Genomic DNA, 71791 nt, shown 5'->3' with positions numbered 1-71791 from the left:
ATAGCACTACAACATATAAGCATTTGCCAAGTGAAATGAAAACCTATGCTCATATAAAAACTCATTTGGCAAATATTTTAACATCTTTGCCCAAAATCTGATAACAGCTCAAATGTTCCTCAACTAGAGACAAAACAAAAACTAGTATTCCAGGGGCTGGAGAGATAGCACAGAGGTAGGGCATTTGCCTTGCACTCGACCAACCTGGAATGGACCACAGTCAATTCTCGGCATCTCATATGGTCCCCCAAGCCTGCCAGGAGTGACTTCTGAGCACAGAGCCAGGAATAACCCCTGAGCACCGCCGGGTGTGACCCAAAATCCAAAAAGAAAAAAGAAAAGTGTTCAAAAGACATGCCCTCAGCAAATTTTTTATTTGGGGGCCATACCCAGCTGTTCTCAGGGGTTACTTTTGGCTCCCCACTCAGCAATACTCCTGGCAGGCTCTGAGGACCATATGGGATACCAGGGATTAATCCTGATGAGTTCCATACAAGACAAACATCCTACCCTCTGTGCTATCATTCAGGCCCCTTTGCAATTGCCTTCGCTCCTGCCCTTTACTGGGAGAGAATTCCGGCCAGCAGCTTTCTCTCAACCAGGACAGAAGGCAGAAGGCAACTACAGATAATTCGCGAGTGTTAAGCTCTTTTGTGAACACCTAAAAAATTAAGCTGTAGAAGTTAGTAAAACGCTCAGGGTGACGTATGCCAGTCGAGAGGCTTTATTGAGGGGAGAGCAGGGTTTTTATGCCCTGCTCCAGTGGGAGGAGTAGTAACATAGGATTGAAACATAAACCAATCAGATTTGTACAAGTACAACAATTTTAACCAATGGGAGCACATTTTGATGGCGGGAAGGATAAGGAGGAACCTGGCAGGATGAGGGGAGGGGAAGCAAATTCTTAAACAAATAGCTAATTGATATTTACGCAAATACAATTTTTTGTTTAGCCTATTTTCCATTTAGATCTTTCTTTTGTGCAAGCAATAAGGATCACAATTTAAACTTTACAAAAACATATCTATAACTATGTGCTTGAGAGCAGGCACAAAAACAGGTTCCATGGAAAGGTTAAGGAATCTGGTTAAGCCAGATTCTTTGTGCTGAGCTAAATTTATTTGCAGAGTTTCCTGTTGGTTCGGGGCTATGCAAACTTTGTGGCTATTCAGGCAGGCGGTGGAAAATTCATCCAGAGTTCCATTGAATATGTGGGGTGCGCGGTCACCCACACCCCTTGGCCTTCAGCAATTTTGATTTTGATTTTGGACTCACACCTGGACTCACACTCACTCACTCTCAGGACTTACTCCTGGCAGGCTGGAAAAACATATGGGGTGCCAGAGATCAAACCCAGGTCAGCCTTGTAAAAAGCAAGTGCCCTACCTGCTCCAGTCCTAGCAATTTTTTTTAACTTAGAGTTTAAAAATTATCTGTGGCAATCTCAAAGTGAGGGGAAGCAGATTTTCCTTTCTGCCTGAACCACACCCTACAAGTTACAACCTTCATCAGAAATAGTCCAGCTCTTCTATCTAACTTATCAAACTTCAAAGCCACCAAATTTATTTTAGATCTGTAAATCCTGAGCCATGCAGCCTCAGGCAGACATGCAACGCTTCAATATCTTATAGCAGGGGGGCGGAGAGAAAACATGGAGGTGGGACATTTGCCTTGCATGTAGAAGGATGGTGGTTCGAATCCCGGCATCCCATATGGTCCCCCGAGCCTGCCAGGAGCGATTTCTGAGCTTAGAGCTAGGAGTGACCCCTGAGCGCTGCCAGGTGTGACCCAAAAACAAACAAACAAAAAAATATCTTCTAGCAGTGTCAGTCCAGGAGTGTCATAAAAAATCTAGTGGGAAAATTACACGGTAATCTAGCAAACTCAGAGTCTTAAAAGTAACAGAAAGCTCAACTAGCACCAACCAGAGCCCACTAAATCCTTAGACACTGACTTTAGTAACACCATAGAAAGATATAATAGTTACTTCAAATTGACTCTTGTTGATGTAAGTTTTAATAATTTCACCTGCTCTTTTTCATTTTCGTTTTTGATTTTGGGCCATACCCAGTGACGCTCAGTGGTTACTCCTGGCTATGTGCTCAGAAATCGCTCCTGGCTTGGGGGACCATATGGGACGCCGGGGGATCGAACTGTGGTCCATCCTAGATCAGCCACATGCAAGGCAAACACACTACCACTGCGCCACCACTCCGGCCACTCATTTGCTCTTAGGAGTTGTAACAAACAGAATGAAGTAAATTTTGACTACTAAAAAGCAGGCAATGGTGGTGAGGACACTGGTGAAGGGGAGGTGACACTGGTGGTTGGGTTGGTGTTTGAACATTTTAATGCCTGAAATGACTGTATTATGAACAACTTGGTAAATCGTGGTATTATAATAAAAATTAGACCAAAATATAATTTAGACATTGGAGAAATAGCTGAGATTAAGGTGCTTGCCTTGTATACAACCAATCATGGTTCGATCCCTAGAATTACATACCATCCCCTGTGCACCTCTAGGAGTAAAACTTGAGCATAGAGTCAGGAGCACTCTCTGAGCAGGTGTGGTCCAAAAACAAAAAAAAAGCTCAGAATTTTCATATTGTTTCATGTGGGTTTAAGTTCTTTTGTCTTTGGACAATATCCTGTGATATTCGGGCTATTTCTAGCTTGGTACTATTAGAGGTTTCGGGGGTAGGGGAAGCATATGGTTCCTAGATCAAACCCAGATGTTCTCCCTGCACAGCATGCACTCCAGTGAAATGACTTATTACTTACAAAGGCAACAACATTATAGGGACAAAATTTCAGATAGTTGGGCTGAGAAGAGGGTCAATAAAGGCGGAGAGGAGCTATTGGCTTGATTAATACTGTTTTCTGTCTTAATTACTTAGTAAAAATCAAACTGTAAACATCTCCCAACATTCATAGTACTGTATACCACAAAGCTCTGGGGTTTTTTGGCTGTTGTTTTGTGTTTTTTTTTTTTTTTTTTTTTTTTTGGTTTTCTTGGTTTTGGGGCCATACCCAGTGACGCTCAGGGGTTACTCTTGGCTCTACACTCAGAAATCTTTCCTGGATTGGGAAACCATATGATATGCAAGGTGGGGGATAGAAGCACAGTCCGCCCTAAGTCAGCCGCGTGCAAGGCAAACACCCTACTACTTCACTACCACTTCTGCCCCAGTGCTGTGTTTTATTAAAGAAAAGGATTTCGGGGCCGGGCGGTGGCGATGGAGGTAAGGTGCCTGCCTTGCCTGCGCTAGCCTAGGACGGACCGCGGTTCGATCCCCCGGCATCCCATATGGTCCCCCAAGAAGCCAGGAGCAACTTCTGAGCGCATAGCCAGGAGTAACCCCTGAGCGTCACAGGGTGTGGCCCAGGGGCCGGGTAGGTGGCGCTGGAGGTAAGGTGTCTGCCTTGCAAGCGCTAGCCAAGGAAGGACCGCGGTTCGATCCCCCGGCGTCCCATATGGTCCCCCCAAGCCAGGGGCGATTTCTGAGCACATAGCCAGGAGTAACCCCTGAGCGTCAAACGGGTGTGGCCCAAAAACCAAAAAAAAAAAAAAAACAAAAAAACAAAAAAACAAAAAAAAAAAAAAAAAAAAAAAAAAAAAACAGGGTGTGGCCCAAAAACCAAAAAAAAAAAAAAGGATTTTAATTTTTTGTATCATTTTATTTTATTTGTTACGGTTTGGATTTGATTTGTTTTTAAGGCTACACCCAGCTGTGCTCAGGGATTATTCCTGACTCTGTTCTCAGGAATCACTCCTGGCAGGTTCAGGGGAACCTATAAAATGCTGGGGATTGAACTAGGATTTGCCTTGTACAAGGCAAGTGCCCAACCCACTGGACTATCTTTCCAGCCCAGAAAAGTATTATTGGCAAGTAGTAACAAATGATTAAAACCAACCACAGAAGAGCCCAAGAAATAATATAGGGGTTAAGGCATTTGCCTTACATGAAACCAACACTTTACTACATATGATCCCATGAGCACTGCCAAGAGTAATCTCAGAGCACTGTCATGTGTGGCTCAAATCCACTCCCCCCCCCAAAAAAAAAAAGAAGGAAACAACCACAAAGTGCCAGAAATATAACTCAGTGGTAGAGTAAATGTCTCACATGTAAGGCCCTAAATTTGATCCCCAGCACTGGAGAAACAGAAAAAGATAACTGAAGTGGGAAACCAATTAACCCAACAAATAACCACAAAAAATTCAAATTCTTTAAATAAGTGAAATATTTATAATATATAACATAACTCTGAACTGAAAATGCTCTTAAAATTTCTCTTCAACCCTTAAATCCTTCAAATATATATTATCTCTACTCCCAGTTTAAGAAGAGAAGGGAAAAGAGTTTCTGGCCAAGGCATAACTTTGCTTTGGTGGAGCCTCTTTTCATGACCCTACAGTCCTGGCCAAGGGGGCAGGAGACATGTCAAAGACATAAACATGGGTTCACCGTGTGTCTAATGTTTTTACTTTGAGAAAGGGGCAGTTGAGGCAATACAGAGGCAAGTTCCAGAATATACTCGCAGCTAACAGTGGTGAATGGCCAGGGAAATTTGGGAAGGTCCCTCCCTAGTTCCAGAAGACCTGTCATGGAGCCCACAATCAAAGCCTTGAGCAAGGAGACACTAGAAGCCCTTCATGAAGCCAGATGGGTGGTGGGGATGATGTCCCTGTTATCCACAAGATAAGCATTTTCTTAACAATAGAGGGGCCTGGAGAGATAGTACAGCGGCGTTTGCCTTGCAAGCAGCCGATCCAGGACCAAAGGTGATTGGTTTGGATCCCGGTGTCCCATATGGTCCCCCGTGCCTGCCAGGAGCTATTTCTGAGCGGACAGCCAGGAGTAACCCCTGAGCACCGCCGGGTGTGACCAAAAAAAAACAATAGCACAATGATTTCAGAAGCAATTTTTGAAAAACAAGACTCTTCCCCTGCCCCAAACTCTAGAGCTTTTCTGATTTTTGTCAGCAACAAAAGAATTCTGCTTGCAAAAGCAAGCTGCATCTCTGAATATTAAAATTCCCACCTTGGGAAATTTTTATTTTTTTGAAGCCTTCAGACAACCCCTTTTAAAGTTATAAATGAAAGTCACTCAACAGACTATAGTGCTCCTGGGCTCCTTTTATCTACTAAAGAAAGACAACAGAGCGAAAACTTAGGAGCCCTGGACCAGATTACCGACCTTGAGTCACCTTCCCCCATCACGCCTGGCTCAACCAAGATAGGGAGTTAAAAGCTTCAACTAGTAGCAACAGCAAATGATGTAATTTGATGATATAAAGGAATCCATCAAGGGAGAATAAAACGGCTAGATCGTATTATTCATAGAGCTCTTAGAGTTTCAAAAGAGCCTAAATATGCCTTAGGCTAAGCCCTTTCATGCTGAAAAATCACCCATCCTTCTTTCCCCTCCTGTCCAGTGCATGGGGAATTTTGAGACCAAAGAACTGGTCCAGCTGGGCTGGGTCAGACCTAATGCCAAGAGCTGCTTTGGTAAGCCCCAAAATCCGCCTGCCCTGTCCTGATTGTCCTCTTCTTGTGATAGTTATCCTGATCCACACTGATGACCACATTCATCCATGCAACTTCCTGAGTGCCACCACCCTGCTCCCAACTGGGACCAGTCCACATTACTGCCCAGTAGCAGGCCTTCATTCACCACAGCCAGGAGGCACCACATCATCCTGGGTTTTTTTTGTCAATACTGACAAGTCATCCTGATTATACTAAAATCACCCTCTCAGCCTCATCTTATCCCTAACCCCTGACCCTCAGTCTCAACTACCTTTTCTCAGGCACAGAACCAGGTTATTTTACAAGCACAATTTTGTGTGTTGTCTTTATTTGTAGGGACACCCCAAGTGGTGCTCAAGAAACCTGGGGGGCCCATTGGTGATTCTCAGCCAGCCTGATTGGTAGTTCTATGCTAGGGCCCAGTGATGTGGTGCTGCTTGGTCACTGTTATGCCAGAAATCACCAAGGCCACCCCAGAAGTGCTGAGGTACCTCCAGTACTGCACCCAGGTAGCCAGGGATCAAACCAGGGGCAGTCACAGGCAAGTATGCACCTTAATCCCACTGATTCTTAAAATACCGGGGGGTTATTTGTGCCAGGGAGTTGGTTTGGGGCCCACATGTGGCAGTGCTCAGGGTGAACTCCTGGCTCGGCACTTAGAAGTTATTTCTGGCAGAATTGGGGGGGCCATATGAGGTGCTAGAGATCAAACCCATGTTGGCTATGTGAAAGGCAAGCACTGTACTTGCTGTACTATCACTCAGTGCCAGTCTAAAATACCTTTTTTTTGGGGGGGGTTACATCCAGCAGCACTCAGGAGCTACCCCTGGCTCTATGCTCAGAAATCGCTCCTGGCAGGCTCGGGGGACCATATGGGATGCTGGGGTTCGAACCACCATCCTTCTGCATGTAAGGCAAACGCCCAACCACTGTGCTATCTCTCCGGTCCCTAAAATACCATTTTAATAAAATTTTATTCATCCTCACTGCAATAAGTATCATTATCTCTATTTTTACCAATGAGAAAACAATGTTTAGAGCATTTTTGAAAACTATAACAAAGAATATAAGTAAGATTAAATTTAAATCCCACATCTGTAGGCCCATAAAGAAAGCAACACATTTTATAGATGAATACTCTAGAAGTGTTGAGTAGTTACTGCTAAAATATAAGGTGAGGACTCATTTTATGTATTTCTAAATTATTGTCTATTTTCAACATCTAAAGTTGGGCACTGAACTTTGTTATATCTAAAACAAAATCAGGAGTTGGAGAGATAATACAGCAGGTAAGCATGTACCTTGTGTACAGCTGACCCTGGTTCAACCCCTGGCATCCTATATGGTACCCAAAGCATGGCTAGGAGTGATTCCTAAGTGGAGAGACAAAAGTAACCCCTGAGCAGGGTATGACTCAGAGATAGGGATGTGGCTCAGTGGTAAATGTATGCTTCTTTTTTTTTTCTTTTTCTTTTTTTTTTTTTTTTTTTTTGGTTTTTGGGTCACACCCGGCAGTGCTCAGGGGTTCCTCCTGGCTCTATGTTCAGAAATCTCACCCTGGCAGGCACAGGGGACCATATGGGATGCCGGGATTCGAACCACTGTCATTCTGCATGAAAGGCAAACGCCTTACCTCCATGCTATCTCTCTGGCCCCAAATGTATGCTTTTCATCTGTGAGGTTCTGGATTAGAACTCCATCACCACAAAAAAAAAAAAAAAAAAAATACCAAAACCACAAGAAACAACAACATCTGGAGAGAAAGCCTCAAAGTACCTTAAAATCAAAACCCACTACATACTTTAATTCCATAAATTCAATTTAAAAAAAAAAAAAGATCACTGTCAAGGAGCACACTCAAAGGGATGTTATCTGACACAGGTACCTGGCGTGGGTGATGTCCCTAAGTCAGTCCCAGAACTGACTTCCCTCATGATAGGATATAGCCCTGACAACCCCGTCAAGTATCCACCAGATATGGCTCCCACAAAAACAGAAACACAAAACGAAAAGTATGATTTGGCCATTCTGTTGTAAAATTGGTTGAAACTGCAACTGTTGTGGATATTAGTAGTATACACTGGAAGTCCTGTACCAACACAGACAATAATTAATTGATCTAGAATATCATTAATGAAGTCTAGGTCTCAGACACCAGCTCCTATACAAAACCTTTCCCTTCATCACAGGACCAGACAGACAACTTATCCAAATAATCAGGGACTTGACAAAGTACATGTGCCCAGCTGCAGCACATCACCTCACCTCCTTGAGTAGCTGATGATCTTGAGAATGAGAGTCAGTAATGAGGCGGAAGAGTGGGGGCCAACCAGATTAAATATTCAAATCCCAGATGCCAGTCCCAACACCCCAGAATCCTGATCTGAAGCAAATGAAAAACAAGAAAGCAAGTAATAAATTAACCACCCACTTCAGACGTGGCATCACACGTCCTGTTAAGCAGCTCCTTGATTGCCGACGGTTCCTGTTCATTTGCCAGAGTGTAATTCTAATCAGAGTGAAAATCCTTCATCATAGCTGCATCACAGAATCTTCCATCCTGAACCTGTCAGAACTCATAGAAAAGTAAATCCCTTGTGCAAAGGGAACAAGGCATTAGCTCATAGCCTTTCTATCCAAGACTTATTCTTTTCTCTTTCTCCCTGCTAGGTTAAGGGGAACAGAAACCCTTTAGTTGGGAGTGGAGGGATGGACCATACCCAGCAATGCTCCAGATTTTTTCCTGGCAGTACTTTGAAGACTGTATGGGATGCCTGGGATTGAACATATGTCAGCAATGTGTAAGGCAAGCACCTGGTAGGTCGTACTATGTCTCCAGCTCAGTATCCTTTACTTTCTTTTATTTGGGGAAGGGGGTCACAGCTGGCAGCACTAAGGGGTTACTCCTGGCTCTGTGCTCAGAAATCACTCATGGCAGGCACAGGGGACCATATGGTATGCTGGGATTTGAACCATCATCTGTCCTGAATCAGCTGTGTGCAAGGCTAATGCCCTACCAGCGTGCTGTCTCTACAGCCCCTACTTTATTTTTTACTTATTTGGGGGGGGGAATAGGCCACACCCAGCAGCACTCAGGGATTACTCCTGGCTCTGTGCTCAGAAATAGTTCCTGGCAGGCTCAGGGGACCATATAGGATGCCAGGAATCGAACCCAGGTCCATCCTGAGTTTGGCCTCATGCCAAGTAAAAGCCCTACTGCTGTGCTATCTCTCCTGCCCCTTATCCTTTACTTTCTTTAAGTATGACTGCAAACCCCCCTCATACCCCACTTTAAATCTCTCAATTGAAAAGCTTCTTTTCCTCTATGGTGGTGAAAAAGTTGAGCACTGGCCTGAGCAATGCCCAAAGTTTACAATCCTTGAACAGAAACTCAAACCTGAAGGAAAACTGTAAATCCCCTACTTTTTCGTCTTTTTACTTGAAATTTTGTTATGAATTATGTAATATACAGCTAAAAATAATTTAGGTGACAGAAGCCCAGCTGTGCTCAGGAGCTATTCCTAAGCACAGTGCTCTATGGTCACTCCTGGTGGTGCCCATGCAAGACCAAATGCCTTAACTCCTGCCCTGGACTAGCTCTGCAGCTCCTAAAATTATTTTTTTAATTGGAGAGAGAAAGAAAAACTGAATAGTTTATTTAACTGGTAAATTAACTAAATTAACCAGAGAGTTATCTCAAAGGGATGAGCACATGCTTTGCATGCAGGAGGCCTGGGTTTGATCTCTGGCACCATATGGTCCCTTCAAGAACTTTCAGGACGAACCCTTACAACACTAAGCCAGGATTAATTCCCAGCACCATCAGATTTGGCACCAAAGAAGAAAAGAAAAATCCAGCCAGTATAGCCTCCCTCATGCACATAGTGCCTTATATGCTAAGGAAAGATCCAGTTTCTCCAGAGTCCTAAGGAGCCTCAGTGTTTTGTTTTGTTTTTATTGTCCTGCCCTCCATCTGCCTCTCTGTATGGAGATGAAGAGCCTTACCAGATTAGGAGCAGCCAGACTCACTCCTGATACTTGCCAGATCTTAAGGCCACATCCAACTTGTTCTTGTGTATTTGGTTTATCTGATTGTGAATTCCCCATCACCATCTGCCCTGTGAACATCATCAATATTCTTCATTCTCCTCTGACCCAGGTCAGCACACATATCTTGACACTCTGGCTATTACATTTTCCACTGCCTCTTTACAAGACAGAGTGTCCTGGTGAGTACTGAATGCCCTGATATAGGGCAGAACCTCTTATGAGGATGATGAGAGAGGGCAGGAGAGCTAGAACAGGACTAAGGACCTTGCTTTGCATGTGGTCAACCTGGTTCAGTCCTCAGCTCTGTATATTCCCTAAGCACCACCAGGAATAACTCATGAGTACAGAGCCAGGAATAGCCTCTGAGAACCACCAGGTATGGCCCAACACACCCCATCCAACTAAGAGAGAGAGAGAAGGGAGAGAGAGAGACAGAGAGAGAGAGAGAAACAGAGAGAGACAGAGACAGAGAGAGAGAGATTAATGTGAGGAAATCAGGGGGAGAGGGTGGATAGGAGACACATAGAGTTTTGGTTTTTTTGGGGGGGGGGTTTTGGTTGGTTTTTTTTTTTTTTGGTTTTTGGGGGCCACACTCATTTGATGCTCAGGGGTTACTCCTGGCTAAGTGCTCAGAAATTACCCCTGGCTTGGGGGGACCATATGGGATGCCGGGGGATCGAACCACGGTCCTTCCTTGGCTAGCACTTGCAAGGCAGACACCTTACCTCTAGCACCACCTCGCCGGCCCTGAGACACATAGAGTTAATGGAGTAGATCACAAATTCACAGGGATCCATTTGGGTTTTATTGAGTGTGGCAAAGAAAAGAAGAGCAAATCATATCTGTTGGCCATAACGTCTTACAGAATTAATGAGAAATAAAAGTGTTGCATTTTCCTTTTTTTTTTTTTTTTTTTTTTGGTTTTTGGGCCACACCCAGTGATGCTCAGGTGTTATTCCTGGTGGCTATGTGCTCAGAAATTGCTCCTGGATTGGAGGACCATATGGGGTGCTGGGGATCGAACCAAGGTCAGTCCTGGATCAGCTGCATGAAAGACAAATGCCCTACTGTTGAGCTATCGCTCTGGCCCCAAAAGTGTTGCTTTTACTTAGTAAACAATGATTCCCTGGGGCTGGCACAGGGGTGAGGCAGCTTACAGTGCACACAGGTTTGAGCCCCAGCACCAAATATGGTTCCTTCAGTATGCCAGAATTGATAACAGAGCTAGCGTTAACCCAAGGCACTCCTGGGTGTGGCCAAAAAAGCAAAAAATTAATTTTATTATTTTTATTATTATTATTTTAATTGAAATGTAAAGTAATGACTCCCATTTTTGGATTAGTTCTCCCGAGTCCACCTTGATCCCTCATGAGGTTGATAACACTGTCTGAAATCAATAAAATGGTCCAAAATTTAAACTGTATACTATAAACATCTGTATATGATTTAAGTCTTCCCTGTTTCTGTTTTTTTCATTGCTATGACTGCTTATCCTATGCCCATTTTTGGCTCCTTTTCCACTACCACACTCAATATCTAGTATTCTGTACTCCTCCCCATGACAAGGAAGAACTCCAAGCCTGTGTTCCCGATTACCTCACCCATTGAGAAGCCTTCCTTCATCCATCCTGCCTCAGTATCTGCATTTCTGTGTACTCCTGTGATTTTATCCATTTTAAATAGGCCTTCTTTTACAAAACGTTCTCCCAAGTTTCTATTAAATAAAAGTTAAAAATAATCAGGGCTGGAGGGGCCCGTGAGGTGGCGCTAGCGGTAAGGTGTCTGCCTTGCAACTACTAGCCAAGGAAGGACCATGGTTCGATCCCCCGTTGTCCCATGTGGTCCCCCCCAAACCAGGGGCAATTTCTGAGTGCTTAGCCATGAGTAACCCCTGAGCATCAAATGGGTGTGGCCGAAAAAAATTAGGGCTGGAGATATAGTACAGTGTTTGCCTTGCACATGGTCAACCCAATTTCCATTTCTTTCTTCCATATGGTCCCCTGAGCCCACCAATGGGTAATTCCTGAGGACAGAGACAGGAATAACCTCTGAGTATCACTGGGTATGGCCACAAAAACTAAAAAATATATTCTAACAATAAATAAATAAAAGTCCAAATATCTCAACCTGGTATTCAAGTCACTCTTTACTATGAACCTAATTTTTTGTTTGCCTCTGTTACTGCTTCTCCCTAAATGGAGTCAGCCCAAGCAAAACTGTATAGAAAGCCTTGATTCCATCCCTGTTTCTACTCTTCCAGCATTTGCTCATGGTATTTCCAACCTATCAGCATCTAAGTCCAATTTAGTGGACACATTTTCTGACAATGTTGCTGAACTCGCTTATCTGACCCCACTGGCCTCTCTTGTGGCATTTGTTTCAGGGGGGTGAGGCCACAGACTGAGTTCTTCCCATTCAACTCAACTGTCTTACACAAGGCTACAATAATCAATCTCCCTGAGCAGGAATCCTGATGCAGCCATTTGCTAGATCTTTGATTTGGCATTGTTTGTGGAAACTTGAGCAAACATCATTTGCTTGCTTATAAAATGGATAAAAATAATTCCTAATGCCATTGAACTAGTAGTATAAGACTCGCCTGAAGTAACACAACACAGGTCAAGTTCTTTTTCTTTCTTTTTGGTTTTTGGGTCACACCCGGCGGTGCTCAGGGGTTACTCCTGGCTCAGAAATAGCTCCTGGCAGGCACGGGGGACCATATGGGACACCGGGATTCGAACCAACCACCTTTGGTCCTGGATCGGCTGCTTGCATACACCGCTGTGCTATCTCTCCAGGCCCACAGGTCAGGTTCTTAACCACTCTGTGAGGAAGAGCAACTTGCTTCATTCTAACAATGGTTATTACTTGTGTCTGTGGGAGCTATTCTCCCTAAAGGGTTACTATCAATTCTTCTCTCTAAGTGGATGCTGTTTCGTCCATTATGTCTATTACCTCTCATCTTGAGTTACAGCTGGCCTTACAACTTTTCTGGAGCAATAAAATGTAGCAGAAATGCCATTTCTGGTTCTTTCTTTTTAAGAAATCTGCAGCTCCGCTTTATTCCTAGTGGAATCAGACATCTTGCTATAAAGAAACCTGGACTAGGGCGGGAGAGATAGGATGGAAGTAGGCCATTTGCCTTGCATGCAGAAGGACGGTGGTTCGAATCCCAGCATCCCATATGGTCCCCGGAGCCTTCCAGGAGCAATTTCTGAGCTGAAATCCAGGAGTAATCCCTGAGCGCCACCTGGTGTGACCCCCCCAAAAAAAAAAAAAAGAATACCTGGACTAGACTATTGCATGAAACAGCACAAGAAAAAGCATCAGAAAGATGGATGAATTGGGCAGGAGCTATATATAGCATAACAAGAAGGGTATTTGTCTTGTAAGCAGTTGACCCAAGTTCATTCCTGGGCACCCCATATGGTCCCACTTTCATAACCAAGGGTGATCCCTGAGTGCAGAACCAGGAGTAAGCCCTGAGCATCACTGGGTGTGTCCCTGATCCCCCAACAATGGTATCTGGTATCTAGCACTGAGATACCAGACTTGAGTGTAGCTGTACAGGACTTTCCAGCCAATTGGAGAAGCCAGATTAATGCATCTGCATAAAAGACTCTTCAAACAAGAATTGTAAGAGAAGGACTGGAGAGATAGTATTGTGGGGAAGAACTTTGCATACAGTATATCCAAGTTTGATCCTGTGCACTCCATATGATTGCCCTATCCATGAGTAAGCCCTGAGCACTGCTAGGTATGGCCCAAAGAAGTATAGTGGGGTTGATCTCAAAGTAGCACAAGAGCAAAGTAGCAAGAGCAAAGATTCATTCAAAATCTAAAACTATTGTTTAACAATTACTATTTTCTACTAAACCATAAGCTCCTTAACAGTAAAGATCTTCTCAAATTTGTATCTAGCTCCTAAAAAGATAAGGTTTTAAATAAGCCCATAGAGTAAGTATATGAGTGGCTACAACATGGCCCTTGAAAAGGAAACTACTATGATTAACTCTCTCGAATTTCTCTATGAAGATACGATGCATGGGGCCAGAGCAATAGTGCAGTGGTAGAGCCTTTGCCTTGCAAGTGGCTGACCCAGGACAGACCTCGGTTTGATTCCCGGAGTCCCATATGGTCCGCCAAGCCAGCAGCGATTTCTGAGCTCATAGCCAGCAGTAACCCCTGGGCATCACTGGGTTTGGCCCCCAAAAAAAGTATATTATGCATGATCAATGAATCAAAATACTATCCATAGTTAAGGACAGAAGAGAAAAACGTGAACAAAGTCTCATGAAATTAATATGGTCATATTCTATCTCTATATAGCTCACAACTTGATTAAATTGATCTCTTCCAAAATAGCTGTCAGTCAACTTCTAAGGGAGAGGCGACCTAAGTAGCATGAGGAGGAAAATGGGGGACGGGCTCAGATTTATTGCATACAGTTGAAAGTACAGCGGAAAACAGATGGAAGATAAAGTGTCCCAGGAAGTTTTTACTTTTTCACTTTTCTACCAGTTCACTCCATGACCATTGCTCACTGCTTTAAAAAAAAAAAAAAAGTATATGACCCTCCCTGTAATTTAGATGGCAGGAAGCTGACTTCATGGCTAAGACTGGCTTTCTTCAAGACTGAATTTGATCCCCAGCGTTACTCCATGAACAGAACTTGATCCAGGCTACCCTGTAGTTTGTGCCTGACACCTCTGAGATCCTGATAAGATCTGGATGCCATAGCCCTTCCCAGCCCAATGCAGCTGGGTTTGTGTGACCATCATTTTGAAGAGTGTGGTGTGCCCCACAGGCAGGTGTGCCAGCCTTGCAGCTAAGGGAGCTCAGGAGCACTGTAGCTGAATGTACAAGGACAGCAACCTGAGGGAAGACCCCACTGAGCACCACAATTAAATGCACAAGCAGTACCACAAAGCATGCATCACACACACACACACACACACACACACACACACACACACACCACTAATCTTCATAGTAACAGCAACAAAGAGAAGGGAAGGCTCAGTGGTAAAGCACTTGTCCACGTGTGGGAGGCCCTAGATTCCTTGCCTAAATAAATACAAAAAGGAGGAAGGAAGGAAGGAAGGAAGGAAGGAAGGAAGGAAGGAAGGAAGGAAGGAAGGAAGGAAGGAAGGAAGGAAGGAAGGAAGGAAGGAAGGAAGGAAGGAAGGAAGGAAGGAAGGAAGGAAGGAAGGCAGGGAGGGAGGAAGGAAGGGGCAGGAAGGGAGGGAGGGAGGGAGAAAAAGGAGGGAGGGAGGGAGGGAAAAAGAGGGAAGGAGAGGGGGAGTGAAGGAGGGAGACTGAGAGGGAAGGGGAGGGGAGGAAACAACCCTCCTAGATTAAGGTGATAATGAAACCTGCTGTCCAATGTTTCACCAACTTTCTCTCTTCATTTCTCACCCTACGAAGAGTCATGCCCTCCCTAATCATTGTTGCTAAATCTCAAGGTCCTAATAGTTCCACTGCCATTCACTGCAGCAGTTCTCCGAATTCATTACTTTCTGTTCTCCTGATTTTAATTATGCTACAGGTTTGTTTATTGCACCTTGAAAACTTTCTTATATAATCAGATATGTATTATGGATTGAATATGTATGATGTATCATATTTTATTGTCTTTCATTTATGAATATAACAAAATCCCGTTACTGTTGTCTAGGACACAATGATCTAGTAGGGCTGACAGAAAAATCAATAGGCAATTAACACAGTGGTAAGTGCTTCCACAGGAAAAGGAGAATGTGCTCTGTAAGCACTCATTTGGACGTTAGCTGGAAGGTCAGAATAAACGTCCAGGTATTATAGAACGAGGGTGATATCTGCTACTCAAAATGTGGTCCGTGAAAATAGACAAGTCCAGAATTATACTTGGAGATCTCAGTATCTCTCTTAATAATTAATAGAACAAAGTGAATTGAAGATCAACAAGGTTGTGGATGCGACCACTATTAACTGTAGAGTTGTTCACTTGGGGAGGCTGTTAAGACAGGTGGTCCCTCGTTGGTGTCAGAGGCTTTCCTGACTCTGTGTTCCGAGTGACCTCTAGTGGTACTTAGGGGAACCACATGTGGTGCCAAGAATTCTCACCTGTGTTACCTTCAGTATACTTTACATTGTGGGGGGGCCGGTTGTTACATCCAGGCCATAGATTAATTTCAAATTTACTTTTATATATAGGGGCAGAGAATGATCCAGTTTCATCCTTTGTATGTGACTGCCCAGTTTTCCCAACACCTAATGATGAAAATAACACAGGTGAGAAACATTCCATGATATCAGCGATGTCCTTCGGGATTTGACCCCAATGGGAAGGAAAATGAAAGCAAAGAAACTATTGGAATTACGTTAAGTTGAAAAGCTTTTACAAACTACACTGAGAACTATCATAACAATGTGAATGAATGAGGGAAGTAGAAAGCCTGTCTCGAGTACAGGTGTGGGTTGGGGAGGAGGGAGATCTGGGAAATTGGTGGTAGGAATCTTGCACTGGTGAAGGGGGGTGTTTTTACATGACTATAATCATACAACTGCAATCATGTTTGTAATCACGGTGTTTAAATAAAGATAATTTAACAATAAAAAAGGAAAAATTTTTACATAGCAAAAGAAAATATATGAGCAAAAAGGCACCCTACAAATAAGTTAATATAAGAAGTTAGGGGCCAGAACAGTGGACTAGAGGTAAGGCAAGTCTGTCGTGCAAGCGCTAGCCTAGGACAGACTGTGGTTTGATCCCCCGGCGTCCCATATGGTCCCCCCAAGCCAGGAGTGATTTTTGAGCTCATAGCCAGGAGTAACCCCTGAGAATCAAACGGGTGTGATCCACAAAAAATATATAAGAAGTTAGTGTACAGTGTATATAAAGAACAACAGCAATAACAAAGGAAACAAATCAGTTAAAAATGGGAGATAACTCAAGTAGTAGAGCACAGTTAAAATATATGCAAAGCTCTGAATGCTATCCTTGTACTGCATGGCCCCCTACACACATATGCAATGTGCCCTAATACACACCGTGGAGGGGTCCTGGAACACCTATGTACTATCAGATGTGACTCCTATTTTTTTTAATAATCAGAAGGGAACCAGTGAGATAATAAATTTGGTAGGGTATTTGCCTTGCACACAGCTGACCCAAGTTCAATCCCTGATACTACATATGATCCCCTGAACCTGCCTAAATTCAAAGGCAGAGCCCCTCAGCACTGCCAGGTGTGGCCCAAAAACCAAAAAATAAAATGAAGTGAAACAATCGTAAGGACTGAAGATGCAGCTTAGCATCAGAGCACTTGTGTTGCATGAGTGAAGCCCTGAGTTTAATTCCCAGCACTTCTTAAATGCAAACAAACAAAAAGATGGGCAGAAGGGGCTGGAGAAATAGCACAGTGGTAGGGCATTTGCCTTGCATGCAGCTGATCCAGGACAGATGGTGGTTCAAATCCCAGCATCCCATATGGTCCCTGAACCTGCCAGGAGTGATTTCTGAGTGCAGAGCCAGGAGTGACCCCTGAGCGCCACCACCGGGTATGGCCTAAAACAAAAACTGAAACTAAAACACTGACTGAGCAAGTGAAAGCAAACATAAACAAATGTACCTCAAAAAAACGAAGACCAGAAGAATACAACTTCTGGTTGTATGACAACTCACAAAAAATTATTTGCTGACCATTCATCCAATAAAGGGTTACTATCCAAGATATATAAAGCACTGGTAGAACTTTTTTCCAATGAGAAGTAGAAATCCAAATAGCTGAAACAAAAATTTGAAAAATGCACTATATCACTAATCAGAATGAAAATACAGGGGCCGGGAAGGTGGCGCTAGAGGTAAGGTGTCTGCCTTGCAAGCGCTAGCGTAGGACGGACCGCGGTTCGATCCCCCGGTGTCCCATATGGTCCCCCCAAGCCAGGGGCGATTTCTGAGCGCATAGCCATGAGTAACCCCTGAGCGTCAAACGGGTGTGGCCCAAAAACAAAAAAAAAAAAAAACAAAGAATGAAAATACAAATCAAGGAGGCTGGAGAGATAGCATGGAGGTAGGGCATTTGCCTTGTATGCAGAAGGACGGTGGTTCGAATCCCAGCATCCTATATGGTCCCCCAAGCCTGCCAGGAGTGATTTCTGAGCATAGAGCAAGGAGTAACCCCTGAGTGCTGCTGGGTGTGACCCAAAAACCAAAAAAAAATAAATCAAAACAATAAAGAGACACCAAATCTCACTAAGAGATTGTCATTCATCAAAAAGAATAAAACAAACATTTGTTAGTCAGACAAGTTTTTTTCCTGAGTGTGGGGCTGCTAGGACCCATGCCATCAGCCACACTTGGGATGGTGCTGCCCACCGTGAACCTGAAAGCCATCATCCTGGTTCACTGACTGCTGATGGTCTGGGGGTGCATCGTGTTCTCTGGCCCTTACGCCTGGGCCAACTTCACTGCTCTGGCCTGGGGGGGTTTGAGTGGTGGTGCAGTGGGACTCCGTGGATGCCGTAAGTATGTTCCTGGATGGCCTAGTGACTACCATCTTCCTGGACATCGTCCACATCTGTAACTCCACCCTGGATTTAGGTGTACCTACCTGAGACCCGCCCATTCCTGGGAGGGGTCTTGGGAAAGGTAGATAAGGCTTTGAGCCAGGGGATTAGAGGCTTCTGCCCTACTGGGCTCTCTGGCTTTTGGGTCTTTGCCTCTTTTGGTCTTTGACCAGGATGGAGGTCAAAGGGAGATGGCTGAAAGGAGTTAAGATGCAGGGCTAGCTAAGAGTGGCTGAATGCTTGAAAGGTTAGGATAGAGGCCACACATGTGGTGGATAGGGCATGAATAAAGCTAATGCTTCCTGATGCCTGTCTCTGGATGAGTGATTCCGCCGTTCACCTTAACCTGGGACCCACCAGCTGAATGGGGGTTGCGGAGCCACGTGGCCTGGGGTGGCAAAGAGAAATCCACCTCCATCCTTCACCATCCAGCTCCATCTTTAACATATTTAACACTACACACATCAGTGTATTCTACCCACTGACCAACCTGAGGGACACGGGATGCTTCAGCAAAGGCACAGCCAATCTCAGCCTGCTGCTCAAGCCACTGTCTGCTGCCTCTTCAACCACGTGTTGCTCCTCACCCCATCACATGACAGAAGCACTTACCAGATGATCAACTCGCCAGTATACACACACACACACACACACACACACACACACACACACACACACACCCTTTTGTACTCTGGGAGGGCGCAGGCCAAGCCCCCTCCCCACCCGGGTCTGGCTCCCCAATTTCCAGCCAGAGATTCTGTGGAGGAAGTGCCAGGCCCTGTGGTCTTCCATACCTTGGCCATCTCTCTGGGGGTGCCCCCAGCCCTTTCTCAGACCTCACAAATAATGTGCCCCACTCTCACAGGATTGCCCCCTAAACACACCTGCCCCTGCCTCAGGGTGACACTGGTCCTAGGCTGGACACTCGCATCTCCTTAGCTGGTCTTGGATGGATGCCAGGTCTCCCCAGCATACTTTCTTTAATGCTGCTTATCTAAGGTATGGTTCCTGCACTGTTGCTGCTCCTAAGGTGCTTCTGGAGACCCCAGGGCAGGAGTCTGGCCACACCAGACTCTCCAATTCTTTGCTGCCCCCACTGAGCCCCACTATGACATTAAAGTTGGGAATGTGGTTTAAAAAAAAGTGTTGGCATGTATGTGGGAATAAAGGAACGTTGATGAGAATGTTGATGGATCCAAAATTTTTGAAAAACAATAGTAGATATTCCTCAATAAACTAGGAATTGAGCTTCTACTGCCTAACAATTACACTCCTGGGAATATACCCTAAAAGCCCAAAACACAACGCAGAAAAAGCATCTACACAACTATATAGATTGCAATGCTTTACACAATAGCCAAAATCAGTGTATAACCCAGTGGTTCTCAAATAGTGGGGTGCGCCCCCCGGGGGGGCACGAGGCTCCATAAAGGGGGGCCCGTTTGACCTCAGCAAACACTGTCATAACAAGCTAAGCCCCGTGTTTATGTCTCTGTATGTCTCTGGAGCTGAGAGTCGCTGTGCCCTGCTTCAAACCCCGCTTCGAAAGCTATGCAGTGCAAAATGTGCTCATTGTAGCCATTAATCCAGACATCACCTCTGATTAAAAAATCAGCTCAAAAATTTTTTTTAAAAATTAGCTCAAATTATTTTATATATTTTTGTTTTGCAGGTTAAAGTTTTTTATTTTTTTTTGTTTTGGTTTTGGTTTTGGTTTTGGTTTGGTTTGGTTTTGGTTTTTGAGTCACACCCGGCAGCGCTCAGGAATTACTCCTGGCTCTGCACTCAGAAATCGCTCCTGGCAAGCTCAGGGGACCATATGGGATGCCGGAATTTGAACCAACGTCCTTCTGCATGCAAGGCAAAAACCCTACCTCCATGCTATCTCTCCGGCCCAGGTTGAAGTTTTTTAAATAAAGATACTATTTATAATTTCATGGGGGTGCAAAAAATGTTTTCTTCTTTCTGGGGGGGCATGACAGAAAATAATTGAGAAGCACTGATATAACCCAAGTGCCTAAAACAAAATAGTGAATAAAGAAACTATGGTATGTATACAACGGAATGCTACACAGCCATGCCATGAAATTTGCTGATACATGGATGGACAGGAGAACACTAAAAGATGTGGCCATGGTAGCTCTGAGCACTGCTGTGCCCAAGGCACCACCACTGCACTGCTGGATGTGACCCTCAACCCAAAATAATAATAAATACTCTGCTAGCATAATGAAAAAGACAACCTACAATGGGAGAAGACATTCTGTTTGTTTTGGGATAATCCCTGGCAGTGCTCAGGACTTACTCCTGGTTCTACACTCAGGGATTTCTCCTAGTGGTTCTCAGAAGACTAGATTGGATGCTAAGGATCAAACCCAGTTCAGCCGTATGCAAGGCAAACACCTTGCCCTGTGTACTATCTCTCCAATCCCTGGAAAATTTTATCTTTAAAGTGTTTGAAAATGATTTTCCAGTTTTACTTCCCAGAAGACAAGTATTTGGCCATATTACCTCAGGAGAAATGAAGGAAAGAATAAAAAAGGAAGGAAGGAAGGAAGGAGGGAAGGAAGGAAGGAAGGAAGGAAGGAAGGAAGGAAGGAAGGAAGGAAGGAAGGAAGGAAGGAAGGAAGGAAGGAAGGAAGGAAGGAAGGAAGGAAGGAATGGAAGGAAGGAAGGAAGGAAGGAAGGAAGGAAGGAAAGGAAGGAAGGAAGGAAGGAAGGAAGGAAGGAAGGAAGGAAGGAAGGAAGGAAGGAAGGAAGGAAGGAAGGAAGGAAGGAAGGAAGGAAGGAAGGAAAGGAAGGAAGGAAGGAAGGAAGGAAGGAAGGAAGGAAGGAAGGAAGGAAGGAAGGAAGGAAGGAAGGAAGGAAGGAAAACCTGCCATACAAAGTGCTATCAGAGGGAAGTTGTACATCTCCTGGTGTTTATGTTTGTTTTGTTCTGAGGGTTGCAGCCAGCAGTGCTTCCAGGCTACTCTGTGCTCAGGAGTGGCTCAGAGGTGCTTGAGATACCAAACAATCCAAGTTTTAAGCTCTAGGAAAGAGAGGGTTCAGAGTTATGAATACAGGAGGGACACATGATGAATAATTTCAGGTGTGCATTTGACTAAACTAAGGGATGTGTGACCAACTAGTTGCTAAAATAACCATTGAATAAAGCATGACATATATCTTACTCCAGAATAAGTATATCATTTTTAATTAATTTCTAGTAAAGAAAAATAATCATCCTAAAGCCAAAAGGGAGCCTGGAAGTAGTTCCTGCAGAGCACAGGTTTTGCACATAAGTGTGAGACGCCGGGTTCAGTCTGGTGGAGGGTCTGCAAAGATTTCTAGATACTTCTCTCCTTTCTCGATTCTGACCGCGTCCCGCACTGAGCACTGTGAGATGTCTACCAGCAGAGGGCAGCACCTGCCCAGAGACGAGTCACCAGCCAGAACAACTGAAACAGTCTTGCGGCCTTAGAGCCGGTTGGGGATGAAGGGGTCTGCTCAAAGGCACCCGGCTGGTGCCAGTTCCCCCACAGGGCTATGCGTTGCCTCATTCACCTAGAAAGCAGTGCTACCTTCTCTTCAGATGTGGCTATTTTATACACACACGCATATATGTCACAAAAATGGATAATAACTTCGAGAGCTGAGTACCACCTATGCCAGGTATTTTATCCCCTTTTGTCACTCCAGATTTTCAGTGGTTTAATCACTTCTCACACATGACATGTTGGTAGAAAAGAGATTGAGGGCTCAGACCGCTGGGAGGGGTGCTTTGTAGGCAAGAGACTCAGGTTCTATCCCCTTAACACCCTTGGGAGTTTCAGAAGGGATCCCAAGCACCAAGCCAGTAGTATTCCTGAGCACTTCAGAAGGAGGGAAAGAGGGAGGGAAGAAGGGAGGGAGGGAGGGAGGGAGAGAAAGGAAAGAAAGAAAAAGAAAGAAAGAAAGAAAGAAAGAAAGAAAGAAAGAAAGAAAGAAAGAAAGAAAGAAAGAAAGAAAGAAAGAAAGAAAGAAAGAAAGAAAGAAAGAAAGAAAGAAAGAAAGAAAGAAAGAAAGAAAGAAAGAAAGAAAGAGAGAGAAAGAGAGAGAGAAAGAGAGAGAAAGGGAAAGAAGGAAAATAAGAAAAGACAGGAAGGAAGAAGGTAGGGAGGAAGAAAGGAGGGAGAAAGAAGGGAGACAGAGAGAAAAAAAAGGGGAGCAGGGAAGAAGAGGGTGGGAGAACAGAAGCTTCGTTCAGTTGAATGAAGCCAGAATTAACCTGAATCTCAGATAGTCCACAGCTTGCAAGGAGATGAATAGCAAAGATCTCATGGATTCTGACACTTTTAGATTTGTGACCTTAAATCAATCACATGACCTCAGACACTCCATTCCTGTAAAACTGCTAAGAACCCTGTGGTGACCCCCTCATCGCATCTCTCCTCTGCCCCAACTCATGTAACACCAGCTGGGAACATCCTGATACTGGTTTTCTGGATCTGATTCTCTCATGTCTTCCAACCTCCAAAAATTGCTGCTTATGCTTTGGGGACCAAACCCAACAGTGCTCAGGCCTTGCTCCTAACTCTGTATTCAAGGATCACTCTGGTGGAATTTGGAGGACCATATGTAATGCTGTGGGTTGAACTCAGGTCGGCTTCAAGCAAGACACACATGCACCCTACCCACTGTGCTATTCCTTTTACCCCAAATGTTGTTTCTTTAGCCAACATCTTTTGATTTTTTTTTGAAGTTTCTTCTTTGATGAGCTTTGGGGGTCAGGACACTTTAAACTCAGTAGTGCTCAGAGCTAACTTCTAACTCTGTGCTCAAAGGATCACTTCTAGTAGAGCTCTGGGAACCATATGTGGTACCAGATAGAATCAAGATATACGGGCCCGGAGAGATAGCACAGGGCGTTTGCCTTGCAAGCAGCCGATCCAGGACCAAAGGTGGTTGGTTCGAATCCCGGTGTCCCATATGGTCCCCCGTGCCTGCCAGGAGCTATTTCTGAGCAGACAGCCAGGAGTAACCCCTGAGCACCGCCAGGTGAGGCCCAAAAACCAAAAAAAAAAATAATATATATTGCAATGGTTTTGCAGCTTCCAAGTTTTTTTTTTCCTTTGGTTGCATCTCCCAGGTTTTTTTCCTTCAGAAACAAGTGCAAGTGGCTCTTTATGTCTTAAAGGTGCTGACCTCTGGATAGGCCCAGCAAAATATGGGAGAAATAGAAAGGAAAGCGTTTGGCCTAAATACAGGGAAGCCTTACCCTGAAGTATTCTGGGCTCCAGGCATACTAGGTTGTCCAACCCCTCAGTCATTCTCTGTGGTCCCAGTAAAAGTTTTTCACACAACCGCGATTGTTGCTGTCAGGTTTCAGTAGTTCGTGATCCTGGTTTCTGTGCAGATCCTATCGAAGTCAGGATGATGTGGAGCATCTGATTCCATTTCACCTTTAGAGGGCAATGCGGAAACCCCTGCCCTGAAAGCAAGTTGTTGCTGTTGCTAAGTCGTCTGGGTGTCAAAGAACCCTCTTTGGAGTAAGTCGATTCCAGGGCATCGGTAAGGTCTTCTATGATAGAGGTTTGCTTCCTGGTGATGGTATAGACAACTGTGGTTGTTTCCATAGATGGTATCCATGGTTCAGGGGTGAATTGACACTGTCTGTTCTTCTGAGGCCTACGCCAAGTAATTATGACTATGTTCAAGGTGTAAGGCCCACTGCATTATAAAATTTGTGTGTTCCTATCTCTATTAGATAAGATCTTGTTTAAAAAGTAAAAAAATAGGGCCCGGAGAGATAGCACAGCGGCATTTGCCTTGCAAGCAGCCCATCCAGGACCAAAGGTGCTTGGTTCAAATCCCGGTGTCCCATATGGTCCCCCGTGCCTGACAGGAGCTATTTCTGAGCAGACAGCCAAAAGTAACCCCTGAGCAACGCTGGGTGTGGCCCAAAAACCAAAATAAATAAATAAATAAATAAATAAAAGTAAAAAAATAAAAAGATAAGAGCTTGTTTGCTTATGTAATATTTTCCCATTTTAATGTGCCTATGCAAAAAAAGGAATAATATCACAAGGTATTATTGGTGTATATGGGAGCCAAGGTACCAAGTCCAAAATACCCGTAACCTGGTTCTAATATGAACTCTAAACAGAGAGACTTTTTTTTACCAGAATTCCTTGTTGAACAAATCACAAATAAAACAAAGGGGGAAATTGTCATTATATAAGAGGATATTCAATAAGGGTTATACCTGTTAAGGGAATACATTTAAAGAAATATTCAAAGGAGATATACAAGTCCCCTTTAAGTCTTTAGAAATAGTTGGGAGAGGAGTGTAAAATCCAGAGCACTGCTTTGACCTGTGATATAGCCTTGTGGAGTCTGAAAAACTTCTCCCAGTAGTCACATCTCAGGAAATGTCCTCAAACGGGGAACTTCTCTGAAACCGAATCTGGTAGCAAGCAAAGGTCCACAGTGAAGGGAGTGGAGGAAAAGAGGCTGCTGAGAGCAAATCAATAGCAACAGAGTGGGGCCGGAGAGATAGCACAGTGGTAAGGCGTTTGCCTTAGATGCAGAAGGACAGTGGTTCGAATCCCGGCATCCCATATGGTCTCCCGAGCCTTCCAGGATAGATTTCTGAGCATAGAGCCAGGAGTAACCCAAAAACCAAAAAAAAAGAAAAAAGAAAAAGAAAAAGAAAAAGAAAAAAAATAGCAACAGAGTATTGGTTTCTCTCAAACTATCTTTTCACTTTGGGAACTGGTTAGCAGTTGGCTGGAATGGGGAGAATTTCCTGAGGAGCCAAGAACTGAGGGTAAAAAGGGTTAAATGTGGGATAATAACATATGGGGGTGAGAGAGTAAAGGACTAGAAAAGAGGTTTAAGGTTGAAGGACAGTACACAACATAGGCATTCTATATATTGCAGATGTACATTAAACAGACATTGGTATGGCGGACCTATCCACTCATGTGCATACTCATCAGACACTGAGGATCAACCATTGGGAAAAGTTGATCCAGGTGAAATGGTACAGAACGCTTAAAAAATAAAATAAGAAAAAAATAAAAATAAATAAAATAAGATAAGATAAAGCTGGCAAGTCTGATATAAAGACTTTCCATTTTCTAGGTCAATCAGGATTGGTGAGGGTAGACTATATTGAAGAGAGACTTCATGGATTAGATTGTGTATAGGATGTTATTAGAAAAATAATAGTAGGGGCTGGGCGGTGGTGCTAGAGGTAAGGTGCCTGCCTTGCCTGCGCTATCCTTGGACGAACGGCGGTTCAGTCCCCAGCGTCCCATATGGTCCCCCAAGCCAGGAGAAACTTCTGAGCACATAGCCAGGAGTAACCCCTGAGCATCACCGGGTGTGGCCCAAAAACCAAAAAAAAAAAAATAGTAATGTTCCAGTGTAGAAAGTAAAGTGATATGGTAATGAGCACTGTATGTGGAGTCTATACCAAGAATATATGTTACAAAGATATATGTTACAAAGGACATTGGACAGACATTGGTATGGCAAACACATATACTCATGAGCATATAACAGCAGACACTGAGGATAGGTCCATGGGTTACAGTTGAAAAACTGATCCAGGTGCAATGAGACATATATATATATTTACATATATATATTTAATTTTATATATATATAAAGGTTGTTAGTCTGATGTAAAAGTTTTCCATTTTCTAGCCCCATTTAAACTCTGTAGAAGGCATTAGGCTTGAGGTTTCTGAGCTCCCATGCTGTCAAAGGTCTCCTTTTTCCAGGGTAGGAAAATTCTATGGTGACACTGACTCATTCATTCTTCTTGACACCGATCAAGGATTTTCCCCACAGGCTTTTCTCATAGGTCCCATCCAGCTGGGTGTCTCTGGCTTGCATGTCTCAGCTACATCTGCATTTAGACCCTCAGAAGCTCAACCCTACCTGAGAGGTTCACAGCTTCAAGGCTGGAGGCAGCCAACTTCCTGACCTTCCCTTTCTGGCACTAAACCCCCTCAGGTGGCAGCCACTGTTCTGGACACAGAGAGCATTTGGTAAAGAGTCAGACACAGTGGGACAGGGGACTCTATGACAGTAAAGGAACCATAAAAGTCCAGGTCTCATGGGATGGTGACTTATGGGAGGAAGCCAGCACTGTGAGCAGAACCTGTAGGCCTCTAAGTACCATGTGAAGCCTAGACTCTCCAGAGAGCACTGGGAGCCTGCAGGTCCAGGCAAGGAAGTTACATAAGCTGCAATGTGACGTGCATGAACCCCTTAGTAACACTACTGTAAGTCACAGTGCCTAACATCAAAAACTTATAAATAAATAGGGGCCCGACAAATAGCACAGTGGTAGGGTGTTTGCCTTGCACACTCCCAACCCAAGATGGACCCAGTTTGATCCCCAAGCCTGCATGAGCAATTTTTCTGTGCGCATAGCCAGGAGTAAACCCTGAGAGCCAACGGATGTGGCCCAAAACCCAAAAATAAAAATGAAAAATGAATAAGTTTCTGTCATAGAGATAGGTAGGGGCTGGGAAGTGGAAGAGAAACCAGGAACATTGGTGAAGAGAAGTTGACACTGGTGAAGGGTTAGGGCATTGTTTGCCTAAAGCTCAATCATAAATAACTTTGTAAATAATTTTGCCTTAATAAAAAAAATATTGGTACTTAGGATAAGAAGAACCCTGCTTGCTGCTCTAAAGAGCAAGATTCTTTGGCAGAGAGTGTGGAGAGAGGCACTTGATTTGATCACCCTAGAGTGCCAGACTGGGTTGAGTCTGTGGCCATGTGAACAGAAAGCAGCTCTCCCTGGCTGGTCACAGACCTAGGGCCCCAACTACTTGAAGTCATGGGAGGACAAAGTAGAGGCACAGAGGCCAGAAGGGACAGAATTCAGCAGACCTGAGCCCTCTAAGAACAGGGCAGGAAGTGGGCAGACCAAGGATGACTTTGGGATTTATCACTTCCAGAAATGAGTCACCAGCAAGCAGGTCTGGTCTTGGGATGGGGGGTGGGGGGGTTGGGGGGGGATATGGGTCTTTTCTATGCCTGAGTGGCATATCTCCAGGCCCTCACATAAACCAGGGCTGGCTCTAATGCCTCATGAATACTCCCATGGGCAGGCAGGGTGAACCTGGCCTGGGCAGTGGAATTAACAGAATAGACATGAAGGAACATGAAGGAACAGAGTCCCAGAGAGGGAGGTTCTCCTGGGGTGCTGTGTGTAGCCCTTTGCTGCCCCCCCCCCAAGGTGCTAATGCTCATGTAAGAGGGAGATAAATCTGGACATCCAGACACAGTCAAATGCATGCTTCATGTCCTATTTGTGGGGTGCCTTCACCTCTCTGGGCCACAGGCCAGCCAGGAGCTCTACCCACCTCCAGCCCTGGCACAGCACTGGTGCCCACATTCACTGACCTTTTGCAGTTCTTCAACCCTCCAGTGTCAGCCCAGGGCGGATACCAAACCTGCAGCCCTCACTGTCAGGTGAACTGCCAGTGTCTGCACACAAAACTGAGCATGGGGGGCCGGAGAGATAGCATGGAGGTAGGGCGCTTGCCTTTCATGCAGGAGGTCATCAGTTTGAATCCCGGGACGCCTGCCAGGAGCAATTTCTGAGCCTGGAGCCAGGAATAACCCCTGAGCACTGCCGGGTGTGACCCAAAAACCACAACAACAACAACAAAAAAAACTGAGCATGGTCAATGAAGACCCTCAGGGCTTCACCCAGGAACTCTGGGGGATATGGAGAGGCACCACTCATCAAACAATTAAACAATTATTAACATTCAGTGGAGATCCTTCCCCCATCTTGTAACACTCCAGAAAGTGTGTGGAGGCACAGCAAGCCCCAGAAGAGGTTCCAGCAGTCAGGGTGTTTGCGGGGACTCCCAAGATGCTCCCCATCCTGGGAAGGCTGAGTAACCAGGAAGTTCTCCTCCTGCATCTTACAGAGAGGCTGATCTTAGCCTGGTACACAGTGGTCATGGAATAGGAACAGTGAGGCCCACTCAGGAATGAAGAGATGCTCTAGGGATGAGTATAGACTTTGCATGCTGGAAGACCAGGAGTGGTCCCCAGAACCACCAGGTGGCCACAGCACTGCTGGATGTGCCCCCCTCCCCCAAAAAATACACAAAAGAGAGAGAAAAAGTGAATCCCTGTGAAAAAGTGAATCTGTGCTTTCCTGTCCTGTCTCAGGCCCCATCTGGCACTGTGGCCTGAAGCCAAGCTGGCCAATTTGAGTCTCAGATGTCCATGCCTGGAGTAAATATATGTATTCAGCCCAATGTTGGGACACAGGTGACATCTGTAAAAGGTGAGCAGGAACTACTCAATCAGTGGTATTCCAAGTGTGGTCTGCTGGATCCAAGAGGCAGCTCATAGGATAAAGGCAGGCAGGAGGTCCGTGTTTGATCCCCAGCACCACCAGAAGCAGCCCTAAGCACAGAGCTGGAGTAGCTCTGAATGCCTCCAGATATGGCTCCAAAACAAAAAGCAAATGAACAAAAAAATAAAGTATGTGGCCCATTGGTCAGCTGTATTGGTTTTTCCAGAGAGCCAATGGGCACCACAGGATCATAGACTGTGGCCTGCACTGACCAATCCAAATCTTCACAGTAGTGGCCCAAGAGAGAGCTCAAGCAGATAGGGCACTTGCCTGGCATATAGCCAACCTGAGTTCAATCCCTGATGTTTCCATATGCTCCCCTGAGCACCACCAGGATTCCTGAGTACAGAGCCAGGAGTAACCCCTGAGTATTGCAAGATTTGGCCCAAAATGAAAAAAGAAAAAAATTCAGTATGGTTAAAAGAGCTTGGAAGCTTCTAACAGACAGAGCCCTTTGTGAGAACTCGGCACAGCCTCTCTGTCTCTAGAGTTCTGTACGCCAAGACTTCAAAAAGACTGAGAGAGAAGTGGGGGCCTGGGGTGGAAGGAATTACTTATTTGGCAGTAAGATTGATCCACTTAGTGTTTGTTGGTTCCTAGCTCGGTTCTGGGCAGCTTTCATCACTCTGGCAGAATTCCCAGCAGTGATTAGGCCAACTTTTGAAGTAACAGCACACAGCCAAGAGGGAGAGTCCTGCACACGGCTATCCCCATGCCATCTCTGCCAGCTCATATGGTCCCCTGAGCTTCATCGGGAGTGATTCCAGGGTGCAGAGTCAGGAGTGAGCCCTGTTAAGTGTGGCCCAAACCTTTCCCCACCCTCAAAAAAAAAATAAAAATAAAAAAATAAAAAAGAGGGCCTGGAGACATAGCACAGTGGTGTTTGCCTTGCAAGCAGCCGATCCAGGACCAAAGATGGTTGGTTCAAATCCCGGTGTCCCATATGGTCCCCCATGCCTGCCAGGAGCTATTTCTGAGCAGACAGCCAGGAGTAACCCCTGAGCAACGCTGGCTGTGACCCAAAAACCAAAAAAAATAAAATTTAATTTAAAAAAATAATAATAAAAAATAAAAAAGATACAAATGGGGCCTGAGAGATATCACAATTAAGTAGAGCATTTGCCTTGCATGCAGCTAATCTGGATTCATGGACCATTCCTGGTATCCTGTACAGTCCCTGACCACCACCACCACCAGGAATAACCTATGAGAATCAATGGATGTAGCCCCCAAAATAAAAACAAAAAAAATAATAACAATATAAACAATGAAGACTGAGTATAGGCAAGAAAATACAGTAATTGTGGGGATCCACCTGGACCTTTCATAAGCTTATCTACAGGTACAAGGAGAGAGAGAGAGAGAAGAAAGAGAGAAAGAGAGAGAGGAGAGAAGAGAGGACAGGGCAAGCTCCTGGCACAACAGAAAAAGACATGATGTCATCATTTCTGAGTACCACAACCCTATAGCCAGAACAGGCAGCCCCCAAACTACCTACACATCCTCTCTGTAGGGGCTTACACATTCGTTGTTTATATGGAATTTGGGGGCAGAGAGGTTGGTAACAGAGTGGAGGTGTGTCGTGTTTGAGGTAGGGGCAGGGGGAGGCTGCAAGTGCAGCAGGACAGTTTCAAGAACATAAAGTAACTGACAGACAGTGCTGACCCAGACCTAGCCCTCCAAGGCAGGACTCAGGATCCAAGCAGTCAGGAGGGTGGAAAAAGCAGACAGGGCCAGACCAGTGATGCATCAGAAAGCAGAGGAGGGCCAAAGCAACAGTACATCAGGTAGTGAATTAGCCTTGATGCAGCTGCCCTGGGTTTGATCCCCAGCACTCCCTCCAGGGTCTACTCATCCACCTGATCTCTGTTCACTCTGCCTCTACTGTGACCACATTTCACTACATATCATCACTAATTTAAATCCAATTATTTTTGCCAGAAAGTGAAATGTAGGGGCCAAAAAGATAATACAGGAAGGTAAGGCACAAACCTTACCAACTGGCATTGGATCCCTGGCACCTCAAAGAGTGCCCCAGCACTACCAGGAGTATAGAGCCAGGAGTAAGCCCTGAGAACCACTGGATGTGGCCCCAAAACAAAATAAAAAGTGAATGCAATCCATTGTGTGATGCTTTTTTTATTGTGCCAGTATTGTATAAAAAAGAGGACAATGATTATACAGTGGTGAAATAACTTGTGTGTGCCCCTTCCTTCATAGATATGTGTTTTGTTTATTTGGGGGTCAAATCTAGTAGTGCTCAGGGCTTTCTCTTGGCTCTGTGCTCAGAGATCACTCCTGGTGGGAGGATCACAGGGATAGATTCCTGGTCAGCTGCACCTAAGGCAAATTCCTACCCACTGGATTATGACTCTGACCCCATTATTTTTATTTATTTTGCCTAATTCAGAAAAAGATTTTATTAATGGGCTAGAAAGAAAAAGGGCAAGAAACATCTGATCTGAGAGTCACATCTTCAGGGGGCAAAGTCACAAGCTGGAAGAACTCATGTTCCTGAGTGCTCTGGGCTGCAGAACTGCCATGCTGGGGCTAGGGAGATGGTTTAACATGTTAGTGCTCACAGTTTGCATGCAGGAGGCAGAAAATCTGACAACCAGGACCACCTGGTGCCCCTGGTGGTCAAACACAAGGAGTGAGCACTGAGTTAAGAGTAGCCACTTAGTAGGCCACACACCTCCAGGTATGACCAAAAAAAAAAGTGGAGCCGAGCAATCGCACAGTGGGTAGGGATTTTGCCTTACATTTTACCTGGGTTCAATTCCTGGCATCCCATATGGCCCCCCAAGCCTGCCAGGAGTGAGACCAGAGCCAGGAGTAACACCTGAACACTGCCAGGGGTGGCCCAAACCCCCCTCCGAGAGAGAGAGAGAGAGAGAGAGAGAGAGAGAGAGAGAGAGAGAGAGAGAGAGAGAGAGAGAGAGAGAGAGATCATACACATTCCTGAAGAAAATAAATTTTACCTGGTTCAATTTAATTCTTGTGTGCCTCTGTTACCTGCAGATAGCTCTAATTTAGGGGGAATCCGGTTATAATTGCAAGGAGGGGGAACTGGGGCTACACCAAGCTCTGTGCTCAGGGGCCAAATTCAGTAGTGCTCAGACCCACATGTATTGCAGGAATCTAAACCAGAGTTATAGTTGAAATCATATGTGAGGCAAGTTTCTTACACAAGTTTCTTTTTTTTTTTTTTTTGGTTTTTGGGCCACATCCGGTGGTGCTCAGGGGTTTCTCCTGGCTGTCTGCTCAGAAATAGCTCCTGGTAGGCACGGGGGACCATATGGGACACCAGGATTCGAACCAACCACCTGTGGTCCTGGATTGGCTGCTTGCAAGGCAAACGCTGCTGTGCTATCTCTCTGGGCCCTTACATAAGTTTCTTAAGGGGGCCGGAGAGATAACATAGAGGTAGGGCATTTGCCTCACATGCTGAAGGACGGTGGTTCGTATCCTGGTGTCCCATATGGTCCCCTGAGCCTGCCAAGAGCAATTTCTAAGCATAGAGCCAGGAGTAACCCCTCAGCGCTGCCGGTTGTGACCCAAAAACAAACAAACAAAAAAACCCCACAAGTTTCTTATGACCAGACCACCATTTTAACTGACACACCAAGATTACTTCTGATTCCTTTTTTACTTTTTCTTGCATCTCATCACCAACTCTTTTTCATTTTACCTAATTTCATATTCCCAGTAAATATTCCCAGGTCTGACATCTTTACTCCAGCAATGGTACTTGCACCTAAACTCAAACAGCAGAATTTTTTTTGTTTTTTTTTTCCTTCTTTATTTGAATATCTTGATTACATAAATGATTGTGATTAGGTTTCAGTCATGTAAAGAACACCCCCCTTCACCAGTGCAACATTCCCGCCACCAATGTCCCAAATCTCCCTCCATCCCACCCACCCCCACCTATACTCCAGACAGGTTTTTTTTTTTAACCACAATCTGGCGATATTAAGAGGTTAAAAGCACATTTTCAAATAATAGGAAGCTTAAATTCTCACACCAAGTAGGTTGTTTTTGTTTTGTTTTGTTTTGTTTGTTTTTTTGTGGTTTTTGGGTCACACCCGGCAGTGCTCAGGGGTTAATCCTGGCTCCAGGCTCAGAAATTGCTCCTGGCAGGCACAGGGGACCATATGGGATGCCGGGATTCGAATCGATGACCTCCTGCATGAAAAGCAAATGCCTTACCTCCATGCTATCTCTCCAGCCCCCCCCTTTTATTTTACATTTTTAATTAACGTATTTATTTATTTATGTTTTATTTATTTATTTATTTGGTTTTTGGGTCACACTGCTACCACAGGGACTAAACTAAGGCAAGAAACCCAGTTTTATTTAGTTTTAGAGAAAATGTCAGAGAAATAGTTCATTGGATTTGTTAGGGTTCAAGTTGACACACATGTCAGTGCTGAGAGTCAAAGACCACCTCTAATAATGCAAGGTGCAAAAGGGAGTTTTTTGGTTAACTGAGGTCCTAGCCTCATCCAAGCAGGAGGTCTTGGCAAGGACCCCAAGTCAAATCTTCAAGCAGTTGATATAGAAATCACAAGCAGTAACAGTATAATCATTTCATTGTATATATGTCTTAATTAATCACTGATTTTTCTGGCTCAACTTTGGTTGTCTAGGGGCACTCTGATTTGAACCTTGGCTGTCAAGGGATACTCTGATTCAGACACTGGCTGTCAAGGGTTACTCTGATTCAAACTTTGGTTGTTAGAGGAGCCTTTCAGAAAGAATATTCCAAGCTCACTCAACCCCTAGTTCCTTATTCCAGGAGGGCACCAACTTCGGTTTTATTTCTAAGTTACTTCTTCCTCTGCCTTCATCTAGGAGTGGAAAAATACACTTATTGGGGGGGGGACACACCCAGCGCTCTCAGGGGTTACTTTGGCTCTTCACTCATAAATCACTCCTGGAAGACACTGGGGACTATGTGGAATGCCAGGATTGGAACAACCGTGAGTCCTGGGTCAGCTGTGTGCCAGGCAATCGCCCTACCGCTGTGCTATCTCTCCAGCCCCAGGAAAAGTCACTTTACTAGAGTTTGGGCTTGCCTTAATCTAGAGTTCCTTACATGGATTTAGGAGAAGAAAATCTGGGTTCTTACGGTTGAGTACATGCTTTGAATGCAGTAAGCTGGGGTTTGTTCCCTGAGCACAGCCAAGAGTGACTCCTAATCAGAGACCAAGTAATAGCCCTCAATCCCTTAAACTGAAAATCAAAATAAACAAACAAAAAATGCCAGAGAAACAACCATTGTTTACAGAAAACTTGTTCTAATCATTCCATTATTGGGGCCTCAAAATTATTTACTTTTGGGGCCGGAGAAATAGCATGGAGATAAGGCCTTTGCTTTATATGCAGGATGGTGGTTCGAATCTGGCATCTCATATGGTCCCCCGATCCTGCCAGAAGAGATTTCTGAGCATAGAGCCAGGAGTAACCCCTGAGCGCTGCCAGGTGTGACCCAAAAACAAACAAAAAAAGATTATTCATTATTATATTATATTAATTATATGTTATGTTATGTTATGTTACTATATTATGTTATGTTAGTTTACCTCATTATGTTAATCAATTTTGTCTCTTGAATAAATTCTTTTTTTTTTGTTTTGTTTTGTTTTGTTGGGCCACACCCGCCGGTGCTCAGGAGTTACTCCTGGCTGTCTGCTCAGAAATAGCTCCTGGCAGGCACGGGGGACCATATGGGACACCGGGATTCGAACCAACCACTTTTGGTCCTGGATTGGCTGCTGCTTGCAAGGCAAACACCGCTGTGCTATCTCTCCGGGCCCTTGAATAAATTCTTACAATAAAAAAAAAAGATTATTCACTTTTTCCTTTAAAAGTGAGTAATTCTCAAGGGCCGGAGCGATAGCACATCGGGTAGGGTGGTTGTCTTGCACGCAGTCGACCCAGGTTTGATTCCCAGCATCCCATATAAGACCCAGAGCCTGCCAGGAGTAATTTCTGACCACAGAACCAGAAGTAACCTCTGAGCACTGCCAGGTGTGGGTTCCCCCAAAATAGTGATTAATTCTGAACTGGAGAAACAGTAGCACACTTGCCTTGAATGTGGCCAATCCAAGTTCAATCCTGGCATCCCATATGGTCCCCCAAGCACCACCAGGAGTAATCCTAACTGGAGAGTTGGAAGAAATCCCTGAGCATTGCTGAGTGTGGCCCCAAAACAAAATAAAAATGCTTTGCCTTTTTTGTTTTTGTTTTTGTTTATGGGCCACACCCAGTGACACTCCGGGGTTACTCCTGGCTATGACGCAGAAATAGCTCCTGGCTTGGGGCAGACGCCTTACCGGTAGCGCCACCACTCCAGCCCCCAAAAAAATGCTTTTCTTTTTTTGGATGGGGGGGGGGTGATTGGGCTAGACCATTCCCAGCAGTTACATACCTCCAATCTTTAAAAAAATGCTTTTTAGCCGGAGAGATAGCATGGAGGTAGGACATTTGCCTTGCATGCAGAAGGATAATGGTTTGAATCCGGGCAACCCATATGATCCCCCGAGCCTGCCAGGAGCGATTTCTGAGCGTAAAGCCAGGAGTAATCTCTGAGCACTGCCGAGTGTGACTCAAAAACACAAAAACAACTAAAACCTGCTTTTTGTGGCCATGCAGACAAGCTAGTCTCGGATTATGACAAACCCTTGGTCCTCGTTTACAAAACTGATGAACAAACATCATCAGAGAGAGGACAGGGGCTAGAAAGATAGGAATGGAGGAGACTGAGGGACAGTAGTTATAGGCATTTTGAGGAGTGATGGGGTACAGTAACTTTGTACATCAACACTTTAAACACTATTTTACTCATGTTACCTAAAACAAAAATTGGGGGTTGTAGAGAGTATGCATTCCATACATGGTGTCCTGAACTTCGAAGAACACCTGAGCACAACAGAGCCCTGAGCACCAACAGGTGTGGCCCAAAAAACAAAACACACACACACACACACACACACACACACACACACATTAGGTCACCGTCTTCTCAACAGATCGCTCCTCTAGCTTCCAGGGGTACAAACACACACACACACACACACACCAACTGCAAGGATTTGACAAACACACACTCCAACTGCAAGGATTTGACAAACACTAGTTGTTCAGGGCATTAGTTCACCGTCTTCTCAATAAATTGCTCCTCTAGCTTCCAGGGGTACACACACACACACACACACACACACACACACAACTGCAAGGATTTGATAAACACGAGTAGAATTCCAGGAGGGCTTACAACTGCAAGGATTGCACACACACACACACACACACACACACACACACACACACACACACACACACACACACACACACCTGCAAGGATTTGAATTCCAGGTAGGCTTGCTTTGCCACCGGCATTGTCACCAAAAAAAGGGGGGAAAACAGGTGATCTGTGTTAACTCAATCAAGTCCTGTCTTTAGACATAATCTGATTTAATCCTCACAGATGATCCGAAGAGACAGTATTCATTCTCTTGGAATCTCTAGGGCCCACGTTTTCTTAGAGTAACAGGGGTGTATATAAAATTAAGGGTCCGTCGCCTTGGTCAGGGCTGCATGCAGTCAGCCACATGTAGCTTTCCTAGTCCACTGACTCGACGCATCTTCCCAAGTGACTTTCACTGCCGGGCACCTTCGGTTTTCTCCCCCGTGGTTCAGTCAATGAAACGTGATCAGCGCCGGGGGCCGCGCGGCCCGTTGTCGTCACCACGCTCCGGGTTGGGCGGCCCAGAAGCCGCGGCGATGGGCTCCGGCCGCTAGGGGTCGCTGTGTCGCAGTCGGGCGGCGCGCGGCGCTCTAGCCTCGGGCCCGGGAAGTCGCTGCCCTTTACCTTTCCGCAGGAGCCTCGCGCTCGCTCGTCCGCACCTCGCTCGGCTCCGCAGCTGCCCACTGCCCGTCCGCCGCCCACCATGACCCTACTGCACACCGGGCGCGTCTTGGCTGGCGTCGCCACCGCCTTCCACCCCGGCCTAGCCGCCGTGGCTTCGGCCAGAGCCAGGTAAGCCGGAGAGATGGAGATGGAGCCCGGGGCCTGCCCGTCGCCCCGGGACATTGCCACGATCCTTTCCTCTCCCTCAAATCCTATCAGCCACACCTTCGGCTGCACTGAAGGCCGCGATGGAACCTTGTGCGGCGCAGTGGCCCTCTGGGTCCTACTGCCTTCCTCTACCCTGGCCCCTGAACCGCTGGAGAGCGTGCAAACGCGGACCCCTAGGTTAAGGAAGTTTGGACTTCTGGGGCACCCGGAGTCCCGGACGCTCAAGGGTAAGAGGTCACGAAAAGCAGAAGAGCGCCGTGCGGGGGGAGGGGGTCGAGGGGCTGCGGGTGCCTGGCCCAGCTCACGCGCTGATTGGCTGCGGCGCTCGGGCTGCTGCTAGCTGATTGGCTGCGGCTCCGAGGGGCCGCGTGTCCTTGACTAGCCCTCCTAAGCGAGGGCGGCGGGCACACCTGTCAAGGCTCGCGCAGTGCTCAGGCCCAGTGGTCGGGACCACGGCTGGCAGCTATTAGGGTTGCAGACCGTGAAAAGAAGCAATGGAAAGACAGTGAAAAGGTCCCCCCCAGAGCCCGATTTTCTTCTCCTGCATCCTGTGTGTGACCTTGGCCCGTGGCATCTTCCTCCCTCCCCTGGTGCCACCCCTTTGACATCCTGCCACATGGCCTCATGGTGGGAAAGAATAGAGGTGTATCGCACCTCTTTTATTTTTATTTTTTCATTATTATGGTTAAAAAGCCCCAAGATGCCCAGCCGTAGGGAATTTCCCGCTTTTCCTCTCCATCATGCCCTGCCGGCTCTTTTCATTTAGTCCAGATTTCGTCACTCCTGTTCCAATCCTCCGAGCCAAAATCCTGGACCAAATGTTGCAAATTGGTGGAGTGGGAATAAAGCCAGTGTGGGAGGGACCCGGGCCACTTCCAAGCATGACAAATGGTTAATTTCCCAATGGTGTGACAAGTGGCACCGAGAAAGAGGAGCCTAAAAAAGGCTTCCCCCTGTGGAGCCCACTGTCTGGTGCGTCAATTCTCTCTCTCTCGAAGCCCAGTTGGGGTAGTGTCTGTATGAGCAACCAAAGAAGAGAGAGCCTTGGGCCACCCCGACTAGATAGATATTCTTCCTCTGGAGAGTTTAGCCTTGGCCGCTCTGACATGCTTTGGCCTTTGGCTGATCTCAAGCCAGCAGTACAGCTTGTCCTTTTTGGAGCCAGCCCGGCTGCACCGTTGTGCCCAGGCGTTTTACTCTTCCTTTTTCTCCCTGATTTGGTTCCTTCTTGGCCTCTTCTCAAGGTGTGCTCTTTAGGGCTGGCTACTTAGGGGACCAGAAAGGGGGGGGGGGCAGGGGGAACACTTGTGCCTCTGCCTCGTTTAGAGAACAGAAGGAGTACAAAGAAGAGTGGTTTGAGACATTTGTTCTCACGGAATGAAACAGAGACATGATCTTTTATCCTTTAGTGTGAATGCATATGTATCAGAGGCACTACATTAGCTATTTAGGCTATTTCCTGAGCTACCTCTCTCGCATTTAACCAGATTTTTTTTTTTTTTTTTTTTTTTTTTTTTGGTTTTTGGGCCACTCCCGGTAACGCTCAGGGGTTACTCCTGGCTATGTGCTCAGAAGTTGCTCCTGGCTTGGGGGACCATATGGGACACCGGGGGATCGAACCGCGGTCCGTCCAAGGCTAGCGCAGGCAAGGCAGGCACCTTACCTTTAGCGCCACCGCCCGGCCCATTTAACCAGAATTTACAGAAAAGTAGGGAGATGTTAGTGGTATATTTGCTGGGTAGTCCACATTTTCACTTTACCAGGCCTGGTGATGATCCCTATGGGTCTGACCTTTAGTCGTTCAGTTTGAGCAGCTGACTCATTTTCCTTTTTCGTCTTCCCCTATTATATGGATGCAGAAACAAAAATGTCTTACAGAGCCAGAGAGATAGTACTGCAGTGAGGGCATTTGCCTTGATGCAGCCCTACCAAAGAGTAAACCCTGAATACTGCCAATGTGACCCTGAAAAAGGTCTCTTAATTCTGGGGGCCAGAGAGATAGCACGGTGGTAGGGTGTTAGCCTTGCATGCAGCCAATTCAGGATGGACAGTAGTTTGAATCCTGGCATCCTATATGGTCCCCCGTGCCTGTCAGGAGTGATTTCTGAGCACAAAACCAGGAGTAACCCCTGAGTGCCACCATGTGTGACCCAAAAACAAACAAAAAAAAAACAAAAAACAAAAAAAGTCTCTTAATTCTGATTATTTAACTCTTAATGGAATAATTAAAGTTTTGTGAAATCAGAAGTAATGATACTTAATACTGATGTATTATGAAAGGCATTATGCAGTACTGTACAGTAGCCAAACTGATCAGAATAGTAGTGTTGTCTTTGTCTTTGCTTTTTTGTTTGTTTGGGGGTTTCACCCAGCAGAGCTCAGGGGTTACTCCTGACTCTGCACTCAAGAACCACTCCTGGCGATCTCAGAACCAGAGGAAATGCCAGGGATCAAACCCAGATCAGCTGCATGCAAGGCAAGTGCCCCCTACCTGCTATACCATCTCTGACCGATCTTTACTATTTTTTAGGTCTGTGGTTAGGAACAAATACCTGATCCTTTTAAAATCAGAATGTGGGCCCTTTAGATAGCATGGAGGTAAGGTGTTTGCCTTGCATGCAGAAGGACAGTGGTTCGAATCCCGGCATCCCATATGGTCCCCTGAGCGCTGCCGGGTGTGACCCAAAAACCAAATAAATAAATAAATAAATAAATAAATAAATAAATAAATAAATAAATAAATAAATAAATAAAATCAGAATGTAAGGCAAAGCATTTTAAAAACTACAAAAAATACTTGGCCCAGGAACAATAGTACAAAGGATAGGCTGTTTGCACATGGCTGACCCATGTTCAATACCTTGCATCCTTTATGGTTCCCCAAGCATCGAAGAAGTAATATCTCTCTATCTCTTTAAGTTGACTCCTCAGGAAATTGCAGGGCCTTTGCATTGGAAATGTTTATCTGATTGACCCTGGATCTTTTGGTTCAGCTAGTAATATTGCTCAAAGGCTGAAGGTTTGAGCACATGTCCAAAGTGCATTGATAAGAATCTCTTAGTAGTTCACCAGTTGTCAGATTCAGTTTTAACCCTAGAGTACTCTTATTTTCATTTAGTATTATCCCTTCAAAACCAAGTACTTACGTTTGAAGTTGGGGATGAATAATAAAGTATTAACCTTGCATCCATGAGACCTGGGTTTTACCCCAGAACTGCCAATGATAAAATACAAAACGGTTCTTACAGTGTGTGTTTAATAATTATCCTTGGTAGGGGTAGGGAGTACCCAACCAGCTGTTGAGGATGGGGAATCATATGGTACCTAGAATTTGAACCTGGGGCTCCAGGAGCCAAAGTTTGTGCTACAGCCCTTTGAGCTATCTGTGCCCCAGTCTTTATCTTTCTGGAATGAAGTAATGAATTTGATTATGTTATTGATTGGCTCTGTTCTTATATTTTAGTTGAGATTCAATTATGTTCTCAAATTTGATGTTAGAATTTATTTGTGGGATTGTGGGGGTCATTTACTTTTGGTCTTGGCTTGTTTTGGAGTTGTTTTTTTTTTTTTAAAGAGTGGGGTATATTCAGGGCCATACCTGGCAATGCTCAGATCATATTCCTAGTTCTTTTACTTGGAGGACCAAATGCAGTGCAGCAGATCAAACCCAAGTCAGCAGCATGCAAAGCAAGTGCCTTGCCCACTGTACTATCTCCAACCTGGGTTCTTTTTTTGGTTTGGTTTGGTTTTGGTTTTTGGGTCACACCTGGCAGCGCTCAGGGGATACTCCTGGCTCTGTACTCAGAAATCAGTCCTGGCAGGCTCAGGAGACCATATGGGATGCCAGGATTTGAACCACCGACCTTCTGCATGCATGGCAAACACATTACCTCCATTCTACCTCTCCGGTCCCCCAACCTACCTCTCCGGCCCCCCAACCCTACTTCTTAAAGAACTTGACAAATGTTTTTCAGGATGGGATGCCACTGACCAAGAGTAGTGCCTTCTGTACTGGTAGCAGCATGTGCCTCTGCTATCTCCAGTTAAAGGCCTTAAGGACAAATATTGGAGGTGTTGGGTCCAGACATTGATTGGACCACACCCTACAGTGCTCGGGGATTTGAGGTTGTGTCGGCCTCATGCCAGATTAGAACCCCAGCTTCTGTCTATTATCTCTACAGCCCAACTACCATCTTTTTGAAAATGAAAATCACTTACAGGAAACATGCTTTATCAAATCCATAACATTCAAAATACTTTTTACAAAAATGATATCAGTAGGAAAGTGACTGCTTGTTTTCAGAATCTGAAGTGTGGGGGCACTTCCTTGAGGCCCTGTTCAGACATTGCTTCCAAATAATTGTGATCTGCTGTCACTTAAATACTAGATAACAACACAGCCTAGAACAATGGAAAAGCAGGAGGAAGATTTTTGAGCTCTCACAGTAGAGCTAATGAGGTATTCAGAAGAAAAAACTTAAATCGCATTCAGCAAACAGAAAAGACCTACATCAGCCCCATGAATTATTTGCGTTCTGACATCTCCAGACTCTGTTCTAACATGGTGGTTACAAGTAAAAGTTCACTAAAATAATTTTGTTACAGTGATACCAAGATCAAGCAGGCACTCCGTGCTAGACTATTATTTTTTTTTTTTTTTTTTTTTTTTTGGTTTTTGGGTCACACCCGGCAGTGCTCAGGGGTTATTCCTGGCTCCAGGCTCAGAAATTGCTCCTGGCAGGCACGGGGGACCATATGGGACGCCGGGATTCGAACCGATGACCTCCTGCATGAAAGGCAAACGCCTTACCTCCATGCTATCTCTCCGGCCCCGCTAGACTATTATTTTAATGACTCCTTTCCACCTTGTAACCAACCATGTACTCTAGGTTGTCTTGCCCCATTTTACAGATAAGGAAAGCTGACACTTGAATAATCCACCGACTCATCTATACTCCACAGCTGACAGGCGTTCCTTAAATCTAAGGATTGCGCAAAGTGAGCTCTTAAAGAGAAAATCTGGTACATCCCCTGAAAAATGGGATAAGCTGCCCCTTAGGTCCAGTGAGGCAGTACATACCACTTAAATCTCTTGCGACTGAGGCAAGTCTCAGCTTGTTGGGAGAGCATTAGACTTCACTTTCTTCCTGGGAGCCTTGCGTAGGAGCCAGGTGTGTGAATGCTGGCTGCACAGAGATTCCACAGGGTAGTGCTGGAAAAGATATACTGATGAAGTGATCATTGAGCTTGTCTCCCAGTGAACACAGAAAGATTTTACTCTGCCCAGCTGGAATGTTCTAGTTGAGATGGGATAAATGATTCCTACAAACTGATACTCTGGCCTTTAAGTAATTTAGAACCTGGGGCCAGAGCAGTAACAGGGTAGGGCGTTTTCTTTTCACAGGGACAACCCAGGTTTGATCATCAGCATTCTATGTAGTCCCCCAAGCCTGCCAAGTGTAATTTCTGAGGGCAGGGGCAGGAATAACCCTTGAGCAACTCTGAGTGTGGTCCAGAAAAAAATTAAAAATGAATAATCTAGAACCTGATTTCTTTAACTCCCATGTTCTACCATAACACATCCCAGTTCTTTCTTACCCTCGGCCTTTATTATTATTATGCCTCTGCTTGGAATATCTTTTTCTCTTTTCATCCTTTGCACTCACCTTCAGAGTCAACTCCTCCAGGAAGCTTCCCAAGTCTGTGCATTCTCCTCCCTTCCAGGCTAGTAAGTCTTGTCTTCCATAAATACTCTCCTGTATCCTGAGCCTGTCTTTAACACCGTATCAACCCACACTCTGCACTATTTTTAAATCTCGACTGCTTGCCACGCTGAATTAATCTGCTAGAAAGTGACTCTGTCTCTTGCTCTTAGTTCTGTGCTTATTGCAGGTTCTTACTGTGTGTTCTAGGAGATCATGAAGACTTGCTTTTCTACAATAGAAAATGAGGTACAAAGCTTGTTGGGGCCGGAGCAGTAGTACAACATGTAGGATATTTGCCATGCACACAGCTGACTCGGTTCCAATCCTTGGCACCCATTATGGTTCCCAGGCACCTCCAGGAGTGATTCCTGAATGCAGAACCAGGAGTAACGCTGAACATTGCTGGATGTGACCTAAAAACAACCCCCCCAAAAAGTTTCTTGCTTATTTTCCCCTGTAGAAGAAAGCACTCTTTTTTACTCAAAGATTATTTTAGATGAAAGATACCTGAAATTGATAGTACAGCAGATAAGGTGCTTGACTTGCACGCAGCTCACCTAGTTTGATCCCTAGCATCCCAGAGGGTGCCCTGAGCACTGCCAGGATTAATTCCTGAATACAGAGCTAAATGTAATCCTCGAGCACCCTTAGTTGTGGCCCCCTCCAAAAAAAAAAAATAATAATCAACAAAAAGATGCCTGAAATTGTTAGGATTTTTTGTTCAGGATTCAAATAAACAACTTCCGTTGGGTCAGGCTTGAACTACTTTGTATACCCGTACACCTACATTCTCATTCTTTCTTCCCTCATCGCTTTCTTTCCCAGAATGACTTAAGTTTTCATCCCACCCCACCCTCTGCCTCTGCTGCTCATAGCAGTTGTACAGAAGTCATACACCTTTTCTGCTCTTCAGCTTTAAAGTCTTCTCCATTATCACTTATGCCCCTAATTCTGTGCTCAGTATAACATCTGTAGAAATGAAATTTTAATATATTTAAGGTGTCTCTAGCCATAGACATCTAGCTACCTTGACTGATATCTTGTATTAACCATTTTAGTTCCTGGTGGACCCATGTGGAGATGGGACCCCCAGATCCCATCCTGGGAGTCACAGAAGCCTTTAAGAGAGACACCAACAGCAAGAAGATGAATCTAGGCGTGGGCGCCTACCGGGATGATAATGGAAAACCTTACGTGCTTCCTAGTGTCCGGAAGGTGAGTATATGTCTGTTTCCTGCTGGCGTGGGATGAACCCACAAAAGGGAACTCCTACACAGAAGCACACAAAGCTGAGATGAGAGTTAAGGGACAACTGGCTCTGCTGGGTCACAACATCAACAGAACAACTGTAATCTGAAACCAACTCCCCTGTGCTGAGGGCAGAGCTTGAGGAGAGACCAAAGAGAGGCAGGTTACTCAAGAGTAGTAGCTGCCAGTTTCTATAAACACAGACCCTTGACTTACGAAGCTTTTTCTTGGATGGATTCTTATTATGAGCTTTAGGGCCAGGGGCATAGTTCTACAATACAGACTTGTCTTACATATGTGAGGCCCTGGGTGCTATCCTTGGCAATGCCAGATAAAAACAGAATCATTAAGATAAGTTTTCTGTATGTGTGTTCCCCTGCTAATCTCAAAAGTGCATAGAGCGGAGCCGGAGAGATAGCATGGAGGGTAAGGTGTTTGCCTTGCATACGGAAGGACAGTGCTTCGAATCCCAGCATCCCATATGGTACCCTGAGCACTGCCCGGTGTGGTCCAAAAACAAACAAACAAACAAAAAAAGTGCATAGAGCAGCTTTGCTGTGTTGGGCCACCACATGGGCATTGCCAGGCCAGACAGATGGTACAATGTGTAGGGGACTTGCATGCGCCTTGCCCTGGTTCATCATATATGATTCTTTCCCCCACACCCTACCCCCAACAGCCCCATCAGGAATGAATCCTTGAGCACAGAGCCAGGAGTAAGCCCTGAGCACTGCCAAGTGTGGCACTGCGCCCCCACCCACACACACACAGAAAGAAACAAAGTCCATAGGCAATTCAGAGTCTCAACACCCATGACATATCCTAGGGCCTTTCTATACGTTCTTTACAGGATGCATATTGAAGCAGGCAGGCCTGTGCAGTCCTGTAAGGGAACTGGCTGAGGAGCCTCCTATTACCAATCCCTAGTACCTGCCCCAGCAGGCTGTCCAAGCCCAAATCCAGCAGGTCTACTGAGCTGTCTTGTTGCCCTTGGCTATAAAGCCAGAGGCTGGGATCACATAGCCCATTCCCAGACTGAATGTCTGTGATTATCTAGCAAACAGGATTAGTTTCATGTTTAGTCCTGGGGACACAGCCAGAGAAATAATACAAGGGTTAAGGTGCTTAAGTGCCTTGCACACAGTCAGCCCAGATTCTATCCCTGGTACCCTATATATCCCCTGAGCACCACCAGCAGTGATCCCTGACTACAAAGCCAGGAGTAATCCCTATCTCACTGGATGTGGCATCCTGACAAAAAAAAAAATCGTGAACGTGTTCTGAAGGACCAAGGATTTGGGGGAGTAGGGCTTGGTGGAGCACAAACAGTGGTGATTGGGAGCAACTCCTGGCTCAGTGCTGGGAGATAGTGGAACAGTGTTCCAAGGATCCAGCATAGGCCTTTTGCATTGCATGTTTGAGCTATTCCATGGCCCCAGGACCAAAACTGTAAATACGTCCCTGGGTAATGGAAACATCTCTTTGAGGATGCTATTACCCTTCACTGTGCCACTCAGCATAAGCCTGTTCTCCATTTTCTCATTGAGCTGTGGAATCATTTTTGGCATTTTGTCCTGCTCTTTAGTCCATGCTAGGGTCCAAACCCAGGGCCTCTAACAACTCAGGGTATGTCCCCTCCTGCTGAGCATGCCACAAGCCATTGTTTGAAAAGAAACCCGTGTTCCCTTCACGTGTCCACCAATAAAATGGAATGTGGAGGCCGGAACAGTGGCACATGCAGTAGTGTGTTTGCGTTGCACGCGCTAATCTAGGACAGACTGCAGTTCGATCCCCCGGCATCCCATATGGCCCCCCCAAGTCAGGAGTGATTTCTGAGTGCATAGCCAGAAGTAACCCCTGAGCGTCACTGGGTATGGCCCAAAAATAAATAAATAAATAAATAAATAAATAAATAAATAAATAAATAAATAAATAAAGGGAATTTGTATCTCTGTCACGTTTAAAAGCAGGTGGTGATAATTTGGTGCCCTATACAGTAGAATGGGGCTCAGGGAATGAGGTGAGAGAAATCTCCTTCTACAGGATAGCACTAATCATCCAAGCTGTATGCTGTGCCACAGGCTAACTCACTGCCCATGAGCGTATGTACTGATAGGAATGGAACCTAGGCTTCATGTAGGCAAAGCCTATACTCTATCATTGTGAGCTGCCTCCCCAGCCCCTGGAAACCACTGGGCTAGGGATCATAGTACAGTGAGCTAGTCTTTACTATTTATCCTCAGCATCCCAAGTGGTTCCCTGAGCCCACTAGTAGTGATCCCTGAACACACAGCCAAGCCAACAGTAAGCCCAGAGCTCCTCCAGGAATGGCCCAAACAAATAAATGTATCCAAACAACTTTGGTTTAAAGTTGTCAATAAGGGACTAGAACGATAGCATACTGGGGATGGCATTTGCCTTGCATGTGGCTGACCTGAGTTTAATCCCTGGTATCCTATATTTTCTCTCAAGCCTGCCAGGAGTGAATTTTTTGTTGTTGTGTTGGTTTTTGGGTCACACCTGGCGGTGCTCAGGGGTTACTCTGGGCACAGAAGTCGCTTCTCCTGGCAGGCTCAGGGGACCATATGGGATGCCGGGATTAGAACCGGAGTCTATCCTGTGTTGGCTGCATGCAAGGCAAATACCTTACTGTTGTTCTATTGTTCCAGCTCCTGCCAGGAGTGATTTTTGAGCTCAGAGTCAGGAGTAACCCCTGAGTGCCACTGGGTATGGCCCAAATATAAAAATAATAATAGAGTAGTCATTAAGTTTTACTACTGTTACTGCATCCTTTCCTACATTATCTCTTCATCCCAGTAATTAAATATTGTACAGTAGTTGTTTCCCCTATTTAGCAGGCAGCAACTGCTCAGGGTCTTCTGGCCTCAAAGGATGAAGATCTCTAGCTGTTAATATTAGCTCTGAAGTGCTCAAACTTGACATCTTCCTGGAAGTGCTTCTCAAGTACATTTAGCTAAATGTTATCATCTTACATCTATCTATATTTTATTATAGTTTTATTGAAGTGTGATGATTTATAGTAGACAATTCAATAAGTTTTGACATTTTTATTAGTATAAATAAACCATCAACCCATTCAAATATCCTTTGCAAATGAGGTTTTTGGTTTTTTTAACACTCCCTGTTACTAAGGGGTTACTCCCCATTCAGTGCTCAGGATCACTCCTGATGTTCTTCAGGAATGTGTGATGCTGTGGATGAAACATTCCAGCCTATTGATCGATAAAATGTTGATCTGTCCCTCTGACCCAGATATGCATCTTTTATCAGTTACCTGGAAAAGGATGGCTGGGTGAAGTAGGGACTTACTTTGTTATATTTGTTTTACAGCGCCAGGATTAAATCTTAACCCTGTATGTGCAAGGCGGTACTTCACCATTGACATCCCCAGCCCCTCTCTAGATATTTGAATGTATTTTTTTCTGGGGCCAGAGAGATAGCACAGCGGTAGGACGTTTGTCTTGCACGTGACCGACCCAGAAATGACGTAGGTTCAATTCCCAACATCCCATATGGTCCCTCGAACCTGCCAGGAGCGATTTCTGAGTGTAGAGCCAGGAGTAACCCCTGAGAACTGCTGGGTGTGCCCCCCAAAAAAAATTATTTTATTTTTTCTAAATCTTTCTCTCCATTTTGGATCCAGAGAGGGTTCGGTGGACTGAGTGTATGCTTTGCATGCAGGAAGCTGATGTTTAATCATCTGAGAACCCCATTGTCCCCCAAGGAAAGCACAGAGCTAGGAGTAGCCTCTGGACACAACTAGCCAAACAAATAAAAAACCCAGCCATTTTATGTTAAATGCTAAGACATGTAACACCCTTTCAGAAAGTAATAAAACACAGTAAAATAGGGGCCTGTGCGGTGGCGCTAGAGGTAAGGTGTCTGCCTTGCCAGCGCTAGCCTAGGGCATACCGTGGTTCGATCCCCCGGTGTCCCATATGGTCCCCCAAGCCAGGAGCGACTTCTGAGCGCATAGCAGGAGTAACTCCTGAGCGTAACTGGGTGTGACCAAAAAAAAAAAAAAAAAAGCAGTAAAATAAAAGTAAAAACTATTTCTATTCTATAGTATAAAATATTTAGTATTATACTTTTCCTTTTTTTTTTTTTTTTTTTTTTTGGTTTTTGGGCCACACCCGTTTGACGCTCAGGGGTTACTCCTGGCTATGTGCTCAGAAATCGCCCCTGGCTTGGGGGAACCATATGGGACGCCAGGGGATCGAACCGCTGTCCGTTCCTTGGCTAGCGCTTGTAAGGCAGGCACCTTACCTCCAGCGCCACCGCCCGGCCCCTATACTTTTCCTTTTTAGACACTAGCTCCAAATTAGAAAAAGATGGGCCCGAGTGGGGTGACAGTACAGCAGATAGGGCATTTACTTTGTATACTGCCAGCCCACATTCAATTCCTGGCACCCTGTTTATGGTCCCGCAAGCCAGCCAGGAATAATTCCTGAGTTCAGAACGAGAGTAACCCCTGAGGACAGTCAGGTGTCCAAAACAAAACAAAAAATTAGAAAAAGGATGTATGTAGAATTACATAATAATTATAGAGTCCTGGATGGTGGTGGATGAAAGTGAGATGGATCTTAGAGGCCTTTCTTCTCCAGCCCAGGCCAGGCGCCTGCAACACCTTCCAGCCGGCAGGTCTGCCGGTTCAGGGTAGCAGCAAAGAAAAACCTCACAGCCAGTTACGTTCAGGAGATATGAAGCTTTTTTATTAATAGGCCACATATGGGGGCTGGAGAGATAGCATGGAGGTAAGGTCATCGGTTCAAATCCCGGTATCCCATATGGTCCCCGAGCCTGCCAGAAGCGATTTCTGAGCGTGAAGCCAGGAGTAACCCCTGAGCACTGCCGGGTATGACCCAAAAACCGAAAAAAAAAAAAAAAATAGGCCACATATTTTTTTTAATGTTTTTTGTTGTTGTTCTAATCTTTTAAGCAGGCTTCATAAGCCACTCTGAACTTAAACCTGTTTTTTGTTTTGTTTTGGGGTTTGTTTGTTGTTGTTGTTGTTGTTGTTTTTTGTTTTTTTTTTTTTTGTTTTTTTTTGTTTTGGGTTACACCTGGCAGCACTCAGGGGTTACTCCTGACTCCAGGCTCAGAAATCGCTCCTGGCAGACTCGGGGGACCATATGGGATGCCGGGATTCGAACCAATGACCTTCTGCATGAAAGGCAAACGCCTTCCCTTCATGCTGTCTCTCTGGCCCCTTAAACCTGTTTCTTATCCCTCCATGCTGCCAACTCCTCCAGCCACTTCTTGCTTCTCTCTCCAGAGCCCTCTTACACCCCAAAGGCAACCCCTTTGTTAGCTTCCACAATGGGCTGTCCGCCTCTCCAGGTGAGATTAGAATTTTGGCCTGGGAGGGGGTGACATATACTTATAAAACACTAACTATTGTTCACTGTGATACCAGCTCAGGAAAAGAAACTAAATGGATGTAAATTTTCCCTTTCTAGGCAGAGGCCCAGATTGCTGCAAAAAATTTGGACAAAGAATACCTGCCCATCGGAGGTCTGGCCGACTTCTGTAAATCGTCTGCGGAACTAGCCCTGGGCGAGAACAATGAAGTGTTGAAAAGTGGCCGGGTAAGACACACAGACTGTCCCCCAAGGGGTACTGCTTTTGAATGATGATTTTTAAACAAAATATAAACATTTTATTTATTAGCAATCCTAGACTATAGCGGTTATTCCAAAAACATATTAGTACTTTCATGAATGGAATTGGCACAGTTTTGTCCCTGTGTATTTCTGTTTATTTTACATTTAATATGCTTTAGAAATGCCAGGAATGAACAAGAGCAATAGTTCAGCAGATAGGGAGCTTGCCTTACACACAGTTGATCCAGATTTGATCTTTTGCATCCCATGTGGTCTCTGCCAGGTATGACCCAAATAAAACAAAAGAAAAAGGGAAAATGCCAGACAACCTTTTCTTGAGCCCTCTAGAAGTAATTCCTGACATCACCAGCTGTCTCCCTTTTTTACTAAAAAAAAGGAAAGAGGGGCCAGAGAGATAGCATGGAGGTAGACCATTTGCCTTTCATGCAGGTCATTGGTTCGAATCCCGGCATCCCATATAGTCCCCCAAGCCTGCCTGGAGCCAGGAGTAATCCCTGAGCGCTGCCAGGTGTGACCCAAAAACTGAAAAGAAAAGGAAAGAAATGCCAAGTGACCTTGAAGTAGCCAGCCACAGTTTGAATCCCTGGCAACACATGATCCCCAAGTACTACCAGGGATTACTCTTGAGCACAAAGTCAGGAATGGTCCCTTAACTTACCTGAGTACGACTGAAAAACTAAAGAAGGCAGGCTAAACAATTTAGCTTAGTTAGCCCTCTTTCTGGTGTCCAAAGCTTCTAGTAGGTGGGGACAGAAGGCAGGAGACAGTTCCCAGAAGCCATCCAAACAGCGAACAAGCGGTTCTGGGAATTGGCTGCTGCCTGCCCACCCCTGCTAATCCTTTGCACCAGAACTATGAGGAAAGAACAACAACCATGACAATGTAATGAGTGAGAGAAGTAGAATGCTGTCTCGAATATAAGCAGGGGGTGTGGGTAGAGGGAGTTGGGGTGCATTGGTGGTGGTAATGTTGCACTGGTGGGGGGAGATGTTCTTTTTGTGACTGAAACCCAAATACAGTCACGTTTGTAATCACTGTATTTAAATAAAGATATTTAAACTATGTTGGGGGGGGAGGCAGGAGCCTTTGTTTACAAGTGGCAGAAGATAGCCCCCCACCCTTATTCCACCCCTCCCCTTCCTTTCCTGTGGATTCAAGTATCCTATTCCATTGGAGACAAATATACTTAATAGATACATTTATAGATCTGAATATTTTTCTGGGCTAAGTCAGAGGAAAAACACAAAATAGCAAAATAAACCAATATTTTAGTTTTCACCAACTCTAGGGCCAAAATAAACACAGTTATTCACAGGACTGAGCTAAGTCCACAGGTCATAAACTTAGGGAAAAGCACGCAGCCTCTATTCCAGGGTGCTGAAAAGATGCACAGAATCTGCCACCAGTTAATCCTTCACTGTGTCCTTGTGGCCAATTTCAGCCTGTGAAATTGGCCTTGCTTGTTTTTCCTTAGGCACTCCCAGCTGTGCTGGGATAGTATTGTGTGGAGCCAGAGACTGAACCCAGGTCTCCCACATGCAAAGCACACATACCAGGTGGATCAGCACTTTGACTAATCTTACAATAACATCACCTTTGCCTGATCTTTTATAAATTCCTACTCCTTTGTAGATAACAGGTACTATCAGGGCTAAATAAACCCCGTGTTGTGGTTTGTTTTTTTTTCTTTCTATCCAAAATCTCCAGACACGGACTGAAGCTATAGCCCAGTGGGTAGGGAAAATGCCTTGCATGTGGCTGACCCAGGTTCAATCCCTGGCATTCCATATGATCCCCTAAGCCTGCCAGGGGTGATTTCTGAATGCAGAGCCAGGAGTGATACCTAAGCACCAGCAAGTGTGGTCCAAAAACAAAGAAACAAAAAACACACACATATACACACAAAACAAAACAAAGTTTCCAGACACAGGCAAACTGACTTATTGAACAATCTGTGAATCAGAGAGATGGCTCAGGGCCAAAGCTCAGACTGTGCACATAGGAGACCAGGTTCAGTCCCTGGCACTGATTGGTCAACTCAGCACCAGCAGGTGTGGCCCCTGAGCCATAGCAAAATATTTATTCAGTGGGTTTTTCCACCCTATAATTCACTTCCCCAAACCAATAGATTTTGAAGCCTTTTAGATCTGTGGTGCCCCCTTAGGGGATGGGTGAGGTAACATGGGGGGTGGGATTTGAAGTAATGTTTGCTTGAGAGAAAGCAGCAGAGGCATTCCTGCAGGTGTGAGAAAAGGGGGCTGGGGGGAGGGCAAGGTTCAAGAACACTGATGGATAAAAAGAGGATGTGTTCACAGCTTAATTCTAGTGGTGCTAGGGATCAAGCCAGGATCAGCTGCATGCTAGGTTAGGGTCTTCCTTGCTGGAACTGTCTGTTCAGCCCTGGGGCCAGAGTGACAACATAGGGTTAGGGTGCTTGCCTTGTATGTGGCCAACATGGATTCCTGGTATCCCATATGGTCCCCCCCATGTACCACAGGAGTAATTCCTGTGTACAGAGCCAGAAGTAACTCTTCAGTATCAAGTATAGGCCTCCCCCAAAAAATTTCCAATCCTGTGATACCCCCCTTTTTGGGGGATAGAGTATTTTTGGTCCTTTCTAGTGGTGTTCAGGGCTGACCCAGGTCAGCCAGGTACAAGAAAATGCCATACCCCCTGAACTATTATCTCCATGATGCCTTTAAAAAATAACTCGAGGGCCCGGAGAGATAGCACAGCGGTGTTTGCCTTGCAAGCAGCCGATCCAGAATCAAAGGTGGTTGGTTCGAATCCCGGTGTCCCATATGGTCCCCCGTGCCTGCCAGGAGCTATTTCTGAGCAGACAGCCAGGAGTAACCCCTGAGCAATTCTTATCTGTGTTATATTACCGCTTAAAGTTGTCCGATTTGAAAAAAGTTTAGCTCAGGCAGGAACTTCGCCACTCAGAAAGGCATTCAGTTTTGTAAAATTCTAGAGTAATATAATAACTACTTACTCTTTTTTTCTCTTTTTCATTCTGGAGTAGAGTTAAGTTTTGCTCTGTTTGGATTTTTTTTTTTTTTAAGTAAAAACAGGCTTTATTTGGAAGTGCTGAAGAAGGGGAGGGAGCAGATTAGAAAGAAGGAGAGTGACCGGATAGCACAGTGATAATAGGGAGTTTGCCTTGCATGTGGCTAACCCAGGACAGGTGTGGGTTCCAGACCTGGCATCCTATATGGTCCCCCAAGCCCGTCAGGAGCAATTTCAGAGCACAGAGCCAGGAGTAACCCCGAGCGCTGAGTGTGACCCGAAAACCAATACATATATCTATATCTATATCTATATATCTATATCTATATATATAAAGAGAGAGTAACGAGTAATTCCCTTAAGAGAGAGTTCCAGCTTCTCCTAAGACAAAGGGAGCCCCTACCGTGAAAGCAGGAAAACACATCTCAAGGAGGGAGACGAGGGCCACATGTGCTCAAGCACTATGAACCCAGACATGTGCTTGCTTTTATTTTTTTTGTTTTTGGAATCACCGTGAGATACAAAATTACAACCTTGTTTATGACTGAGTTTCAGTAGTGTAGTGTTGGAGCACCCATATCTTTCAGGAGAGTAAGTCTTGCCCTGAAAGTTTCTCAGACTAGTAACAGGCCATAAAGAATTCACTTCTGCATCAGTGAGGCGAGGTATTAATGTTAGCCAGAAATATAGTACAGTGGGTAGCACCCTTGCATTGCATACAGTCAGTCTAGTTCAATCCTAACACCCCAGGTTATGCCCCAGTAAGTGATCCCTAAGCCCCATCAGGTATGACCCAAAAATCAAACACAAAAAGAGAATGAGAGAGGGAGGAAGAAAGGAGAGAAAGGAGAGACAAAGAAGGAAGGGAGGGAGGGAGGGAGGGAGGGAGGGAGGGAGGGAGGGAGGGAGGGAGGAAGGGAGGGAGGGAGGGAGGGAGGGAGGGAAGGAGTTGGAAAGTGAGATGACATCTGCTGGGGGAACATGAAGTGGAAAATCTCTTTGTTGTTTGGTTTTAGGTCACACCTAGTAGTACTCAGGGATTACTTCCAGCTCTGTGCTCAGGGTCCATTCCTGTCAGTGCTTGGGAAACCATATGAGGTTCCCAGGACCAAACCCTGTTTGATGGAGTGGCCCTCCCTTGCCTCACTGCTTTCTCTCTCCCGCAGTATGTCACCGTGCAGACCATTTCTGGAACTGGGGCCTTACGCATCGGAGCCAGCTTTCTGGTGAGTCTGGAAACTCCTTCAGGGAAAGGGTGATGGATATGTGTGTGAGATGAGGTGAGGGGTTGTCTGTCTGCTGAAAGATGGAGATTTCCCCTTTCCACAAAATTGTAAGATGTCCTCTTTCCTGGTGAATGGCTTTGGGTGAGGTGGGAGATGAAAGTACATAGTATAATAATGATGATAATAGTAATATTAAAAATAATGTGCTCTATGCATATTATTACCAGGAGCTCTCATTTTCACTTGTTTAATCTTTCTAAGAGGACTCAGTTACTGCCATTTCACAAATGAGGACAGTAAGGCCCCAAGCAGGCCTGTGTCCCCAATGATTCTAACAGCCTGAAATCTAGCACTAGGATCCCTGCTAGGTCAGAATCTCCTCGTCATCAGAGGACACGTCAGGAAAATAGAGAAACCATTTGCTTTTGTGCTCCTCCATTTATTTTTTCATTCTTTTCCATCCCCTTTCAGCAAAGGTTTTTTAAGTTCAGCCGAGATGTCTACCTGCCCAAACCATCGTGGGGGAACCACACCCCAATCTTCAGGGACGCTGGCATGCAGCTCCACGGTTACCGCTACTATGAGCCCAAGACATGTGGCTTTGACTTCACAGGTGCTCTCGAGGACATTTCAGTAAGTACCTTTCTAGGTTGGGGGCCACCTTCACTCTCTTGTGCAGACCTGCTGTCTCCTGGCTGGATCTTGGTATCTAATGTCAAATACCTGGAGTGCTCAGGCCCAGGCCTGTTGCTGCTCTTTGGTTCTAGTAAAGAGTCCCCTGGATAACAGCCTAATCTCTTGGTTGTTTCTTCTTTTAGAAAATGCCACAGCAGAGTGTCCTCCTCTTGCATGCCTGTGCCCACAACCCCACGGGCGTGGACCCTCGTCCTGAGCAGTGGAAGGAGATTGCAACAGTGGTAAAGGTAAGGGTGGGGCCCATACTGGATTGAGGAACTAGCTGTGATGCCTACCTTGACGGAATCCTCACAGTGAGACTACCTTGGCCCTGAGCCAGTATGAAGTGTCCAGATTTTACTTAGCAGTTATATCATTGACACTTCTTTGACCATCATTCCCAAGAGAATTTTGGTCAAGCTTGTCCTTGGCTAACCTGGGCAAGCAGCAGCCTCTGGCCCCAAAGGATCTGCTGGTGTCTGTATTTGCCCTGCTGACTGGTTACATGTCCTTTTCTTCCTCCACTTTTTCCTGTCCCATCTCCTCCAAGCCACCTTGCTCAGTGCTGCCATCACCATTAGGGGATGAGCCATCCAAGGAAGCTCTTCAGGTGGCCTTGTATCCTGTTAGTTTTACTCTGGAATTTCCCTTTCTTTACATTTTGTCAGTTCCAAACTGAACAGGATATGATGAAGCAGTTTGGGGAGACAGTGTCGGATGAGATGTTTGTGCCAGGCCTTGTGCTCATGAGCACCAATGACCCTCTGAAGCATCTTTGGAGAGACTGTCTAAAACTCTGGTCATCATCTCTTTCCTTCCCAGAAAAATAACCTCTTTGCCTTCTTCGACATGGCCTATCAAGGCTTTGCCAGTGGTGATGGTAACAAGGATGCTTGGGCCGTGCGCCACTTCATTGAGCAGGGCATCAACGTTTGTCTCTGCCAGTCCTATGCCAAGAACATGGGCTTATATGGTAAGCTAAAGACTTGGGACATTGTGGATTCTGGTGGGTTTAAAGGATCCTGTAAAAAGGTGCCACGGAAGTATAGAGGGATTTTTGCTTTTTCAGAGTAGGCCTCCACTGTCCCTTCTAAAGAAGAAAAGCTGGTGGGGAGGCACCAGAGTGATAGCACAGCAGTAGGGCATTTGCCTTACATGCTGCCAACCCAGGACGGACCATAGTTCCATCCCCAGCATCCATATGATCCTCCAAGCCTGCCAGGAGTGATTTCTGAAGACAGAGCCAAGAGTAACCCTTGAGTACCTCCAAGTGTGGCCCAAAAGCAAACAACAAAAAAAAAAAAATAAGAAGTAGTAAAGCTGGTCTGGTGGATTTTATTACTCTTAACCATGATTCCTTGGATTCCTTTGTAGAAGGAATTATAGCTTCTTGCAGCAATGCTAACTGATAAGGGGCCTGAGAGATAGTATAGTGGGGGGGGGGGGTTTCTTGCCCTAGCACCCTAGAGTCTTTGGAACAGCACTGAGTGTGGTTAAAAAAAAAAAAATAGAACTTTGAACTTTCCATTGTGCTCACATTTAACATTGTGATTATGAAACCTTTTTTGTTTATTCATAAGGGTTTTTTTGACAGAAACCATCTCTCTCTGGATTCACTGCAGTTTATGTGTGTGCTAGAGCCCTACCCCAGTCCGGCACACACAAGAAGCATGTACTCTGCCATTCTGTTTTTCAGGGGAGCGCGTGGGGGCCTTTACTGTGGTCTGCAAAGATGCTGATGAAGCCAAAAGGGTGGAGTCACAGTTGAAGATCTTGATTCGTCCCATGTACTCTAACCCCCCTGTCAACGGGGCCCGGATCGCCGCCACCATCCTGACCACCCCTGACCTGCGCAAGCAATGGTAAAGCCCAGCACCTCACACCCCTCCTTTCCCAGGGATCCTTCATCATCTCATCTTTTTCCTATAAAAGACAAACGTAATTCTGAAATGGTCCTTTACACTGACCTGGCTGGAGAAATCTCCAAGGTGGTCTTCCTGTGCAAGGCTCTTCCCCTGAACTCCGAACTGCTTATCTGGAGGTTTCCCCAAATGTGATCTGCTCAACTGTATGAGTTTGTGACAATGAGGAACTGCTCACATTTTCTACTTTTCAGAAAAAAATAAGGATAACTGCTTTAATGCCATCATCTCTGCGTTGGTTAGCTCTTACTTTTCACAAGTTTGTGTCCAGACTGAATATCTTAACAAGGAAAATATCCAGGGCCCGAACAGTAGTATAGCAAGCCTGGTTCCTGGCACTGCATACGAACCTCTCAGAATACCTGGAGTAATCCCTGAGCACAAAGCCAGGAGTGGTCCCTGAGTACTGCTGGTATGTCCCCAAGAAAAATGTGTGTGTGTGTGTGTGTGTCATACCTGGATGTCCCCAAGAAAAATGTGTGTGTGTGTGTGTGTGTGTGTGTGTGTGTGTGTGTGTGTGTGTGTGTCATACCTGGAGGTATGACAAGCACTACCAAGGTTCATTCCTAAGTACAGATCCAGGAATAATCCCAGAGCACAGCCCAGGGTGACCCAAACCTTACCCCCATCCTTAAGTCGTTTGCCTTGCAGGCAGAAGGACAGTGGCTCAAATCCTGGCATCCCATATGGTCCCCTGAGCCTGCCAGGAGTGATTTCTGAGCGTAGAGCCAGGAGTAACCCCTGAGCGCTGCCGGGTATGACCCAAAAACCAAAATAAAAAAAACAAACCTTACCCCCATCCTGAGCACTGCTAAATGTAGCCCCAAAACAGAGCAATAAAGTCATAATTTGACTAGGGAGCTGAGGTGTCTTAAAAGACTAAAGTGTTCACTTGGCATTCTGTGATTCCCCCAAGTGCTGATTCAGGGCTAATGGCCCACCTTCAGCCCAGAACTGCCACATGTGATCTTAAATATTATATATATATATATAGTTTTTGTCCTAATCATAGTTTCCTTTCTTTGAATTGGCTTTTCTGTATATTTTTCACAATGTTCGTGCTATAAAATGGCAAAACTTCTACTTTTACTCCAGCCCAGTGTAAGGGAGAAACTCAACTCTTCCCACTGTGGTTCTCCTCTATGTCTCCTTTACTTTCACTGGAGACACTTCACTTATGACACTTGTGATCAGAAGGTGTGTTGTGGATTTTCCTCAGATCAAGTTGCTCTCTGCAGTGGTTTAACTCATACTGACACTCTACCCAGAGAAAGCTCAGATCCCATAGGCTAAAGCTCTTCAAGACTACATGTAAGTACACACACACCCTCTGGACAATAGTCGCAAGCCCATGTGGACTGGAGCTCCACTCCCCTTTCTCTGAGTTTGACCAATTTGCTAGAGCAACTCACAGGATCCAGGGAAATGCTTATGTCATTTATTGTAAATGGGTATGGTAAAGGATCCAAAAGTGCAAGTGGGCACAGTGCTTCTCTTTTTTGTCTAGGGGTAACATGCCAGACCAGAAGCACTTTCAGCCCCAGTTGCTGGGTTTTGTCCAGAGGCTTCCTTGTGTCAGGGCGATTGATCATTAGCTCCGCTTTCAGAGAAGAGGGCTCAGGGAACAAAGTCCAGAATTTCTAATCATGCCTTTTGTCTTTTCACTCATCAGCCCCATCCATAAATTGCCCCATGAGGTCAAACAAAAGACATTCCACTCAGCCAGTAATATACAAGGTATGAAGGAACCAGGTCAGAAACCAAATTAGAACAGAAGAAATACACAGCAGGGGTTGAGCGGTGGCACAGTGGTAGGGCATTTGCCTTGCAAGCGGCTGGCCAAGGATGGACCACGCTTTGATCCCCCAGTGTCCCATATGGTTCCCCCAAGCCAGAAGCGATTTCTGAGTGCATAGCCAGGAGTAATCCCTGAGCATCACCGGGTGTAGCCCAAAAACAAAAAAAAAAAAAGAAGAAGAAGAAGAAGAAGAAATACCCATTGCTCTTACTTTATTTATTTATTTATTTATTTATTTATTTTGGTTTTTGGTTTTTGGGTCACATCCAGCAGCGCTCAGGAGTTACTCCTGGCTCTGCGCTCAGAAATCGCTCCTGGCGGGCCCGGAGAGATAGCACAGCGGCGTTTGCCTTGCAAGCAGCCGATCCAGGACCAAAGGTGGTTGGTTCGAATCCCGGTGTCCCATATGGTCCCCTGTGCCTGCCAGGAGCTATTTCTGAGCAGAGAGCCAGGAGTAACCCCTGAGCACCACCGGGTGGGGCCCAAAAACCAAAAAAAAAAAAAAAAAAAAAGGAAATCGCTCCTGGCAGGGATGCCGGGATTTGAACCACCGTCCTTCTGCATGCAAGGCAACCACCCTACCTCCATGCTATCTCTCCAGCCCCCTTTTGTTCTTCTTGAAACCTTGGAATTCTAAGCATTTCAGGAGTTCTGAACCAGAAATTAAGGATATCTGCTTATAAATCAATATTTTTACAGGATTTTCCAACCTGTCCAAGGAAAAGTTAATTGCCATTATTATAAAAATGTTCTTATTATGAGTATTGTGTTTTATTTATTTTTTTGTTGTTTTTGGGCAACACCAGGGGTGCTCAAGGGTTACTTCTGGCTCTGCACTCAGAAATTGCTCCTGTAGGCTTGCCTGGACCATATGAAATTCTGGGAATTGAACCCAGGTCCATCCTGAGTTGGCCACATGTAAGGCAAATGCCCTACAACTGAGCTGTCATTTTGACTCCTGTGTTTTATTTCTGCCTTGAATGGTTCATAAGATGTTTTGTGTTTTCATTGGTCTGTAGACATGTTAACTCTTTTGTGCCCTAAACTAGTTTCACTCAGTTTTTCTGACCAGTCTGCTCAAATCTTTTATTTTCTATTATGATTGTGAATACATATACTAGTCATGATATATAAAATGAAACAGCTGGAAAGGAATGTAATTCAGTGGCAGAATACTTGCAATACGTACATATGTGAGCCCTAATTTGGACCCATGCCACCAAAAAAGGAAACAGTAGTTAAAATACAACAGTCATGTAGTTTGCCAGGCATAGATTCACTCTCAACCATAGGTTGATTGGTTCTTGATACACCTTAAGGAAAAACATAGGGCCCAGAGAGATAGCACAGCGGCATTTGCCTTGCAAGCAGCCGATCCAGGACCAAAGGTGGTTGGTTTGAATCCCGGTGTCCCATATGGTCCCTCGTGCCTGCCAGGAGCTATTTCTGAGCAGACAGCCAGGAGTAACCCCTGAGCACCGCCGGGTGTGGCCCAAAAACCAAAAAAAAAAAAAAAAAAGGAAAAACATAAACTATATGTATATCGCCAATGAAAGAAAGCAAATGTATATGAAGCTAAAACCTTAGCGGAACTGGAAATATAGTACAGCGGGTGATGTGCTGCCCTGCACACAGCCAGCCCAGGATCAATCCGCAGCACCACATATGGTCCCCCTCTAAGCACTGCCAACAGTTATTCCTGAGCACAGCCGGTATGGCCCAGAAACAAACAAACAAAAAAACTTAAAAAAAGATATTTAAGTGGGGGAGGGAGTTATCAAAGCAATACCCAGCATTGCCCAGGGGCTGTTCCTGTTTCTGTGCCCAGGAGTGACCCTTGGTAGTACTTGGAAACATACATGGTGCCAGGGATCAAACAGGTTTTACTTACCTTCTGTATTTTCTACACTATCTCTGGCTCTGGTAAAGGTGGTTGTTGTTTTTTTTTATTTTAAAGCATATATTAGAAATTTTACTCAGTTGTGGAGGTGTCTTTTTTTGCCTTGTTTGTTTGTTTTAGGCCATACCCAGCAATGCTCAGAGCTGATTCTTGGTAGTACTTGAGGGACTATATGAAATGTCAGAGATCAAACTCATATCAGCTCCATGCAAGACAAGCGCCCTACCCGTTATAGAATAGCTACAACCAGTAGTGGAGCTTTTGCCTTACATGTGAGTCTCTAGATTTGAGGAGGGGAAACTACAGGAGGTTAAAAACAATGTAACGTTAGACTTAAGACTTGCACTCTATTACAGTATTTTTTGAATGCCATTTGTATCAGTTACACTGCATCTGTGAACTGTCTAATGGGTCATAATACACAGTTGAGAAACTATTAAACTCTTGTCCCAGCCTGTGTTTTTCCTGCTGCTATGCTCAGCTCAAGCTGCAGGAAGTCAGTGGGACATACAGTAATCTTCCTCTCAGTTTAGGAGGGCCTTCCTGAGCATTGGGCTGGCTCTTAAAAGCACGAGAGGACAAATCTGGAGCTCCGCCACCACACTCCCTTATTTCTTCCCCTTCCCTTTCTTGCGTCATTGCAGTGACCAGAGTTGCAGGTGATTAGGTTTGATACTAGCAACGGTGCTCCCCAGGGACTACACACCTTTGTTGTGGTAGGGACTAGGAGGGTCCCACACAGCAGAGCCACCAGGCCTATGCTCAGTGCATGTGGGTTGTGCCAGAAACCAAAGTCATGACTTCACATTTACAACACAGGCACTTTTAGCCACTAAACTGTCCCTTAGGCCCAGCCCCCTATTATGAACAAAGTTTTATTAGAACAGCCATTTCCAGGGCTGGATAAGATAGGGCACTTGCATTGTACACAGCTAAGCTGGGTTTGATCCCGTGTCTCATATAGTCCCCCAGCACCACCAAAAAAAAATTCCAGTGTGAACAGCTGTAGACAGAATTAATCCTCTTTACTGGAGGCTGTTCACACTGTGCTCATCTGTTAGGTTTTTACCTCATCCTGCCTTGTTCCTTTGTTTGGGAGCCATACTCTGCAATGCTCAGGACTGACTCTTGGCAGTGTTCCAGGGACGATTTGTGTTGCTCAGGATCAAACCCAGGTTGACAGCATGCAGTCCTACCTACTGTACTCTCTCCAACCCCTACGGGGGGTTGTTTTTTCTTTTGTTTATTTTCTATTTTTCTAATTTTTATTATAACACCATGATTTACCAAGTTGTTCATAATAAGGTTGTTTTAGGCATTAAATGTTCAAAAGTCACCAATGTGACTTTTCTTTCACCAGTGTCCCAAATCTCCTACCCACTACCATAGACTGCCTCCATGCGAGCACAAATTTACTTCATATTACTTGTTACAACACCAAAACTAAAAGAATCATCAAAACTTGGGCCGGAGAGATAGCATGGAGATAAGGCGTTTTTGCCTCGCATGCAGAAGGACGGTAGTTCGAATCCTGGCATCCCATATGGTTTCCGAGCCTGCCAGGAGCGATTTTTGAGCATAGAGCCAGGAATAAACTCTGAGCGCTACCAGGTGTCACCCAAAAAAACAAAACAAAACAAAAAAAAAAGAATCATCAAAACTTAGATCAACACAGGTCATGTTGAAATGATTGTTCTATCTCTCCAGGGTGTTACTAAAGTTGGTGTTTGAGGATTTTCTGGGCTATGGTTGGTGCTATGGTTGGTATTGACTCTTCTGTGATATTTAGGCTCACTAAGATTGGTAGGATTTATAGATCCAAAACAAATGTGGTAGCTTTGGAAATTTGATAAGGTTAAGTTGTGGAGCTGGGCCCTTTCTATTGAAGGGTGTCAGGGATGTCATTGGGTTGCTATCGTTCATGAAGGAAGGGAAGTCTGCTATGTGTCCCCTTCTACCTCTCCCACCCCTTTTCTGTGAATGCCACAAAGGTATTAACCAGGACTGGAGAAGCATCCATTGGTTTGTTTTTGGTTTTTGGTTTGTTTGTTTCTGTTAGTTTCTAGGCCACACATGGTGGCACTCCTGGCAGATTTGGGGGGACCATATGGGGTGCCGTGGATCAAATCTGGGCCAGCTGTCTGCAATGCAAATGCCTTACACTGTACCATCACTCTGGCTCCCCATTGGTTTTTTTTTTGTTGCTGGTGGTTTATTATAGGTTTGCTTCCAGTTTCAATTGTTAGCCTTTGTTTCATTTGGGAACTATCTGTGGTAATGTTCAGGGGTTACAACTCCCAGCTCTGCGGAAAGATCATTCCTGGCAGTGCTTAGGGGACCAGGCAGTACCACTGATTGAATCCAGGCCCCCTGTGTATGGAACATATGCTTAGCCTGTGGAGATTTCAAAGGCATGACTGAATTCTCAGTCTTGCCTTTCTCCTCAACTCCCAGCACATGACTTGGCTGTGTGTTAGATTCAGTTTACAGTGTGCTCATTGTGAAGACAGGAATTTTTGCTATGCCCTTGTTTAAAAGGAGGTCATGTTTTCCTTTATCCTCTCTGAATAAAAAAATGAGTTTGGGCCTTCCTGTGCTTTTAGAGTGATCTGTTCTTTTTTTTTTTTTTTTTTGGTTTTTGGTTTTTGGGCCACACCCAGTGGCTCTCAGGGGTTACTCCTGGCTATCTGCTCAGAAATAGCTCCTGGCAGGCATGGAGAACCATATGGGATGCCGGGATTCGAACCAACCACCTTAGGTTCTGGATTGGCTGCTTGCAAGGCAAACACCGCTGTGCTATGTCTCCGGTCCCCTCATTCATTTTTCTTAAGATCTTAAATATGAAGGTCCATGATAAGAACTTTATTATCATTTTTTTAATTTTTTATTTTTAATTATGAGAAGAAAGATGCAAAGAAAGAGGACAAGGTAAAGTTACAGTGGAAGGACAATCACCCGTAAACAGAATTCTCAGAAGTCCCCTTGATGATATCTTAACTTTGATTTTTTTTTTTTTTTTTTTTTTTTTTTTTTGGTTTTTGGTTTTTGGGTCACACCTGGCGGTGCTCAGGGGTTACTCCTGGCTGTCTGCTCAGAAATAGCTCCTGGCAGGCACGGGGGACCATATGGGACACCGGGATTCGAACCAACCACCTTTGGTCCTTGATCGACTGCTTGCAAGGCAAACACTGCTGTGCTATCTCTCCGGGCCCAATATCTTAACTTTGAACTTTCGGCCAAAGAACATTAAGAAAAATAAAACAGAACCCATGTACAATTACATTGTCCCTCAAGTCCCCAGATTGTAATACATAATATTTCTTAGCAGCACATCAAGCAATCTAAAGCCATAAAACTTATGTAACTCCTTAAACATTGAAGACATAGTATTTTTTTACATTTCCATGCACATGCATATTAGTTTAAGTTAACCTCAAAAGTGGGTTTTTCTTTTTAAGGATAAGAGTCAAAGGAGCGGGGCCAGGCGGTGGCGCTAAAGGCTAGCCTGCGCTAGCCTTGGACGGACCACGGTTCGATCCCCCGGTGTCCCATATGGTCCCCCAAGCCAGGAGCGACTTCTGAGCACATAGCCAGGAGTAACCCCTGAGCGTTACCGGGTGTGGCCCAAAAACCAAAAAAAAAAAAAAAGAGTCAAAGGAGCACAGTAAAAAAACGGTGTTAGAGTGGCAATAATTGTTTGCATAGGCCCACCAAAATATGGGGACATGGAAAGGAAAAGTCTTGGCCTAAATACAAGGAGACCCTACCCCTAAAGTTTCCTGGCATAAAACCAACTCTAGGCTCCAGGCAAACTAGTTTGCCCAATCCAAGTCATTGTCTGTAGTGCCAACACAGTTTTATTTTTCACACAGTCTGTTGTTGGTATCATGTTTCTGTATTAAAGATCCTGAAATCTGCATATCCTACATTGAAGTCAGGATGTGGTGCGTCCTCTAGTTTCACCTCACAAATAAAGGGCAATGCAGAAAGCCCTGTTCAGTACTCAGGTCGTTGATGTTCTTAAGTCTTCTCAGTGTTGAGGGAAGTCTCTTTTGAGTAGATAGATGTCAGAGCAGCGGTAGGGTCTTCCCTGGTAGAGGATTGCTTCCAGGTGTTGTTATAAAAAAAAAACCTTGGATGTTTCATAGATAGCTTCCCTGGTTCGGGGGTGAATGGAGAATGCCCATTCTTCTGAGGCCTGTGCCAGGTCATGTCAATGTTCAGGGTGTAAGGTCCCATTGCACTACAAGATTTGTGTGTTCCAATCTCTATTAGATAAGAACTTATTTGTGTGTATAGTATTTTCCCATTTTAATGTGCCATTGCAACAAGGAACAATGCCACATGGCGTTAAAGGCCCATATGGGGGCTGCAAGAACAAGTCCAAAACTCCCCATGACATGGTTAAATATAAGCATTAAACTGAGGGACTCTTTCACTGAATATTTCTTATTGAACAGCTCACAGAGAGAAGAAAAGATAAAAGTGGGGAAAATCTTCACTGTATAAGAGAATATTTAGTAAGAGTTAGCTGTCAAAGAAAATAGATATAAAGTATTCAAAGCCATACGTGTCCATTTTATGTCTTTTGAAATAGTTGGGGATTGTTAAATCCAGTGCACCACGTTGGTGTGTGATTAGGACTGTGCAGTACTGAAGTTAAAAAGGGTAAATGGGGGGTGGTACTGATGGTTGGGGGTGATAGAGTTAAAAAGTGAAAATGAGCTTAACAGCGGTGTGCAAAAGAGCAGAATACCAGATGGACAGTCTACATGTGAACATGTAGACTGATAAGAAATTGCCAGAGACTGCCTTAGTAAAAATGAGCAGCTCTCAGCACCCCCAAATTTGGACCCACCATTTCTGGCCGCCTGGACTGGGTCCCAGGGAGGGCCTGGAGGCCAGGGGGCAGGAGAGGGGACGGCTGAGGGCCTACAGGGCTCCTGCACGCCCAAGCTAAGGAAAAAGCCTTCGACATTGGGGTCTCCCCAGACCCCATGCCAGCTAGAGCTAGCCTCCAGCTCAAGAAAGGATTCAGTAGAGAACCGGAAGCCAGGATCTACCCACCCTCCTCCCTGTGCCCTCCCCCCTTCACTGGGGGAAGGGCGGGGAAAGCTTGGGATCCCTTCCAGGAGGGACCACCCGACACCCACCTTTTCTGGCCGCCTGGGCTCGGTCCCAGGGAAGGCCTGGAGGCGGGGTGGGGGGGGGGCCCGGAGAGGGGAGGGCTGAGGGCCTACCAAGGCTCCCCACACCCCATGCTGGCTAGAGCTAGCCTCTAGCTCAAGGATTATTAGCATGTTTTTTTTTTTTAATGCAATGGAATAGCTCTTCCTAGACCAGAATGGGTAAGTCAGAAATAAAATTAAGGCTCTGTGCATGCTCCTTGAGGTATGAATATAAACTGAGCTTGCCCAGAATTGAGTGGTGTCCCACTCACTACTGTGTATTGGTTTCCACAGGTTGCAAGAAGTGAAGGGCATGGCTGACCGCATCATTAGCATGCGGACTCAGCTGGTCTCCAACCTCAAGAAGGAGGGCTCCTCCCACAATTGGCAGCACATCACCGATCAGATTGGCATGTTCTGCTTCACAGGGCTAAAGCCTGAGCAGGTGAGTGAGCTCTAGTTTCTCTACCAGTTGATTAGTTGGTGCAAATAAAAATTCTGGGGTGGGGCCAGAGAGATAGATAGTACAACAAGTAGGGTGCTTGCCTTGTACATAGCCAACCCTGGTTCAATCCCCAGGATTCCCTGAGCACACTAGGATTAATTCCTGAATGCAAAAGCAAGAGTAACCTCTGACCATGACCAAGTGATGCCCAAAAATAAAAACAAAATACTCCACAAAATTCCTCATGGGTCACCTACCAATTCAGGGTCTCCCCAAAAACAACACTTTCAAGCCCTTTTTTGTTAAAGGAAGTATATTGCAGCATTCATTTTGTTTTATTTGTAAGTGCTGACTTATTTGTCATGCCAGACTAAGTGGAAGTCTGAATATCAATCATTAGGAGAAATAAGTGTTCCATCACTGAGTTCTGTGTCTTTTGTTTTTTACCCTGGCACTCTGGATGCTCAAGGATCAAACTGAGCTTGACCACTTATGAGCTGAGCACTTTTTTTTTTTTTTAATAAATGCACACCAAACAGTATTAGGGCGCCCGAGATTCACTCCTAGAGCTACTGGCTCAGTAGTGCCATATAGTGGTTTGGGGCTGCCCAGGCCCAGTGGTTCTGGATCACCAGGGCTACATGCAGAGGCGCTTCACCCTCTTAAGCCATATCTATGACCCCTTTTTTCACACATACTTATTCCAAGAAAGTTTTTTTCCCATGTGGGCACACTTCAATATTCATGTTAGTGCCATGCAGGCTATTTCCAGCTGTGTTCCAGAGCCTTAAGGTACAGTCAGCAATGCTATGTAATGGTGTTCTGTGGTGCCAGATCAAACCCAGGGTCTCATACATGCATAGCATGTGCTCAGTCACTTGAGCCAGATCCCTGGTCCTATCATCCTTCTTTCAAATATCTTTTTATGAGGCTGGACAGATAAGACAGGGCAAGGCACTTGCCTTGTACACTGCTGATCCTGGATCCATCCCCAGCACCTCTTTATGGTGTCATGTCATCCCCACCAAGCCTCACCAGGGGTCACGTCTAAGCACAGAGTCTCTGAACAACACCGAGTATGGTCATTTAAAAAGAAACGGAGATGAGGGTGTTGGGGGCAGAGTGATAGGACAGCAGCATCCCATATGGTCCCCTGAGCCTGCCAGGAGCAATTTCTGAATACAGAGCCAGGAGTAATCCCTGACCACCGCTGGTGTGGCTCAAAAACAAAAAAAAACAAAAAAAAAAAAAAAAAAAACGGTGCAGCGATAGCACAGTAGGTAGGGTGTTTGCCTTGCAAGTGGCTGACTCAGTTTCGTTCTGGCATCCCATATGGTTCCCTGAGCATGCCAGGAGTGATTTCTGAACTCAAAACCAAGAATAAACCCTGGACGCTACCGGGTGTGGCCCACAAAAAAAAAAAAAACAAAGAACAAAAACAGAAATCAAATCACTTTTTTTTTGTTTTTTTTTTTGTTTTTGGGCCACACCCTGTGACGCTCAGGGGTTACTCCTGGCTATGAGCTCAGAAGTTGCTCCTGGCTTCTTGGGGGACCATATGGGACGCCGGGGGAGCCGGGGGATCGAACCGCGGTCCGTCCTAGGCTAGCGCAGGCAAGGCAGGCACCTTACCCCTAGCGCCACCGCCCGGCCCCATCAAATCACTTTTTTGGGGGTCACATCCATCAGCATTCAGGGGTTATTCCTGGCTCTGTGCTCAGAAATTACTTCTGGCAGGCGTGGACAATGCTGGGAATCTAACCCGGGTCCATCCCAAGTCGACAGTTTGCAAGGTAAATGTCCTACTGCTGTGTAGGACACTGCTGTGTAAGACACACACACTCCAGCCCTTCAAATTACTTTTTACTCTGTTATCTCTGGCACCTGTTATCTTTTTACTTTTGTTATCTCAAATTCTGGGGCTAGGACCTATGTGAGAAAAATAGAGTTCGTATTCTTTTTCTATCCTCATTGGTGGTTATTTTGTCATGCTGGGAAAGTCAGGACCCTACCCCTGCCCAGGAAGTACCCATTGCTCTTTTCCCTCTCTGCAGGTGGAACGGCTGACCAAGGAGTTCTCCGTCTACATGACGAAGGATGGCCGCATATCCGTTGCAGGGGTCACCTCCGGAAACGTGGGCTACCTTGCCCATGCCATTCACCAGGTCACCAAGTAACGTCTTTGCTCGCAGGGGATCGAGCCCAGCCTCTGCCACCCGGAGAGTCCCACAGAGAAGAGGGATTGGTGGGGAGTGGCTCGGCTCCTTCCTCTCGGCCAGAGCTCAGCACTCAGCGCTTGAATGGGGTTCTCAGAAAAGAACTTGTAGTGGAATAGGGCAGCGACAGCTCCTGGCTGGGTCTGGAACTTTGTGGCAGTAAACCAAACTCCTTCCTCATACTTTTATCTCTAGCTTTCCCGAAAGAGTTTACATGTACGAGAAAGTCATATTCCCCACCAACCCCTAAAAAAAGAGAAAACCCTCCCTGTCAACCATTGCAATATTTCAGAAGCTTTAACTGAAACACCTTTTTGGTGCAGGGGGTTCCTCAGTGGGCCCAGCATGAGAACAAGCTCTTCTCAGGTTTGTTGAGATCTAATCTGACACTAACCATGTTTGTTTTCTGTGATTAGGCAACCTTATCAGTCAGTAGATCTTATTACAGAAATAATGTCTTCTGCAAATCAGTGACTTTGCTGTCTGAACAGCAAACAAGAATATTTCCTGTCTTATTTAAATAAGAAGGCTCGCCTTTTAATTTCTTGTGGACATTTAATGTTTCTCTCCTCCCTTATTGCTGTTCATTTCCTTCAGCACAAAGATCGGTAAACTAGGGGCTGGAGAGATAACATGGAGGTAAGGCGTTTGCCTTGCATGCAGTAGGTCGATGGTTCGAATCCCGGCATCATATATGGTCCCCCAAGCTGCCAGGAGCAATTTCTGAGGTAGAGCCAGGAGTAACCCCTGAGCGCTGCCGGGTGTGACCCAAAAACCAAAAACCAAAAAAAAAAAAAGATCGGTAACTAGCCCAGATTTTAATCCTATTCTCCTTTTGGTTGACCAGTGGCCCCATTCTATATGATTGGCTTATAGGAAAGCTAAGCGCATTTTCCGCTCACCCCTTCCCTGTCACATGAAGAATAAATAGTAAATAGTAGGGAACTACATATTGTTTCTACATCCTCTCCAGTGATGGTTTCATTGCCCCTATCATGCCATGGCCTCTGTCCCATCGGACCCTGTAACTAGGTTCGTTCAGCACAGTCGTGTACCCTTCTCATTTTGAATCAGGCCCTGCTGGGTGGAAGAACAACAATGAGCTTTCTGGGCATCCTTTCCATTTGGTTTTAATCCTCTATACTGCCCGCTGGGTTCAGGCTTGACCCTTTGGAAAGGTGACCACCACCTGTTACAATAAAATCACTGTCATCCCAACCACTGTCTCCTGGGGTTATCTTTGTTGTTATTACTGTGGTTTTCCTTAGTGGGAGGTTGTGAGGGGGGTGTATCGCAGCTGGTTTAGCTGGTTTCTTGTCCCTGACCAAAAGCCAGTAGTTATGTTTATTGTTCCAAATAAAGGCTAAAGATGCACATTGGTGGGGCCGGAGAGAGAGCACAGCAGTAAGGCATTTGCCTTAGACGCAGGAGGACGGTGGTTCGAATCCTGGCATCGCATATGGTCCCACGATCCTACCAGGAGCGATTTCTGAGCATAGAGCCAGGAGTAACCCCTGAGCGCTGCCGGGTGTGTGATCCAAAAACCAAAAAAAAAAAAAAGAGAGAGAGATACACATTGGCGTTATTTTGCTTCTGGTATTCAAGAACATTGCAAAGATTGAAAATGGAACTTTTCTCTGTTTTTATTTTATTTTTATTTTATATTATTTTGGTTTTTTAGGGTCAGAAAAACCACGGCGGTACTCAAGAGTTACTCCTGGCTCTGTACTCAGAAATCACTCCTGGCAGGCACAAGGGACCATATGGGATGCCAGGATTCAAACACCGTCGATCGTGGATCGGCTGCTTGCCAAGCAAACACCCTACCACTGTTCTATTTTTTTTTTTTTTTTTGGCTTTTCGGCCACACCCAGTGACGTTCAAGGGTTACTCCTGGCTATGCACTCAGAAATAGCTCCTTGCTTGGGGGGAGCATATGGGATGCTGTGTCATCGAATCGCAGTCCATCCTAGGCTAGCGTGCGCAAGGCAGACACCTTACCGCTTGTGCCACCACTCTGGCCCCTGTTCTATCTTTCTGGCCCTCTTTTTTTGCTTTGTCTTGTTTTTGGGTCACACCTGGCAGTGCTCAGGGGTTACTCCTGGCTCTATGCTCAGAAATTGCCCCTGGCAGGCACAGGGGACCATATGGGATGTCAACATTCAAACCAGCTGTCCTGTGTTGGTCGCGTACAAGGCAAACACCTTACCACTGTGCTATTGCTCCGGCCCCTCTTTTTTTTTTTTTTTTTTAAGCCAGCCCTACAGTGTTCAGGGCTTACACCTGATTCTGCATATTTGCTATACTATCATTCTGACCCCAAACTCTTGCCCATTTTTGTTTGTTTGGGGGCCTACCCAGTGGTGCTCAGGACTTAACTTCTGGCTCTGTGCTCAAAATCACTTCTGACTGGACTCAGGGAACCATTTAGGGTGCAGGAACCAAACCTGAATTAAAGCCCTACCCACTGTACTATGTTCTGACTCAAAAATGCGTGTGTGGGCTGGAGAGATGCATGGAGGTAAGGCGTTTGCCTTGCATGCAGAGGGACAGTGGTTCGAATCCCAGCATCCCATATGGTCCCCCCAGCCTGCCAGGAGTGATTTCTGATCATTGAGCCAGGAGTAACCCCTGAGCACTGCCGGGTGTGACCCAAAAAAACAAACAAAACAAAAAGTGTGTATGTGTGTTTAAGGAAGTTAGAGGTCTGAAGAGATACTACAATGGGTAGGGTATTTGTCTTGCATGCAGCCAACCCGAATTCAATCCCTACCACTCCATATAGCCCCCCCCCCCCCCAGCTTACCAGTAGTAATCACAGTACAACTAGGTATGACCCCAAAACAAAAAAAGCAGGAAAGATAGCACAAGATTAAGGTTCTCTTGTAGCTGACATGCCAGAGCTATAATAAAGCCAGTAGGTTGCATGTTTTACATATGGCAGACCATGGTTTGATCTGAGCACCATCTGGAGTGATCCATGAGTACAGAGCCCGGAGTAAACCTGGACACAGCTGGGTGAGGCCCAATATTGCACAAAAGAGGGGGAAGGATTTATCTCATGAAACTGACCCTATACCACATGTTCCCCTAAACACTGCAGTCCATAAACCCAGTAAATAGAGCTTGTTTGCTTTTTCAAGCCCATGTTCTCTTCTGAGATGTGTCTCTTTCCCCCCCTCAGATAGCTAAATTTGTTTCAATGAAGACTATTTAAAAATAAAACTTTTCCTATGCTTTCATGGATGAAGAACCAGGAGAGACAAGACTGCAGTTAAGGACAGGCAGCAGTGAGCATCTGGCCCGGACAGATCTAGTGTTTTCACAGCTGTTGGGAGGAGGAGCCAGCACAGCCTGTTTACATCCTCAAGGCTTACTCTGGCCCAGGGTGTAAGGCAGGTTCCCTTTTTCTAGTCCCATTGCTAATAGGATAAAAAGGTGAATGGACTGGTTTATCTAATGGCATTAGAAGACCATTGTGAAAGTGAAAATAGGGGTCTGAGATTAACAAAGAGTTAAGATGGGGTAATGGTGCTGGCCTGGCACATGGTCAATCTTCATTTTAAGTATTTGTTTTTCTCAGGTTGTTTATGATTTTGTGGCCACACCCAGCAGTGCTCAGGAATTACTCTTGCCTCTGCACTCAGAAATCATTCCTGATGGACTTGGGAAACCTTTGCCAGGCACTGAGAGTAGCCTCAGCATGATTAGGCTTGGTTCAAACCCAAGAAAATAACTTTAATATTTGAAATGGTGAGAATATTACAAATCACATGATTGGTAGGGAATTTGTACTCAAAATGTGAAAGGAATTCTTACAACTCAATAAATAAAAGACAAGGGGCCGGAGTGATCGCACTTGCACATGGCCAACATGGGACCCACTCAGGTTCGATCATCTCAGCATCTCATATGGTCCCCCAAGCCTGCCAGGAGTGAATTCTGAGTGGAAAGCCAGGAGTAATTCCTGAGCACTGCTGGATGTGGCCCAAAGGTTAAAAAAAGGACGGGCTGGGTGCCATAGAGACAGTACAGACATAACGGTCCTTGCCTAGTATGTGACCAATTCCAGTATGATCCCTGGCACCACGAGGTCACTCTATGGTTCACAAAACAGAAGAGCTCTAAGAACAGGCTGGAGATAAAACCCAAGAGTAGAATTCTTACCAAGCGGCCAGGAGAGATAGCACAGCGGCATTTGCCTTGCAAGCAGCCGATCCAGGACCAAAGGTGGTTGATTCGAATCCCAGTGTCC

The 71791-nt window shown here is 45.3% G+C and overlaps 1 protein-coding gene and 1 non-coding gene across 2 annotated transcripts; both read left to right on the top strand.

Annotated features, from left to right (window-relative positions):
- The first annotated feature begins 36329 nt into the window (after positions 1-36329).
- Positions 36330-67777, top strand: GOT2 (glutamic-oxaloacetic transaminase 2). Its single transcript, XM_049786133.1, has 10 exons — positions 36330-36543; positions 43346-43502; positions 49016-49144; positions 53353-53412; positions 53884-54045; positions 54231-54335; positions 54910-55060; positions 55784-55949; positions 65170-65320; positions 67375-67777. The coding sequence occupies exons 1-10, from the start codon at positions 36455-36457 to the stop codon at positions 67495-67497; spliced, it is 1293 nt and encodes a 430-aa protein (XP_049642090.1). The 5' UTR covers positions 36330-36454; the 3' UTR covers positions 67498-67777.
- LOC126028833 (small Cajal body-specific RNA 11) lies at positions 60152-60290 on the top strand. Its single transcript, XR_007502533.1, has one exon. It is a non-coding gene; the product is annotated as a small Cajal body-specific RNA 11 (non-coding RNA).
- Positions 67778-71791: the final 4014 nt, after the last annotated feature.

The sequence above is a fragment of the Suncus etruscus genome, chromosome 14 (genome assembly GCF_024139225.1).
Source record: "Suncus etruscus isolate mSunEtr1 chromosome 14, mSunEtr1.pri.cur, whole genome shotgun sequence".
Lineage (NCBI taxonomy): Eukaryota > Metazoa > Chordata > Mammalia > Eulipotyphla > Soricidae > Suncus > Suncus etruscus.
The sequence above is the reverse complement of the archived record's forward strand: the minus strand, read 5'-3'. Positions and strand labels throughout refer to the sequence as shown.

Bases quoted from the DNA above. Each gene is read 5' to 3' on its own strand.
- GOT2 (XM_049786133.1), top strand. From the start codon at position 36,455: ATGACCCTACTGCACACCGGGCGCGTCTTGGCTGGCGTCGCCACCGCC. The intron at 54,336-54,909 runs GTAAGGGTGGGG...TTTCCTTCCCAG, and splicing joins AGATTGCAACAGTGGTAAAG to AAAAATAACCTCTTTGCCTT. The intron at 55,061-55,783 runs GTAAGCTAAAGA...TCTGTTTTTCAG, and splicing joins CAAGAACATGGGCTTATATG to GGGAGCGCGTGGGGGCCTTT.